At 42.2% G+C, this 64,731-nt stretch overlaps 2 protein-coding genes across 3 annotated transcripts; one reads left to right on the forward strand and one right to left on the reverse strand.

The window, feature by feature from the left end:
* The first annotated feature begins 15,713 nt into the window (after positions 1-15,713).
* Positions 15,714-43,433, forward strand: CCN6 (cellular communication network factor 6). The gene is made up of 6 exons (XM_030317100.1): positions 15,714-15,918; positions 16,880-16,968; positions 31,773-32,070; positions 36,423-36,665; positions 40,011-40,204; positions 41,721-43,433. The coding sequence occupies exons 1-6, from the start codon at positions 15,714-15,716 to the stop codon at positions 42,000-42,002; spliced, it is 1,311 nt and encodes a 436-aa protein (XP_030172960.1). The 3' UTR covers positions 42,003-43,433.
* Positions 43,255-60,062, reverse strand: TUBE1 (tubulin epsilon 1). Of its 2 annotated transcripts, XM_030316183.1 has the most exons (12): positions 59,936-60,061; positions 59,761-59,834; positions 59,046-59,098; positions 56,042-56,099; positions 53,417-53,532; positions 51,570-51,691; positions 49,432-49,619; positions 49,038-49,213; positions 48,059-48,199; positions 45,351-45,491; positions 44,356-44,530; positions 43,255-43,860 (listed from the first exon to the last, which is right to left on the reverse strand). In XM_030316183.1, the coding sequence occupies exons 1-12, from the start codon at positions 59,958-59,960 to the stop codon at positions 43,702-43,704; spliced, it is 1,428 nt and encodes a 475-aa protein (XP_030172043.1). In that variant the 5' UTR covers positions 59,961-60,061; the 3' UTR covers positions 43,255-43,701. The 2 variants fall into 2 exon arrangements, with proteins under 2 accessions (XP_030172043.1, XP_030172044.1); XM_030316184.1 differs by lacking the exon at positions 44,356-44,530 and having other exon boundaries at positions 59,936-60,062.
* Positions 60,063-64,731: the final 4,669 nt, after the last annotated feature.

The following is a 64,731-nucleotide window of genomic DNA, read 5'->3' on the forward strand; positions in this document are numbered from 1 at the left end:
TGCCCCGACACAGTTGAGAAGACAGTGTGGCAGCCAGAGATCCTTCTGATGGCTCCCATGGCACTGAAAGCAGAAGCCAAGATTCTTATGACTTCCAGGCCCTCTTGGACTTGGCCCCAGTTACCTGCCTCACTTCGTCTCCATCCCCTGCTTCTCAGCAACTCTCCTTCCACACCAGCCGCTCTGGCCTTCTTCCTCTTCTGTACTACTCCTGCTGTGGGCCTTTGCACCTGCTGTTCCTTCTTCCTGGAATGCTCATCTCCCAGATATCTGATGGCTCATCCTTCACCTCTGTCAGGACTTTCAAATGTCACCTTCTCAATGAGGACTCCCTGGTCATCCTGTGTCAGATTGCCCGCCCCCCCCCCCCCCCGTGTAAATGGTGCACCCTACACATCCCTGCTTCCATTTCATTCACTTATCTATTATGTTTTCTTTTTTCCTCTCAACAGAATATGAGTTCCTTGAAGAAGTGGGTTTTTATTTTTATCCACTGCAATATCCCAATGCCTAAAACAGCACCGAACGCATAGTTAAGTGCTCAGTCAATACTTGTTGAGGGACTGATTGAATGAATTTCCTGGTGGTCATTTTGGCCAGGAGAGTAGGGAGAGTCACAGCCTTTCCCAAAGAATCTGTGCAACAAACACATGTTTTAATTGAGGTTCTCCAATGGCTACATCTCAGAAGACTTTTGTTAAGCAAAACATCTTTGTTTAAAGTGAAAAGAGAATGATAATTCCTGAATTTTTTTTGACCTCGGCCATTCCCGCATTGGCTGTTTCTGTCCTTTATTCATAGGTGTTTTATTTCTCTAAGTTGTCCTACTCTTTTGAGTTTCCAGGGTTGTATAAATTATGAGAAAACTAGAAATGTTTAGCAGAAACTGATGACAATCTAGGATCATTTTGCTTTTTAATGGTTTAGTATCAGAAACAAGAAAGCACTGTAAAACATTCTTCTCTTCAAGGTCACATCTGGCCATGTGAGATCCTTAGCTCTGCACCTTGCATGGCTCAGTCAAGTGTCTAGTGAATAAAAGTAATTGCAAAGCACCTCGGCACCCATCACTCTCGATAAACCCGAGTCCTTTTACATATCCATGCTCTACACTGAAGCTACATTAAGAAATGTCACAACCCAGCAGAGAGTTGTAAATTAGGACTTATTACACCAGAATTTATGACATCAACTCCTGTCACTGCTACATGGAAAAGGAGAGAGTTTTGACCATTAGAAGACCTCATTGGTCTTCTGTGTCAGGTACCATTTCTAAGCACTCTAAAAATATTAGCTAATTTAATTCTCATAACAACTCCATGAGATAGGTAGCATTGCTAACCTCATTTTAGATGGAACTGAGGCACAAAGATTGATTTGCAAAGGCATCTGTATTAATTTTCCCAGGGCTGCTATAACAAAATACTACAAACTCTGTGGCTCAAATAACAGAAATATATTGTCTCACAGTTCTGGAGGCCCGAAGTCTGAGATCAAGGTATCATTAGGGTCATGCTCACCCTGAAGACACCAAGCAAGGATCTATTCCGGCCTCTCTCCCAGCTTCTGGTAGCTCTTTGGCTTGTGTCCATGGAACTCCATTCTTCGTAAGAAAGTCTCCCCGTGTGTGTGTGTGTGTGTGTGTGTGTGTGTGTGTGCGCTTGTCCGAATTTCCCCTTTTTATAAGGATACTAGTCATACTGGATAACAAGCCCACCCTACTCTAGTGTGACCTTATTTTACCTTAACTGATTACATATGCCAACAGCTCTGTTTCCAAATGTTCCAAAAACATTTCTAGTTTTCTCATAAGGTCACATTCTGAAGAACTAGGGAGTTCGGACTTCAACACAGGAATCTTGGGAGGACGTAACAGCAATCATCCACCAGTTAGTAAGTGGCAGAGCTAGGACTTGAACCCAGTTCTGTGTGTTGACACCACAACATGCTATGGCTTGTGCATGGACAGGGTATATAGTAAAAATGGTGGTGGTGGTGGTGCAAGGTGGGGTACTAAGTACTTGACCATGGTAGTTGCAGTTATTGCCATTTTATGGTGTTCAGGGTATTTGCTCTCATGTTCTACCTTCATGGAAAAAAAAAATAGAACTATGGCAGGTGTTTCATAATTTCAATGGATTTTAGATGCTATTAACCGTTCTATTGCATTTCTGACAGTTTTTATGGTTCTCTTCTGGGATTTTAGAATGTTATGATGGGACATCATTGAGTAAAGGATGGGGGTAGGTGGGCATGATTCCCTCTACCCTGGGACTGGCCTGAAAGACAATAACTTATTTTTGCATTAATTAATTAGTAAATAGTTACTGAGCTCTCCAGTTTTTCTGGGCTGTGTGCTGGGCACAGGAATAACCCGTGGCCATGTCAGCATAAGGCCTGCCCTCTCAGAGCTCATAGTTTCGTAGCAGATGGGAAATTATGATGGACGCTGTGGAGAGTGGTTGCTGTAGGCTGCAGAGGTCCAAGATCAGAAACCATGCAAGGCAGGCAACTTGCAAGTGGTGAAAGCCAACTTTTAATATTGATGAACACCAAGTACAAGTATGAAAAGCTCTGAATATATTTTCATACGTAAAACAAAAAACAATACTGTGTATAGCATTTAGATTGCTCTCCTATTACTCAGCGATGAGAACGGTGAGGGGGTGGTGTGGGGAAAAATCAAAATGGCTGCTTTCCTATGTCCCTTCATTGTGATTTCTTTTTTAATGTTTATTTATTTTTGACAGAGAGACAGAGCATGAGCAGGGGAGGGGCAGAGAGAGAGAGGGAGACAGAGAATCTGAAGCAGGCTCCAGGCTCCGAGCTGTCAGCACAGAGCCCGACGTGGAGCTCGAACTCACAGACCGTGAGACCATGACCTGAGCCAAAGTTGGATGATCAACCGACTGAGTTAGTGTCAAGATCAAGCTAGAATACAAGCCACTGGACAGTTAACAAGTGTCAGGAGTCTTGTTTCTGCTCAAGATAGGATCCATTTTTATCTCAGTCCCCAAACACCAAAAATAGCTCTTTCCATCACATTCTTCCCTTCCTCCACTGCACCTCCACAGTGGTTCAGGGCACTGGTAGGCCCAGAGAACACACCCAGAACAGATCTCAGGGCAGAGAGTGCATGTAAAGCCAGTGCCCAAGAGACAGAAGAAGATCCAGCTGGCAGCCAGCCTGGTGCAGTGTGTGTAGGACACAAGAAGCAACGACTCAGCCTGGCAAGAAGCCAAAACAGGCAACAATCCTCAGAGGAGGGCCAGTCGAGACCGGGCAACACAAGGGGAAGAGAAATCTGAACACATCAGAACACAAACCAAGGATCTGGTTTTCACTAGTTCCTGAATGATAAAGAAGTAGAATCGTGTCTCAGATCCCAAGGCATACCCTCATCTGAAGTTGTGTGTTTAGAGATTTCTAAGTAAGCTGTGTGGTAACATGCATCTAGTTCTCTTTCCAGTGTGTTGGTCTAATCTTTTCCCAGCAAACACTTTTGGTATGTTCCTAAAGTCCTAAAGGACCCTCTCAGGGATCACTTTTGATGGTTGTCTAGATGGAGTTGACCCTACCTAATAATTCAAAGCTATTCAGTGGCTGTAGCAGGAAAACTCAGAAAGCCACCTTCCCTCCAGAATGGAGCTTAAAGAAGTCTACTTCAGTCTGACTCTGTTACACTTTGCACCCCTACTACCCAGCAGGGACTGTGTCTTGATTTTTACTTCCCATAGTGCCAAGTATTGTGCATGCTAGGCATTCAATAAATAAATATAAATATATAAAAACTATATGTTGAATTAAATTACATGTTCTGATGCTATCAGTAAATTCTGCACATTTTGGGCAGGGGTTTTCAGACACCCTGTTCCATCTAGCTCCATAGGGCTACCAAGACCTATGAATCTTGACCATCTAACCACATCCTGTTGTGCATATGTACCAGCAACCAAAGTGCTTGTCAAGCAGTTGACTCTACCCAAGTCTCAAGTGATAAGAGATTACCCATGATGATATTGGATGGTTGTCTCTAGGGTCATGGGAGGACTGCTGTTACTGTTTGTTAATCAGGTGTGAGCTGAGATGGTCCTTGCTGAATGTAGAAGAGGGCAGACCCCAAATGCACCTTTCACAGAAAAAAATCTCAACCTCCCAACTGGTCTTTAAACAAATTCTCTCACCTTATGAGGCAAGATGCTTGATACACAGAGTAAATAACCCCAGTTAAAAGACATGGCCATTAGTCAAGGTATAGATTTTAATTCTTCCTGAAAGGGTCAGAGGACCGCCACCCTCCTGGTGGGAGCTTTTAGTGTCATGAGTCTGGGTTGTGAATTCCGCGGTGGTAGGGTGATTATTGTCCTCCAAAAGGCCGAGTCAGAAGAGCCTGGTTTCAGTCTGCCTTTGCCGCTCCTTCCCTCCTCCGTTCCACCCAGTTCTCGGAACTCACTTTACCAAAGTGTGGGCTTGTGAGGTCAATGACGTCCGGGATACCTACCTAGGTAGAGGTCAATAAAACTTGGATGGAGTAATGGGTTTCGAATTTGAACTCTGTGTATATATCTAAAAGTCTCTATGACTGGTCACTCCTTTATATTGGCTAGATGAAATGCAACCCAAAGGATACAGATAAGTGTGAGATCCAGAGGAGCCACAGGCTTAGCCAGTGTTTAATGATGCAGTCAGGTGGCACAAAAAAACCCCACAAAAGCATAGGGCCTTCATGGAAAGGCCCAGCTTCTTCCTACACGAGTCCCATATTGTGAGAAAAGGAAGGACCACTGAAGAAACACCTTACTATTTAACCTCCCTGACTCCCCACATCCCTCATGGACAACCCCCTGCTGGTACTCATTGCAGACTTCTTGTTCGTGAAGAGGATGACCTGGGCCCAGTAGGTTTTCTCTTGTTCTTATGTTCAAATTATTAAGGTTGGGCTGGTACACAAACAGGCAGTTGCCCCTGGACTGGTCTGAGGATCAGATAAATGTGGGGTCATGGTTTGTGTGCACAGACAAGGCAGGAGGAGGGATGGGAGAGAACGACAAGATGCCCACCATTGTTCCATCCCAGAAGATTCAATGAGATCTCTGCTGAAGGCTGTTTGGAAGCCTCCTCTGTGGACTGGAATGCTCTTCATCTGGAAGACTTCCCTGCTTAAGATTCAGGAACCATCTAATTTACTCCTCACCATGCAGATTTCTACACGTTCTGTCTTTGACACGGTCAAATACGCAAGATGCACTAGAAAGGATCATAGGGTGAGGAAGGCACAGGAATCACAGTATTTAAGACTCAATGGTTAGTATAGACCACTCCCTCGAGAATGCCTGCTCAGGGATGCAGCACGCGCATGCGTGGTTGATCTCCCTGGGGCCTTGCTCGTGCAGGAGGAGAATCTGATCTCAGCAGTGCCTTCTTCGCTCTCACTCATCATTCCTCTGCTGTTCTGCAGTTAGTAGGGGTGCACCCGTTGTGTACCAAGCTCTGTTCTCTTTCAGCTTCTCCTCCTCTGTTTCCTAGTGATCGTAACAGTTCAGGGAAGTCAAAAGTCACTGTCTTCAGGAAAAGAGTGGCCTCAACCCATCCATAATCTCGGAATAATTCTACAAAGATGTGATTATTTTACTTGTGTTTGACACAATTTGACACCAGTGATTTAGAGAAGGTGACTGTGTCCTGGGTCTGGGACAGTATGCTCATTTAAAATCATATATGCAACATTTTTTTTTAAATGTAAAAAAAAAATCATTTATGCACGCATGCATTCCACAGACTTAGGCACCCACTGTGCCACCAAACTTTAATTAACTCTTCTGAATTAACCTCCTTCCTCTTCAGGCTTTTTGTGATATGGCCCCACCCTACCTATCTGATCCTACTTCCCACACAAGTATAACCTCTTTCACTGTGTTCACACGAGGGTAGATCATAAGCATGCTGCTGCAAACCAGCATACGGTGCTTGCTGTCCCCCAAGCCCGCTCTCCGTGATGCTGTTGGTCCTTACTATACCGCATCTCACCGTGGCGAGCGTGCAGCGCATCTCCAATAAAAATGTGGCTCCACAGATTCATCCGTGAAGCCACAATCTTTGAACACCCACAAGATCATCAATAAGGAGCTGCCTGATGCAAGAGAAAAAGGGGAAATGTTGAGAAACAGGAATCTAGGGCAGTTTCTACTTTGAATTTGGGACTGAAGCTAATTTAAAAGGCTGCCAGAAATCTGGAACCACTTTGCTGGCTGGAAGTCGTTGGTGAAAGCACAGAAAAGAGTGTTTCCTTTTTCTCGTGGCCAGTTTGTAACATCCTGGAAACGGCCCTTGGACCCCAAGTCTCTGTTCTCCATGCCCTGCTGCCTTCATCGGGGCCACGTCTTTTTGTGTTGTTGGGGTGTCCTCTTCCCAAGACTGAAATTAACCTCAACCTCATTATATTCCTTCAAGTCTTGCCTATTCCCCACCTCCCAATATGTGGACCAGTATTGTTAATCCTCTTCTTTATTCTGGCTCCTAATTCATGATCATCCTTTCCTCCTTCCCCAGAGATGAGCTGAAAGCGTACCAACATCAAAATGATCTTCCTCCAAAGTATTTATTAAATGACTCTTTGCAGGCAGTTCTGGGCTGGGCAGAGCACCAAGTGAGTTCAGGGAGCAAGGTCCATGCCCCTCCGGGTGTCTCACCCTTCTATAAACACCAACATGGATAGAATGTTGGCCAGTTAATACGTACTTTCTCTTTAATCTTTCCTGTGCATTATTTCCTTTTGTTGTTTTGTCAGCAAAATGAGAATAGGATCACTTGCCTCACAGAGCTCTTTAGAGGAATAAATGAAGTAATTTACCCCAAAGCACTCTGACAACTATAAGGGCTCATCTACATGTTTGACATTATTTCAAGCACCCTGCATAATACCTGGCACCTTGGGTGCTTGATCATTTTTTGTTGAAAGAATCAGTGAATGAGTGAAAAAAACAAACAAACATAGCCTCTACACTCTGGTTGGAGTCAGGTTGGCAAGAATCAGGTTGGGAACACTCATGAAATACCATGAGAACTGTGTGACCGCACCTCATTGATGGAGATGCCCTTTTTGAATAGCAGCAATGATCTGGAACATAGTTGAAAACCAGTATTCCCAGATGAGCCAGAATAAATGTCCCTAAATGCATGTACTAGAGCGCATGCCCCTTATTCATTAAGGAGGGTTTCTAACATAATTGATTTATTTTTATGATTTTGCTCATTCTTCTAACAAACATGTTCCTCTGGGCTCCTAAACTCACAGCAACACTTCAGAGCAAGTGGAAGGTGGGAGCTTCTTGCTAAAGGGACTTTACTGTGGGTCCCAGAGGTATTGCTGTAATACAGCCAGTTGTCATAATTGATATTTTTAATGATGGTCATTGGTGATCAAGTGATACCTACAGGAGATTTTGCATTTTCTGCAATCATTTAAATTAAATAACACATTTTAGAAATGTTAAAAAGAAAAGAAACTTACACACTTAAAACGTCAAGTCCAGTGGTTAGGAAAATGTTGGATAAGGGTAGCATGGCCAAATCAGCAGATGTGGAAGCAATGCTGTCCAGGTTTAGTGCCTAAGTGCCGCGAAGCAGAGGCTTCAAGCAGAGGCTATTCACAGTGGCTGTCTCTTCTCAGAGGAGAGGGTTGAACAATAATAACAGTTGGTATAGCAGGTGACTTACTCTGTGCTCTGCACTATTCTGGCTTTGTCTGTATTAACACATTAAATCCTTGCAACGACTTTCCGAGGCAGCCTTTGCTATTATCAGCCTTTTGAGGATGATGGAACTGAGACGCAGGGCAGTTAACTTGCCCAAGGTCACACAGTGGTGGAGGTCAGTCTGGCTCCAGACTCTGTGCTCCTCGTCACTGTGCCCATTGCTTCCCCAGGTTTTAAATGAGGAGAATAAAACTCACTGATAAGGGAGAACAATAGAAGCAATGTGCTGAGCGGGAATAATGAAGGAAAAAGGAAATGTTAAGACAGTACGTTAACAACTGTGAGATCGCAAAGAAGCTGCTGTGAAAAAATCCATGAAAAAAAAAACTGTGGTTTGGGGAATTGTCTGAATGCTGTCCCAGGAGAGACCATCACTCAAAAATAGGGCACATCATATATAGCAGAGATGACGATGATTCCATACTGTGTGTGTGTGTGTGTGTGTGTGTGTGTGTGTGTGTGTGTGTGTTTAAAGACCACTCAGGCCATAAGCAAACGTGGATTCAGCACCTACCATGTAAGGTCCCCTGTGTTAGGCTACTCGGGCTCTTGTAGTTTGGATTTGACAATGGTAGGTTAAGTGATGTAATGATGTAAATTTTAAAAACGGCAGATGGGAAAATTTGTCTTGAAATGGGAGCAAGAAAACAAAGTCCTCTCCCTGCTTGTCTCTGTAGCTTGACAAGCTTCAGCTTAAGCATTGGCTTGAACTCTGTTTTCATTTCCAGTGGGGTATGCTCGGAGTTGGCACACAAATGCCATGTGTGAATGGTGTGGGAGTTGAGAAAGTTGCAGTGCTGGGTCTCTCTTTAAAATTAACAGTGGAATCCTTATGAGAGCAGTGTAGGCTCTGGAATGTGCCCCACACGGTTCTCTAACCGCATAATTAGGGAGGTCTCCATAATAAAATAGTCCTCATTCTTGCCCAAATTGGCACCCCCTCCTCCACGGCTTCCTTCGAGAGGCAGCTGACTGACAGCTGCTCTTCAGGCTCCTCCAAGCCTAGAATTTTGCCGTCAGCATCACATCCACACCCTGGTCATTAGAGTCTCTCAGGTGAGCTTTATGGATGTGTCTGCCTGCTCTGAAGTCCTGTTGCCATTAGCTTCCTGGCTGTTCTGAATTCACCGTGCATACCTCACCGATCTACGGGACGTGCACACACTCCCCTGGGCGAGATCAGTCCCCAGTGGCTCACTGCTACCTTCGTAGGGAAAAGCTCTCTACACAAACCTGCTTGTCACGGAAGCTTGCTGAAAATGATGCATACGAGGACGCAGAAGGAGTGCTTCAAAACCTACGTGATGAAAAGCGAGAATGGAGACAAGCATTCGTACGCTGTACAAGATTCTAGAAAGGCACATGCATGAGACACAGAGATGTGCTGCCCAGGGTGCCTTTTGGGAAGGAGTTGCATACTGTCAGAGCCATTGGGCCTCTCAGTGAGGACTGCTCCCCACCCAAGGTCTCACTCTTGGGGCAGCCCCTAGCCTGGGACTGAGCGGGGTAGAGAGACAAAGGCCCAGCCACTTGGCTTCACCTGGGGTAACTGGGACAGGCAACACTCCCCTCTGCCCCAATAGCCCCACTCCCTGCAAGGGAGTGCCTTCCTGCCCAATCCAGCTTCCTCCCCTTCCTTCTGTAGGTGTTAATCTCTAATAAACATTTTGCACCCCAAGCTCCCTCTCAGCGTCTGCTTCCAGAGAACTCACCCTGTGCCATTAAGGGTAGGATGTTAATAAATATTGCACTAAGATATTGATTAGTTTGTCTATACGCTTATACATTTATAAATTCAGGATGGCTGAATTTTTTAAAAATCATCTCCTGGGGGAAATTGGGTATCACCTCCTGAGCAAACTCTTATTTGCATGTACTCGGTATTCCCATTACTATTGTATTCAGGCTGGTTCATTCCCTGTCCTCACATCCCATATGCTGACCCCTGTGTCCCATCCCATCCCACTCATTCCTGCTCTGAAGCTCTGCCCCATGCTGTTCCCTTTACTGCAAATGCCCTTCCTTCCACTCTCTTGTACATCTAAATCCTACTTATTCTTTAAGATCTTCAAGGAAGGTACTACATATCTTCCACGAAGACCTCCTTGCCTTAAGTAGCCCTCTCTTTCTATTCCTTTATTTTTTAATTAGATTTTATTGTGTTTCAACAACATGAGTCGGTTAAGTGCAGCTCCTCTCTAATTGTTCGTGTGAATTAGATGCCGAATCCATACCTCCCAGTACCTGATATTGCATAGAACGTAAGGTTGTTACCTTTTTAAACCGTAGCTATTAGCATCACTGTGGAGTTGTGTTGGATAGAAACGAGCTCTGGGAGCCACGCTTTGGCAGATAGCAGAGTTGATATCAGCTCTGAGAGCACAGTTATGTGATGCGAGAGTGATGGACTCTCCTGGGAGATGAACTGATGACTGTCATTCCCAAATCCAAAGTGGGCAACACGGCCCCACAGGCAGGTGAAGTGTGACACACCGTTCCAAGCACAGGAGGTCAGGAGTAGGAGTAGGAGCAGGGAGAGGGAGAGCTGGCAGTTAATACCAACGACTCCTGGGTTAAGGTTTCCTCGGGGCAGCCCGTCTCAGCTGTGGCTGCATGTTGGAGTCAGCTGGGAAACTTTAAAATCCTGGCACCTGGATCTCACCCCTGCAGATGCTGATGTCATTGGTCTGAATTGGGTCCTGGGATATTTAAAAGATCCCCAAGTGATTCTAATGGTAGCAAAATTGAGCTTTCCCTTTCAAAGCCATGGCTTTAAGGAAAAACGGTGATAGGAATATGTACAATAATGTTTCCTTGTAGGTTTCCTTTGAGTGTATCTTGCTCCACCAGAAATTGCTCTGCGAAATTGTCACCCCCGCTACGTAAACTGTCTGTGTGGTTCCTCTTGGAGCCTGAGCCTCCTACTCCCAGTCGGGTCTGAGGACCACCAGCACCGACACTACTCCAGAGTCCATTAGAAAAGCAGAATTTCAGACTCCACCCAGATCCTGGATCGTGATCCCCACACTATTTGTATTTCTTTGAGAAGAACCGGGCGAGGTAGAGTTGCCCCGTGAAACGCAGCTCCACTCCACTTAAAATCTGCAGTTCAGAGTGTCTATCTGTGTGGCTGCATCTCAATTTATCTTCAGATCAAAGCACGTCTCTCCTGGCCAGCAGTCACCCTGGCCTCCTATACCTCAGTTCTGCTACCCTGGTGGATGACTGCCATCTCTTGAAGGAGCCTCCAGGGTCCCGAAATTGAATTTTTCAGTTGGTCAATATTTTAAATTTTTAAAAATATTTATTTTTGGGAGACAGAGAGAGCGCAAGCAGGGGAGGGGCAGAGAAAGACACACACACACACACACACACACACACACACACAGAATCTGAAGCAGGCTCCAGGGTCCGAACTGTCAGCACAGAGCCTGACGCGGGGCTCGAACCCACGAAATGCGGGATCATGACCTAGGCCGAAGTCAGATGCTTAACCGACTGAGCTACCCAGGCGCCCCACTTGGTCAATATTTTAAGTTAGGAAATCTGTCTAGCTACGTTTCCCTGATGTGGTCAAAGCGGAAGAAAACAGAAATGTAATTTTATTCATATAGATAGCAAACGTTGTCAGAAATGGTTCTTTTCATCCTTCGTTTTGCATTAAAGAATGGGGCAAAATCAGAAATGTAGTCCTCAAGAGATTAGCCAAATCATCCAAATGGTTGTGAGTCAGCTATAGAACAGTCTGTTATTCCAGGTGTTCCTGGAGCGCTGAGCTGGATGAATGAAGAGAGAGGAGTTAAACAGAACCTTCGGTGCCAGAGACGAACTCTTAATGGCGGAGGGTTGTGTTAGCATATCTAACTCTGCCGTCACACATGATCACAACCTGACCCATCACTGTGTGCCTTATGGCTTGAGTCTAAGCCTCCCGCTGGGTGTGCTTGTAACCTTAACAGAAGGACTTAATTGTAAATTTTCCTCACAATGGAAAACAAACAGACCAAAACAGCTTCATATTTTTGCAATGAGTAGATGTTCTGGATCATCAGCCCTGTTCTTTCTTCCTCCGTTACCAAGCTCATGGAAGGTCTGTCATTACAGAGCGAGCCCGAAGAGCTGACTCCTCATTCTATTCTGGTATAGTGCTTGGGCATGAACTCATTAGCTCCCTTATTCATTTGTTCAGCAAACATTTATTATCTACTTTTCTTTAGGAATAGTGCCAGGTGCTGGGGATGCACGCTCTTGTGTATGTAAAAGGTCAGAGAAGAACACATTGTGGATAAACTGTCAAACTTAAATTTTTGTTTTTCAAGAAGAAGGTTATATGAGAAGGTGAAGCTATATTACTTCATCAATAGAGAATACTAATTTATTTTATTTATTTATTTATTTTTTTAAATTTTTCAACGTTTATTTATTTTTGGGACAGAGAGAGACAGAGCATGAACGGGGGAGGGGCAGAGAGAGAGGGAGACACAGAATCGGAAACAGGCTCCAGGCTCTGAGCCATCAGCCCAGAGCCCGACGCGGGGCTCGAACTCCCGGACCGCGAGATCGTGACCTGGCTGAAGTCGGACGCTTAACCGACTGCGCCACCCAGGCGCCCCAGAGAATACTAATTTATTAATGTAAACGGTAAGATTGCTGTTAGAGATGTTCCGGCACATCCATTTTAAATAGAAGATGAAATGTTGATATTTGTATAAATTCAGTCATGCGGAAAACAACTTATTTTCTTCTCTCCAGAAGAAAACCACGAGCCCCTAATCTGCTACTGTAACTTTGAAAGCAGCGTGGGATGTCTGGTACCTGCACAGTCCTTTTGACCTCTTCCATCACAGTCTGTGCTGTGGTATAATAATCAGGCCAAATGTGGCCAAGTGGAAGTCCAAGCACCACAGGATTGTTCAGGAATCCATAGAAATGTGCCCACCTTGGGACTTGAAATAGTGATGTTAGTTACTGGTGATGCAATGAAGGACCGAGGAGCAAGCTGTGTGCATTTTTGGTCACTTAATTCCTTAAAAGCGTGAAAGGGAAAGGCAAGGTTCTTGGTTACAGATCAAAGACCACTGCCTGGCTAATTTATGCAGAGAAGGAATCCACTGGCAACATTTTAGGCAGCTCACAGAATCCACAGGAAGCCTATAGAACTAGGCACAAAAAATGGGAGGCTGGGCAGGGGGAGCCTGTGAGGGTCATATTGCAGGTGCAGTCTGGTAAGCACACTGCCATTGGTGCTGCCCCCTCCACAGCCAGGCTCTAGACGACAATACCACCGTCACCATGACAACCACAAGTCATGTCTATGTTGTTCTTTCCAAAGTCCCCATCGGGAGCATTCAATTAGTCCAGCCCAGGTCACATATCCACATGGTAGCGGCCAATGGGTGAAGAAAAGTATTGTTTGGCAACTTCTGGTTCCTATAGTAAGAGGTGGGGCCCTGTCTCCCACCAAATGCATATTCTGGAAGGTTCATTCCCAAATACGAAGAGGGTATGGCCGGGCAACCAAAAATATAGGAAATGTCCACTAAAGATAGTAAATTTAAGGTTGTGTTCGTCTGAGTTCTCCTATTCCATGCCCTTCACCTGTCGTCGGAGTCCGTGGATGGTCAGGTGCCCCTGGCTTTCTGCTTAGGGAAGAAAACAAGTTGAAATTCCAAACAAACGGCAGACAAGTTATATCTCTGCTGGCTACAGTTACCAGAAGCCCAACCCAAATTAGCTTCAGCCAAACAAAAACACTATTTTGAAGACTATGCGGGAGGAATGTGTCTCATGGAGCCCAAGAGCTGATAAATGCTAAGATTTTGGCAAATGACAGCAACTCGAATGCTGTCGGGATTCTGCCCTAATATTATTATAATTAATAGTAATATTTATGAAGCACTTATTATGGGCTTGAAGTTATTTTTAATAACTACTCTATGAAATGTGAATGAAAATCACTCCCATTTTACAGAGAAGGAAGCCTGGAGAAGTTAGGGCCTGTGGCCAATGTCACCTAGTTGTAAGTAAGAGAACAGATGTGGACCCAGAATCTGTGTCTGCGACCGTCACCACACTGCATGCTCCCGCCTTGGTGCCGATCCTCGGTTCTGCAGACCCCGCGTTTCACACCTGCTGTGTATCCATCAACCCAGGGAGAGATCACACCTTCCTATGTCCCATGTCCAGCCTCTCAGGAAAGCAACTGTGATTGGCCAGCTTGGCTTAGCTGTCAGCGGTAGCGTCACCCTGAGTGGCTTTGCTGCAACCAAGTAGATGGAATGGGTGAGGGTGCGAGGCTTCAGGGGTAAGACGACCGCTTCCAGGAAATAAGGGTTGCTGGCAGCTACACAACGGTCAATGGCAAATTTCAACGTTGCCTTTTGCGTGACTTTTCATTCTGCCTTAGTCTAGCAATTTAGAAATAAATTACATTTTCAAAGGCAACGGCTAATTCATTCCATGTGCCTGGGAGCACCTATTTCTCTACTCACTTTTACAGAGCTGTTTTCTTCTTTTATTTTCATTAGAAAATCTCCATTTTCTTCCTTCACGCTGCACTTGGTTTCTTGGGTAAGTGACCTTAGAACCTTTATGGAAGTGGGTGAGGGATAAATCATACGTTAAAAGAGAAGACGACTACCCAGTTGAGCTGTCCAACATGGTAGCCCCTAGCCACATCGGACTATTTAGATTTGAGTTAAACTAATTGAAATATTAAATTCCATTTCCCAGTTGCACTAGCCTTATTTTAAATGCCTAATAGCAAGCACACTATAGCTCCATATTCTAGAATATTTCCATCACCGCAGAACGTTCTACTGGACAGTGTTGCTGCAGAGGGTTCCAACAACAGCACGGACGGTCTTGAAACAACAGGCTCCCTAATGAAAGTGGCTTGCTGACCTGGCGTGACCCAGCAGCTCCCAGGAGCTGTGAGTTCCCGTTCTCTTTCTCGCTGCTGTGCTTCCTGTTGATCCAGTCCTGATTTGCATCCATATTTTCCCAAAGCCAGCATTTACACCACACACGCTTGCGTTCTTTCTTTTCCATAGTAGAAAAGATGTACGCCTGTGACAGGAAGCTTTTGGGCTGGAGGGACATTGTTAACGGATACTGAAAATTTAATGCACTTGCTTAATTGTAGCTGGGACCGAAGGAAGGGAAGGTGGGAGCCTTCCTAACAGACACTGGTTAACACCTGACATGTTTGGATGTGGAAATGCTTCAAGAGCCCAAATAAACAGAGCCCGCCTGTTCTGCATGGTGGGCAAGTTTCCATCCCCCTCTTTTTTACAACTGACCAGAAAAAACCCAAAATATTCGTGCTTGAGACTGCTCTGAATCTTTAACGTGACTTTGTCCCTATTAGAACAGAACTTATTTCAATGCTGCGCCAATCCACGAACTCGGTTTCTACTACCCCCTTGGTTCTGAGGAAGGTCCCGAGGAGCCCATCTGAAAGGGCTTACAGCTGTCACTGTTTACAGTAAATTCTACCCCAGGGTGGGAGGGGGTAGGGGCCTGTCTTTGGCGGCAACTGGACGGTGAGGGAGAGATTCTCCTCCAAGACTAGTCAGAGGTCTTGCGAGAGTGGGGGCTGCTCTCTAGTCCTTGGCTGTGTGCTGTGGAGATGGCAGGACATCCCTAGGGGTGACCCAAGCCAGAGAGAGTGGACCCCAGATGCAGGACCTTCCAGGTCGCCGATGATTCTCAGACCCTGAGGGTGCGGCAGAAATAGCAGATCTGGGAACACGGGGGCTGGAACAATGTGGCCTGTGTGTTGCAGGACAGGATCAGGATGGAGCAGGTGCCGGATAATGATTATGATTCAGCTGCCCATCATCTCTGCGGAAGGGGGACGTGGAGCCACACTCAACCTGATTTAAAGGATGCTAAAAATATATGCTATTTATTGTACATCTGCATCGCAGAACCAAAATTCTTGCTTGCTGCGGTGAAATGTACTGGCTGAGTTTGGACATAGTTTCTGAGGCCGGGAAGGGCAGCGTCTGTGTGGCTGGCACGGGACATGGATGGTGTTCTAGCAGCCCGTGGCCAGAACTGAAGAGTTGCTTCCCACAGTCTGAAATGCTGACATGCGACTCACGCTTGGAAGTGTTTTGTGGGGAGCCTCATCAGCTGACAACCCTTGCTGGGGCTAAGAGTGAGCTCGGCTTTGTTCTGCCAGGTCTTAAGACAGATCTCGTGTGATTTGGCGATGGATTCAATTACATTACATGTGGATTTGGCTAAGTGATAGGTGAGTGTATATTTTTTTTATCGGTCTCTTGAAAAGTGATTATGGTTTTTCTGAGTTCAAGTGGAAGCTCTCATCACTGACCTCCAAGTAACGGATTGGCGAGATGAACTAACTCTCCATTTCCTTTGTGCAAGAAACCGACTGTAATGGAACTGATATTTACATCCCCCTCAAAATTCATATGTTGAAATCCTAACCCCCAATGTGAGGTATAGAAGGTGGGTCTTTGGGAAGTATTTAGGTCCTATTCATGAATAGGATTGCTTCCTTTATACAAGAGACCCCAGAGAGCTCTCCCCTCACCATAGGGGTGCTCAGTGAGAAGGCTATACTCTTATGAACCAGGAAGGTGTCCTCACCGGAACACAACCATGCTACCATGCTGATCCGGGGGCTCCCAGCCTCCACAACTGTGAGAAATAAATTTCTGTTGCTTATTAGCCACCCAGCCTTGGTATTCTGTTGTAGCAGCCTGAGCTAAGACGCTAATGCCCATAGTCCACGGAGGCTAGTTGCCTACTGTGGCAGGAGAGGGCTGTTTGTTAGTCCACTGTGTGTGTTTGCGTCTCTCCTAACCTGTCCGTTCCATTTGATTGTATTCCAACAGTTATACATTTTGACCGCCTATTATTAAAGCCAGCAATGCAAGAATACCCAAGAAAGTGGAATGTGTTACCAATGAAAATCTCACTGCTCTGGAAAAACTCAATGAAGGAAAGTTGTTTTAAAAAGCGTTGCTAAATTATATTTGATACTTCTCAAGAATCTAGAAGGATTCTTGAATCAAGATGCTATGGACGGTCTTTAAAATCTCATTTTGCTAAGGTAACCCAAATGCTACAACATAGAGGATATCTTATGTGAGCGGTTCGCCAAGCAAGGGGACAAGACAGCATTCTAACCGGCAAATCCATATTCAAAGACCATGCAGGCACTGGCCAAACAAAAGGACTGGTGAGTGAAAGCACATTTTAAAGATTCCTGTTAGAACACAATGTTTGCTGTATATATGTACCATTTGGGTGTGTGATCCCCCTTTTTGTCCGAATGCATTACCGCCCTCTACTGGTCAGGAGGAAGGGACGCCACCCATGGATCCCGTGGAAGCCCCACCCACTGTTTAGTTTCAGAGCATCTATTTTCACTTAGAACGTTCAGATTTCCGGTTAAAATGCTGGCTGAAAATGTAGCCGTGGTTCCGTCAATATAATGGCATTGTTTTACATCGACAGTATTTTCATGTATTTATAGAAGAACGTTTTATAATTGGGTGATGAACACCCTCACTCCACACCCCCCCACACACGATTTTATTGCCTTTTAATTACACTCGGTAATATTTTAAAATAGATGTTGATTTCAGAGGCAGTGGCTTTCCCAAAGTACAGCTTCTATTCTTTGGTGCCGCCATTCACAGTGACAATGCGAAATAAAAACGGTTCTGACTAACGAAAGGGTCCATCTTGCAATGAATGGGAACAATAACGTGCGTGCTAGCGAGAGCTCGCTCCTCGCACATCACAGGACTTTTTGCAGGGAGGGAAGAGCGTTCCTGAAGGGACGTAGGCGATGCGGCAGCCTCGGCGAGATGGCGGCGGGCTCCTCCCACCTCTGCGGCAGCGTCACAATCAATAATGCAGGGCTCTGCGGCAGAGCCGCGCCTTCTTCCTCCACGGCGCCCGCAGCGCTCGCGGGGAGGCTGCTGCGTTAGCCCACTGCGCCATCTAGAGTCCGTCCGTGCTCATTGCAGGTTGGCCCTGGAAGGTCAGACACTGCCATCTAGGTGGTGCGTGGGGCAACGCGTAGCCTTCGAGAGGGGATCGAATTTAAAAACGCAAAGAAAAAGCGAGCGTGCGGCTTATTAGTTTGCCTGCAAGGTGAATAATTTTAAGGCTAGAAATTCCAAGTGCCAATCGTGTAAACTTGAATAATGGCTAGCAAGCATCTGCCAGTCATTTTGGGGTACCAGGGCTATGCCGAGGAGTCTCATCAGTCTTCACTTTCACGTAACACAGCCTCGTAGGGAAAAATCCGTGTAAGCATACACCCAGTTAAATTTGAACTTCTGGTCAACCACGAACAACATTTTTTGTGTAAGTGTGTCCCATATACGGTTGAAATTTTTAAGCGGGCATCCTATTATTTTTATTAGCTAAATCTGACATCCCTATAGGGAAACAGATGATTGCAGTACAGGCCCAGGGGTGGTGCACAAAAGGTTTGAGGAACTTTGGGGTGCTGATTGGGATGGCTTCTCAGGGGAAAGTCACTTATGCAAGTGGTTCACCAGACCAGCAGACGGTAGGCAGGTTGGGCAGCATAAGAAAAGGCAAGAGGCTGGGGGTGTGGAGGGGAAAGCTCACAGCACAGCAGTTTTGTGCCCCTAGAGCACAGGGGTGAGGAGGGGACAGGCCCAACGGGAGCTTGCTGCAACACAGAGGGCCTCTACCGTGTTACCCAGGAGCTGGATTTCCTCCTGTATGCAAGGGGGAGTGAAAGAAAGGTTTCTCTTCTTCCTTTCTTCCCTTCCTTCCCTTCCTTTGATTTTCTTTTTAAGTAGTCTCTACACCCAGCATGGGGCCCAAACCCACAACCGCAAGATCAAGAGTCCCATGCTCCACCTACTCAGCCAGCCGAGCGCCCTGAAAGAAAGGTTTTGAGCAGGAGAGTCACATGGTCAAATTTGTTTTTAAGGAGGTAAATCTGGCACAGTATTGAGGATGAAACAGGGGGGTTAAGAAGCCCAGAAGAGGGGTTGGGGGAAGGCTGTCTAAGGTCAGTGAGCTAATAAGTAGAACTTGGATGTGAACTGGGGTCTTCTGGCTCTAAGTCCAGCCTGCCTGTCACCTGGCCAAGGGGCCTGCCCTTTCATTGGATTAGGATTCCCACCTGCAATCATTTTTAAGATCAGGAATGCCATACCACGTTGTGCATGCTGCTCTTCTCTGAAAGATGAGCTCCACCCACATTTGGAAATAGGGGAAAGAACCCCATCCTCGCCTTCTCTCCTCTCCTGCTTCTCATGTGGCGTCCGTCCTCGGTGCCTGCCTCCAATTAACTCAACCCTCTTTCCCACGCAAACCGGACTAACACGGCCAAGTGACAAAGAGAATTAGATCCCTCTGAGGTATTTGGTCTTGTTTTCCTTAGGCCACAGCGTCACTTTTTGACGCCCTGGGAACGAGGCGAGGGCACCTGCTTCTTTTCTAAAGACGCTGCTGTGAGCCCCCACGCAGATGGCAGGGCCAGGTGTTTTGTGGTTTTAGGGGCTGCTTGTTCTTGGATATGGTTCGCTAAAAGCTGGACGGGAGGGGGCCGATGACAGTGCCTTAGCATAGGGCAGCCACTCAGAGAACAGAATGCACAGGTGTTGGTAGACCAGGCTCATGCAGGTTAGTGGAGGAAGCAGTGAAAATACACCTGCTCTCTCAGGCTGTGCCACAAAAATCACGGCGCAATCTTGAGGCTGGAGCTTTGTAAAAAGATTGGGATACGTTTAAGATGAAGACATCAAAGGGGGCGCATGGGTGTCTCAGTTAAGCCTCCGAGTTGGGCTCAGGTCATGATCTCACGGTTTGCGGGTTCGAGCCCCACATTGGGCTCTGTGCTGTCAGCTCAGAGACTGCTTGGGATTCTTTTTCACCTTCTCTCCCTGCCCCTGCCTCACTTTTGCTTTCTCTTTCAAAACAAACGAACACACTTTAAAAAAAAAAAAAAAAAGAAGAAGAAGAAGAAGAGGGGCACCTGGGTGGCTCAGTCGGTTAAGCATTTGACTCTTGGTTTCAGCTCAGGGCAAGATCTCGCGGTTTGTGAGTTCAAGCCGCACGTGGGGCTGGCTGCTGTCAGCACAGAGCCTGCTTCGGATCCTCTGTCTCCCTCTCTCTCTGCCCCTCCCCAACTTGTGCCCTCTCAAAAACTAGTGAGCATTAAAAAAAAGATGAAGACATGTAGGAAAAAGGTAAGAAGTGCAATAATTAGTTAGAAAATGAGCATAAAAAGATGCAGTGAATACATGTATACAACATGATAGTCGTGCTTCGCTATGGTAGTAAGAGTGTGATTTTAAAAGGAGTCCTTTTAATGTTTATTTATTTTTGACACAGAGACAGAGCATGAACGGGGGAGGGGCAGGGAGAGAGGGAAACACAGAATCCAAAGCAGGCTCCAGGCTCTGAGCTGTCAGCACAGAGCCCAACGCCGGGCTCGAACTCACAGACCTCGAGATCATGACCTGAGCTGAAGTCGGACACTCAACCTACTGAGCCACCCAGGCGCCCCTTAAAAGGAGTCCTTTTAATTTTTTTTTTCAACGTTTTTTATTTATTTTTGGGACAGAGAGAGACAGAGCATGAACGGGGGAGGGGCAGAGTGAGAGGGAGACACAGAATCGGAAACAGGCTCCAGGCTCCGAGCCATCAGCCCGGAGCCTGACGCGGGGCTCGAACTCACGGACCGCGAGATCGTGACCTGGCTGAAGTCGGACGCTTAACCGACTGCGCCACCCAGGCGCCCCAAGGAGTCCTTTTAAATGACCAACAAATGTTCGTTGAACACCTGCCGTGTGCATGTCCTTCCGCACTGTTATGCCTGCGGTAGCAATCTGGCTGGAGAAATTACTGAATTATTAGCGATCGGGTTGCAGGCCCTGCTGGGAGAGGGCAGTGAACCAGAGGCGGTGGTGCAGAGGTCCCCAGCTTCCATTTTGGCTCTGAGGCCTGTGAATTTTCAGGGAAGAGAACCCAGTCAGGGAGCATAGCAATCTTGCGAGACTTAGAGGGTTTGTTGCAAGCATGACGGGACTCTACAAGTCATGTAGCGGAGTGTAGGAAACGTCCATTTTCTTCATTTTCTTCAAATTAAAATTAAACACTTATTAAATTAAATTAATTGATTAAACTTTAATTAAAATTAGAATTAAAATTAAAGCAGGCTCTGAACCACCCCCCCGCCCCGCCCTGCCCCCGCTCCGTCCCGTCTCCTCTCCATCTGGAAAGAAATTTATTCCGAGCTATCATTGGTGCGTTCTTTGCGGCCTCCAATACCAGCGCAGACACCATCAGAGGCTGAGAAACAAGCCAGGAGGCCTCGCTGGTGCCCAGGAAAGAGGCCAGGCCCCTGGTCTTCGCTTTCCGAGCTCCCCGCCCACACACCCGGATGCTCCGGGTCTGCGCGCGCACTGGAGGCTTTGCAGGCGCACAGACGTCTGCAGGACCCTGGCTGATTGCAGAGCCTGGATCTGCTTCCAGAAAGCACCGTTGAACACCGAGTCCCTCTGGGCTTTGAGGCTGTCACTGCTATGGCCTGAGCGGCCATGTGGCCTTGCTCATGGCCTCCTCAGAAGCCAAACAAAAGATGTACCCATCCTGCGGTGTTGCCTTGAGCATCAGGCGAGTCAGTGCGGACACAGCCCCCAGCACAATGAAGGGACTCCTGAGCCCTCCCTGTTAGCGGTTACATTCCATCTCGTTTCACCCGTGCGAACCCGGACCCTCCCTCGCAGCGCACTTTCAGCGTGTTCCTGTAACTAACAGGGTCTCCTTCCCACAACTGCCACGAGAGGGGAGAAAGGAAGAAGGTGTGGGTTTGGACCTTTGCCTGTCTGGGCGGCTGATCGTCCCACGGGAAGGGAATGTTCTAGCTGTGATGATGCTCCTGATAGCAGGATTTGGGGAATCTGGTGGGAAGGGCAAGTGGGCTGTGCTCTTAGCAGATGCAGGTCGTCACCATCAGAGATGAACATTTTGCCCGTGGAAAGAGCACTGGAGCCGGAGTCTTCCCCAGCTCTCCAGCCGGCTTCAGCTCTCAGCTCTCTAAGTGCCATTTCCTCAGAGATGTCCTCTCTGCTCCCTGGTCTCAATTAGCTCCTCCCTGTCATTCTTTCTTGGACTCTCTTGTTCTTTGTTATTAGCCTTTACTCAGTTTTTAGTTATGGATACTTTGTGTGTGTGTTTGGCGACTTCTCTCCCAGTAGATTATATATAGCTCTGGAGGGCAGGGATTAAGTGTGTTTTATTGACCAAGCACAATCACTTAACTTCAAGTTTTTACTATGTCAAATGAGGAAGGTTAATACTGCTTTTGCCTACCTCACTGAGCTGTGAAATTAATAAAGATAATAATGTGAAACTTCCTTGTAAATCATAAAACGTGATGCAAATATTAGCTCTGCTCAGCGCCACGTCCGTTTGAATGCACATCCCAAGCTTGTGCATCGGGCTCCTGGACGGATGAGCATTTTGTTAGATGAGATAATAAAGGAAAGTTCTCAGTACAGGATGCACCCCACGGTAGCTCTTATTGTCGGAAGTCGAAGAGGACAGCCCCAACCTCTAAAAATGTCATATTCCCTTAGTCCACCTGTAGTAGGCTTGAAACAGTTAACTAGATGCATGCCCACGGCTGGGGACATGTAAATGTGTGACAGTGAGTAACCGAGAACCAATCAATTCTCTACACTTCAGTGGGGGAGGGGGCTCAAAGTTAGTTATCAGCCAAGATGTTCCTTTCCTCCCAAGACGCAAGGATAGTGAGTAGGATGCCTTCCCTTGCCCTGTGCAGAGAGATTACAGAGGGAGGGAAGACATTTCCAGAAAGATGGCAGCTGCTTTCAGAATTTCACAGAGAGCGAATGGGAGGAGCATGCACAGATAGGGGCAGTGTCACATTCGGAACCGTGGGTGCTGGGGCAAGAGGGATGGAGTTGACCAGTACGCTGGTCCTCAGCCGGGGCTCCTTTGCTTTGGATGGACCAACTAGGAGATGAGAAAAAATCCATTCCGATGGCCAGTGTGGGACATGAATCACTGAGGCTGGGAACTCAAAGATCAAACAGTCTTAAGCCAGAAAGATAGAAGAAATAGATTGGACTGGACCAAAACAGACACATTTTCCTTCACTAGGTCTTTCTCAGGTTTAATCCTGTTTCTTAGGGAGGAAAGCTAAGGAATTGACATCACAACCACACTGGGTATTCCTTGCTGTTTGGTGCGATTATAATTATGGTTTAATTGACTACTTAGTAATCTGTGTGGAGTTTGTTTGCACCTTATGGAGTTCCTGGCTCTCTGAAGCCCCCAGATTCCCTGTTGTTGGCAGAGGTCCCAGATTTTACCCAGCCCCTTGGCACTAGGCTTTACTTACTGTGTCTTTGTTTTTCTTAATGTTTTTGATTTGGGAGAGGGGGAGAGGGGGAGAGGGGGAGAGGGGGAGAGGGGGAGAGGGGGAGAGGGGGAGAGGGGGAGAGGGGGAGGAGTAGAAAGGGAGACACAGAATCTGAAGCGGGCTCCAGGTTCTGAGCTGTCAGCACAGAGCCTGACAAGGGGCTCGAACCCACGAACCATGAGATCATGACCTGAGCTGAAGTCTGATGTTCAACCAACTGAGCCACTCAGCCACCCCAACAGTCTTTGTATAGCTGTGACTGCTTGAACGAAACAAAGGTGAGCAGAACACCTAGCAGAGGTCAGGTAACAGAAAAGATAGGATGTGTAAAGGGTCAAAGAGAACAGGGATAGGCCTTGGGATGGGGGCAGGATGGTGGGCCAGACATGGGGTCCACGAGAGGACAAAGCCCCAATGCAGAGGCAAATCAAGATGCATAAGCCAAGACCAAGGCTGAGAAGGTGGGATGAACAAAGGTCACACACAACTGAACACAGGAGGAGATGGGCTGGTGGCCGCACACACCACAGAGGTGAGATTTAGGAGGAGGAGGGGCACAGACCTGTCATAAAATTTTTTTCTTCAATCTTAATTTGTTCAGCGATTGCTAACAGCGTAATTGTTTTATCTTAGCCCAAAAAGATGGGGGTTAACTTGACTTCATCTGTCATGGGGCCGTGGCCCCAGAGAGGGCCTTCTCTCAGGCCGGATACTCTAGGTGCCCACCCATGTTCCATCTCCAGTCCTGAGCCAACTGGTGTGAGAAACGCGCCGGGATGAAGTTAAGTGTAGGGCACCGTGGGGGCGTCTGAGGGAAAATCAGGAGCCGTTGGGGGTGGGGGGGTGTTCAGGGAAGGCCTTTGGCACCCCGTTTTCGTTGTGAAGGGAGAACTCCAGAACAGGCTGTGGTTGGGGCTGGGGGAGCAGAGACCAGGCCAGCGCTCTGTGCTCCAGGGCCTGGGAGAGAGAGGGCCTGGGGCAGGGCAAGCCTAGGATGGAGAGGCTGAGGGTGAGGAAGGCGAATGTGTCCAGCTGTACCATTTAGCCCAAGGGGAGACTCTGATCTCTGGGAACTGGTGGAACAGCTACTCAAAGAAAAGTTACCACCCGACCTACCCTTCTTAGTCCCGGAGGAGAGCGCTCACACCCTCCTGACACTCCACGCCCACCCTCCCTCGGGAAGGTAAATAGGAGGAGAGTCTGCGAAAGAAAACAGGGTATTAAAGCAGCTCCGTGAGAGCTAAAGCCCAGCTGAGAGTGTGAGCACGAGGTCGGTGTCCCGCTGAGGAGACAGAGGGCAGCTTTGTGTGGGGCCCCAGCCGCCTCCTATCTCCCTGCTGCTGGTTCCTGGGGAACATGCGGGGGCTCCTGCTTTCCACACTCCTGGGCGCTGCTCTGGCACAGGTAAGCTCCCCCCTCCTCACCGCTTCCCCTCAGGAGTTTCAGATTTCTCCAGGTCAGAAATTAAAAAGGAAGAAGATGGGGGCGGGGGGGGGGGTAAATACCTTGTGGGAACACTTCATGCCAAACGGGGAGCCATTTTCCTCTCCAAATAAAAGTTGTGTTTAGTTTAGAAGCTTCGGGAAAGAAGTGGAAAACATTTCTTCCGTTCAGGTAACGGCACCGAATCCACTTTCGATATGTTTGAACAGCTCCCAGACTTGAATAGTGTATATTTTTTTGGGGGGGGGGTACGACACACACTGCGTGGTCCGGAGGCGGCCGCCGGGGTGAAGGAGCCCCTTCATCTGGGCTCCAGGCTGGGGCTCAACTTTCCGTGGCTGTATGCGAAAGGTGCAGAGAGCCACTGGAAAAAATGATTCTGACGACTTCCTTCAGCTAAGCCTGTCCTTGTTTGAAAGGAGCACTTGGGCTAAACGTTTATATTTTTAAAACGTTCTGTTACTTTGTCTCTTCTCAAGTCATGCGTTTCTCCCTTTTCATGAAAAGGAAGCGGTCCGTGAAGACTTGGGAATAGTTTCAAGCAACAGACCAAAGGGAAATTTAATTTGAGAGGAGCAAGTCGTTGCCTTGGGATTTTTTAATAAGAAGATGAAAACAGGGTGACTTGTGTATGTGGATTTATTTACATGGAGGAGGTTACTGCTTGCACAGAGGACAGAGCTTTCGAGGCCTTCCAGTGGTTGGGGAAACATGGACGTGTCTGGGAGTTAGTAGCCCAGTAGGGCGCTCAATTGTGTTTTAGGAAGCAGGAGATTGAAATTTGTTATATAGGATATGGAGATTTCAGACTGTAGAAGAATCCTAACAAGAATGCCACTGGTGTGGTTTGTCTCCACTGCTATATGGAGGGGCACATTTTCTCCAGGGGAGGTGAGACGGAGCTGTCTCCCGCTCCACCCTTCTTGAGAAAAGGCCCATTGTTGTTGTTGTGGATTGAACAGCACCTATCCCGACAGACAGAGAGGTGTCCAGGATAAAAAACAAAAACAAACACAAAGAGGTTAAGACACGGCAACAAGAAAGTATTATTTTGCTTAATTTTGTCATTATGAACTTTTGAGGAATAATACCTACTCCTTGTTGAATGTCTGCTACGTGCCGAGCACCGTGCTAGGTACTTTAGTCATTATCTTAATCCTCAAAATAACCTTAGACGTGGATTATTATTATTATGAATCCCATTTTACAGAGGAGGATTGAGGCTTAAAGATCAAATAAATGATAGTCACCTGAGATCACAGAGCTGTACCAAATCTCAGCGCTGGTGTAAAAACCCTTTGTTTCCGGTGCAACAGAAGAGCCTATATTGGTGTCCCAAAAGAGTTCTGTTCCATTTCTTCTCTGTCGCACCGAGTCTTGAAAGATGGTTTCACTGGAGATAGAACACCAGGTTGACAGTTGTTTCTTTTTGTTTTTCCTTTCAGCATTGGGTCTTATTCTCCGCCTCCCCCCACCTTCCTTTTTTTTTTTTTTAAAGGCTTATTTATTTTTTTTTTCCCAGAGAAGCTTTAAGGTCACAGCAAATTTGAGAGGAAGGTAAAGAGATTTCCTGTCTACCACTTGCACGGCCTCCCCGCTTATTAACATCCTCCACTAGAATGGTACCTTTGTTACAACTGATGAGCCTACATTGATAGATCAGTATTACCTAAAGCCCATAGTTTACCTTGGGGTTCACATTTGGTAGTGCCCATCCCAGGAGTTTGGACAAATGTACGAGGACACGTATCCGGCATCACAGGATCATGGAGTATTTTTGCTGCCTTAAAAATCCTCTGTGCTCCACCCCATCCCCCAATCCCTGGCAGCTAGTGATCTTTTTAGGGTCTCCGTAGTTTTGCCCTTTTCCAGAATATCCTATAGTTGGAATCATACAGTAAGTAGACTTTTCAGATTGGCTTCTTTCACTTAATAATATGGGTGTCTTTTCATGGGTTGATAGCTCATTTCTTTTTCGTACTGAATAATCCATTGTCCGGATCACAGTTTATCCAAGGCACCTACTGAAGAGTATCTTGGTGTCCTTTTGATGGGAAGTCAGAGCTCTCTCGTTGTTATTCTTGTATGTAATGTAATGCTTCTCTTTACAGAGTAAAGTACAGAGTAAAGTTATGCTTTTTCGAGTACACTTTCAAGATTTTCTCTTTATCCTTGGTTTTCAACAGTTACCTTGTGGCCTCAGAGATTGTATAGAAATGCTTCAAGACGGGAAAGCGAAGCAGGTGTCCCCAGGTGGGCAGTGTGGAGAGTAGGCATTTCCTTGAAAGGAAGCAACATGAGGAAAAGCATGGAGGAGGAAAGGGACCTGGTGAGGCTCGTAAGCAGTAAGGTGGAGGAGGAGAGTGCATTGAAAGCGAAGGCTGGAGAGGAAGGCATGAACCCGCACAGGCTTCAGATAGCATGCTCAGAATTTTGCACTCTATGCTGTAGCAGTAGGGAACCACTGGTGCCCTGTACAAGGAGGGGTAGTAGAATCAGACAGGTTTTCTAAACAGATCCCTCCAGCAGAAATATGGCAGATTCATTTGAGGAGTCATTATTGAGGGAGGAAGACTAGTTAGGAAGTTATTGCAATAGTACTCAGTAGCCACGCAGAAGGGGGTAGAGTGGCTACTTGTAGGAAGAGGAGGACAATTCGCATTAGGCACTGAACGGCTATGGGAAGTGTGGGAGACGACGACAAGGAGGATTCCCGGCATCCTGACTCCAAACGTTGGAGAAGCTATCCAGAAGGGGGAGGGGGGAGGGCAGAGACAATGAGTTTGGGGAATGAATTTTTCCCATGGGACATTCTAGTGGCACTGTCTCATAGGTAGTCAGCTGTATGGCTGTAGAGCTTGGTGGAGAACTCCTGGATGGAAATTTAGTTTCCAAGCTTGCACAGGGTGGAAATGGAAGGCAAGGGGGTAGAGGAGATTGCCAAGAGACTGTGTAGAGTGAGAAAAGACAGCAAGGTCACAGAACACCAGTTAGTCTAAGTGTAAGTCAGATTTGGGTTAATAGGAGTCTGCAGAGGAGAGTGAGAAAGTAGATTGAGAGGTAGGGGTAGACCTGGGAGGGTCTGGCATCATGAAAGCCAGGGGAGAGGAGAGGATTAAGAGTCAAACAGGGGGCACCTGGGTGGTTCAGTTGGTTAAGCATCCTTCCAACTTTCGATTTCGGCTCAGGTCACGATCTCCCAGTTCGTGGGATCGAGCTCCACATCTGGCTCTACACTGACTGCCCTCATGCTCTCTCTCCCCAAAATAAATGAAGCATAAAGAAAAAAAAAAAAGTCAAACACCTTAGAGAGGGGGCAAGAGGAAAACAGAGGGATTCCATGAACATGAGCCCAGCTGGGAGGCCAGTGAATCTGGCAGGAAGGCCCCGGCAACCATGGCTGAACCAAGGCAAAATTGAGAAGAAGACACTGTTTCTACTCCCTTCTCCACTTCTGTATTTCCAGTCCCCGCCACCACCTCCTCCAGAATCCCAGCACAGTTTATCCTCAAAATCTATCCTCACGTGGTCTCTTCAGCTTGAATTGTAGCTGAGAGGGTTGCTCTGGGGAATTCGTGTTACCAGTGATAAGCAAAAGGGCTGAGGTTGTAAGGGTGGAATTTCAAACTCATACTCTTAAATGTAGGATGTTTTGGGTTGGAAAGAGGTTTAGATTTCTGGATCAGTGCAAGTGCCTTCGGGCTATCAAATAAATTGAGGGTTAATTATAGAAATTACTTGCCAGGCACTGTGCTAGGTGCCAGTATTAATTACAATGAACCACAAAGTCCCTGAGGATGGGTAGCTTTAAGCGTGTGGAAAAGACAGACACTTACACAAATGGTTTCAATTCAAGAGCATGTAAAAGAGAGGGGGGTGGGGGGTGGGGAGAGATCGTAAGAAGTTTTCTGGAAAAGGCCATAGCTAAACAGAGCTGGATGAAGAGTGAGGGCCAGTGAAGAACGTTAGAGCCGGATGGAACAGCATCAGCTATTCAGGGAACGGCCGACACTTGAACTTGCCAGAACCTAACGGATGCTAGGAATGTGGGAGATTGAGGAGGGCCCTGAATGCTGTGCTTAGGAGCTTGGACTTTCCCAAGTCAGTCACTTTCGGGTGTGAGGGATGAAGGAGAGGAGCAGGTGAGGTCCATTTTCAGCTTCCTGGCTCGGGGAGCTCAGTGGTTGGCCCCACCATTCTCTAAAAAGGGAACTAGGTGAGGAGCAGTCTGTTGTGGGGAAGGAGAAAGGGAGATCCTCGTGGGACAGCAAAGTGGATATACCCAGGGGAAATTAATGAGGTGTAAGCTTAGGGGGAGAGGCCTTGGCTGGAGAGGAGAGACAGATGAAGATTAGGGGGTTTGTTTAGTATCAAAGCTGGCTTGTGGTGGGACCCGGACGAGGGAAGGAGCGAAGGTCACGGTTGAGAGCTCGGGCTCTGAAATCTGCCTGTCTAGTTTAAATCCCTCTTCTACTGCTTGATGTAGGACTTAGGACAGGTTAAACAATCTGAGCTTCAGTGGCCTCATTTATAAAATGGGGTGTATGGTTTCCTCCTGCTCCTGTAACCCGTTACCACTGATTTAGCGGCTTAAAACAACACAAATTTATTATTTTACACTTCTGGACATCTGTAGTGTGAAAATGGGTATTAGAGGGCTAAGATCAAGGGTCGGCAGGGCTCTTCCTTCTGGAGGGTCTAGGCGAGAGTCTGTTCTTTGCCTTTGGCAGCTTTTTTTTTCAATGTTTTTTTTTATTTTTTATTTTTGGGACAGAGAGAGACAGAGCATGAACGGGGGAGGGGCAGAGAGAGAGGGAGACACAGAATCGGAAACAGGCTCCAGGCTCCGAGCCATCAGCCCAGAGCCCGACGCGGGGCTCGAACTCACAGACCGCAAGATGGTGACCTGGTTGAAGTCGGACGCTCAACCGACTGCGCCACCCAGGCGCCCCTGCCTTTGGCAGCTTTTTAAAAAAGTTTAATTACTTATTTTGAGAGAGAGAAAGGGAGAGAGGGCAGGAGACAGAGACAGAATCCCAAGCAGGCCCCGAGCCATCAGTACAGAGTCCCTTACAGGGCTCAAATCCACGAGCTTTTGAGGTCATGACCTGAGCTGAAGTCAGACACTTAACCAACTGAGCCACCCAGGTGCCCCTGCTTTCTGCAGCTTCTTTTTCCTTTTTAATGTTTTTATTTATTTTTGAGAGAGAGAGAGAAAGAGCAAGCGGGCGGGAGAGGGGCAGAAAGAGGAAGACAGAGGGTCTGAAGCAAGCTCCAGGCTCTGAGCTGTCAGCACAGAGCCCGTCGCAAAGGCTTGAGCTCACGAGCCGTGAGGAGCCGTGAGATCATGACCTGAGCTGAATGTCGGCTCCACCAACTGAACCACCCGAGCACCCCCCCCGCTTTCTGCAGCTTTTAAAGGCTCCTGCACTCGTGGCTCATGACCGCCTTTCAGCTGTGACATCACGCCTGCCTCTGCTTCCATCCCATCTTCTCTGACATTCCTGCCTCTTTCCCATTGAAGGATACTTGTGGTTACATTGGGCCCACCTGGTTAATCGAGGATACTCTCATCTCAAGACCTTTACCTGCATCTGCGAAATCCCCTTTGCTGTGTAAGGTAGTATCTTAACAGGTTCTGGGGATTAGAACACAGGCATCTTTGAAGGAACACTTATTATGCCTACCACATGTGGCTAACAACTCCATACTCTTCCAATGAAGGCTAAATGATATTAGGTAAGGCGCTTGGCACAGAGGAGGTACCATGTTCTTTCATTCCATACACTTTATTACAGGGAATAAGACTGCAAAAAAGCTTGCCCTTTCAAGAAGCTCACATTCTTGATGCGTGACTCAGAAGATAAACAAGTAGAATACACAGGAATAAGACAGGTGGTAAGAAGGTCTGTGGGCTAAAAGGCTGGGGCAGGGTCTGTTTTACAAAGGGTGGACAAGAAGGGCCTCACTGATAAATTTGAGCACAGACCTAAGCAACTGAAAGAGTGAGCCACGAAGATACCTGCGGGAGGAACATGCTTGGAGTATTCAAAGAATGGGGAGGCCAGGTGGACATGATGTTGCAGGGCCTTCGAGGGTCATTTGGCTTTTACACCGAAATGTGAAGCCGTGAGGAAGCCACCTCTTATGAGCAAGGAGTGACATGAATTAAAGTATGATTGTAAAAAGATACACATATTTAATGTATACCATTTGATGAGCTCCAGGATAAGTATATACTCATTAAACCAAAACCACTACCAAAGCCCTAAACATATCCATTACCTCCCAGAGATTTCTCCTGCCCCTTCTATTATTGTTTGTGTGTGTGTGTGTGTGTGTGTGTGTGTGTGTGTGTGCAGTAAGAACATTTAACATAGGATCTACTCTCTTAGCAAATTTTAAGTATATGTATAATGCGGTAACTGTTAGCTATAGGCACTGTAGCTTATTTCATTTTAACCACTGTGCTGAGTGAAGAATCTGGAAGACAAAGGGGGAAGCAAGGAGATCCTTTAGGAGACCATTACAATCATCTAAAGTGAGAAATAATGGTAGCTTGGTGGTGATGGGGGGGTGCTATCTAATCATTTCTGATTAGAGTTGGGTACATTTTAAAGGCATAACCAACAGGATTTACTGATAGGATTGGATAGAAAATGGGAGAGAAGAGTCAAGAATGACCCGACCCCAAGGTATTCTGGAAAAGTGAAATTGGCCTGTGTTCAGCAGGGATGTGCACGGAAGGGTATCTTGGAAGGGAAATTGGGAGTTTGTTCTGGTCACACTGAGCTCGCTGTGCCTGTCAGATATCCAAGTGGAGACCCGGGGCAGTTCGCATCTGAGTTCCAAAGACAGGGCTGGTGGGAGACAGGCGATAGAGAGAGGGAGGAGCCTTCAGAGGTGTTCACCGCAGGGGGCTCCAATTAGAGAATGAGAAGGAGCAGCGAGGAGGGAGGAGGAAGAAGAACGAGTGATGTGTGGGCAGCTGAGTGAAGAAAGGTTTACGGAAAGAGGCATGGTGACAGTTCCCGATGGATATTGCGACGCTCCCCGCTGCAATCTCCCAATTCAGGGGAAGCCTTCGGTTTCTAGAAATCTCTGAAATGAGTTTGAGGCATGCTTTCTAATGGCACCTGTGTCATCCAATGAAGTTCTGCTGCAGGGCGCAGGGCGGCGGGCCGTCAGACACTCCGCCTGAAGGGAGGCCTGGAGAAGCGTCGGAGGTGCACCAGCGTAAACAGTTCTGTCACTGGCCCTGTCAATGCCCTCGCCAGAAGCCCAGCTGCCCTCCTGGAGTGAGCCTGCTGAGGGACGGCTGCGGATGCTGTAAAGTCTGTGCCAGACAAGCAGGGGACATGTGCAACGAGGCCGACCTCTGCGACCCGCACAAAGGGCTGTACTGTGACTACTCGGCAGACGGGCCTAGGTACGAGACTGGAGTGTGTGCGCGTAAGTGTCTTCTTCGGGACCTGCCGGGAGAGGTGGAGCCCAGACAGCATTCCCCCCTCCCTGTAACTGTTGATTGGAATAGTCAGCTTAGTTTGGCTAAGTTTGAGGTGGGTTTGGTTTTCACACACCGGTGGGACTGGCTTTGTCATATTGGACACCATGTGTTCAGAAACCTGTTCTTGTTAATTGCACTGACGTGATCGTGTAGTGATTCTCAGGTAATTGCCTTTAGTGATAAAAATAGGGGAAATTAGGTAAATAGAGCCTGACTTCTTAAAGTGCCACGAAATGACAGCTTTTGTCACTGTGGTCAAAAGCTCAGTCTGAATTCACCCTTTTCCGCAACTTAAAAATAATCTTGCTTGAAATGTAAGGATGTATATCCTGCTTTAATCTTAGCCTTTCCAAATGATCATCAAGTTACTGTACTTTTAAATGGAAGCAGATTTGTAAAAAGGAGGGTAGCGGGACCCCAAATCACAACCTGACCCTCAGATTTATGGATTTTAACTCTGGAGACTGATGGAGACCATCTAAACCTACACCTTGACAATAACTCAGGATCCTGATTTAGCGAGGATTAAAAACTAAGATTTCTAGGGCACCTGGGGGGCTTGGTTGGTTAAGCATCCGACTTCAGCTCAGGTCATTATCTCTTGGTCCGTGGGTTTGAGCCCCACATCAGTCTCTGTGTTGACAGCTCAGAACATGGAGCCTGCTTTGGATTCTGTGTTTCTCTTTCTCTCTGCCCTTATCCCACTCATGCTCTGTCTCTCAAAAATGAATAAACATTAAACAATTAAAAAAAACAAAAAAACCTAAGATTTCTAAGGGAAGAGAGATATCCATGTTAGCTTCACATTTTAGTCAGTCTACAGAAAAGACTGTGTGGGCAGGCAAATTACTATCCGGTTTTGTTGCGAGCCTGGAATACGAACACATCTTTGGAGTATGACTGAGTGTGTAGAGCCATTCAAGTTTGATGGCCTGATGCCCCTGTCAGCACTAAACTACATTGGTTAAGAATGCAGAAGGGGCGCCTGGGTGGCGCAGTCGGTTAAGCGTCCGACTTCAGCCAGGTCACGATCTCGCGGTCTGGGAGTTCGAGCCCCGCGTCGGGCTCTGGGCTGATGGCTCAGAGCCTGGAGCCTGTTTCTGATTCTGTGTCTCCCTCTCTCTCTGCCCCTCCCCCGTTCATGCTCTGTCTCTCTCTGTCCCAAAAATAAATAAACGTTGAAAAAAAAAAAAAGATTTAAAAAATAAAATAAAAAGAATGCAGGCACTGGGTTCAAATTCTGTACTTTATATGCTGAGCGACCTTGAGGTCACGTTGCTTAACCTCTCTGTGCCTCAGTTACGTCATATATACTTCCTCTTACAGAAGTGCTAGGAGGAACACATGAAATAATGACACAAAACCCAAAGCACCTAGCAGAATATCTGGCAGGCAGTAGACTCTTAGACATGTTAGCTATTATTTGTGGAAATTCAACAGACCTATCAGACTCTGGCATCAGGATCCTCCTTTCTCCCAAATGGTGCTGGGCAAATTATTTCATTACCCTAAAAAGCTCTTAGCGAACCGCCACTAATGAGCCAGGCACTGTGCCCAAAGAAAACAAGAAAAGATAGAGGCCCTGCCCTCACAGAGTCAAACCTTATTGTGTCAGAGCTTTCCACAAGTGATTTCACATAGAATGTGATGAGTATTTTAACAGAGCATAGCCATGAGGGTGGGGGTGGAGATGACCTGAAATGGGTCACAAACTATGGCCCAGGGGCCAAATCTGGCCCAGAGCCTGTTTTTGTAAGTCACATTTTATTGGAACACAGCCACACTATTCAGTTCCGTAGTCTGTGGCTGCTTTATGATAGCGGAGCCCAGTAGTTGTGACAAAAACCAATGGTCTATAAATGCTAAGATATTTACAGGACATTTGCCGATCCATGATACAGAACAATGATTTTTAAACTTTGCTCTGAGGACCCATTTAGTCTCAGAAATGAATGAATATCCAAAGAGCTTTTGTTTATGTGTTATCTCTATTGGTATTTAGATGGATTAGAAACTTAAAAATATTACTGATCCATTTAAAAATAGAAACCCCACTGCAACTTGATAGGAATAATATATTTATGAAAATATTTTATTTTCTAAAACAAAAAATTAGTGAGAAGAATGGAGCTGTTTTACACTTGTGTACCTCTCTAATGTCCAGCTGAACGGAAGATAGCTAGATTTCCCCATCTGCTTCTGTTTTCAATCTATTGCTGTATGTTATTTTTGTTGAAATATATGAAGGAAATCCAGTCTTACATAGGTAGGTCATTGGAAAAGACAGGAATACTTTAACAGGATTTTCAGATAATTGTGAATATTCTTTTTGATATTAAAACTTGAGAGGTGGTACTTTTATTTTATTTTTTTTTTTAAATTTTTTTTTTTCAACGTTTATTTATTTGTGGGACAGAGAGAGACAGAGCATGAACGGGGGAGGGGCAGAGAGAGAGGGAGACACAGAATCGGAAACGGGCTCCAGGCTCTGAGCCATCAGCCCAGAGCCCGACGCGGGGCTCGAACTCCCGGACCGCGAGATCGTGACCTGGCTGAAGTCGGACGCTCAACCGACTGCGCCACCCAGGCGCCCCGAGGTGGTACTTTTAAAAAAAATTTTTTTTTGATGTTTATTTATTTCTGAGACAGAGAGAGACAGAGCATGAACAGGGGAGGGGCAGAGAGAGAGAGAGAGAGAGAGAGAGAGAGAGGGAGACACAGAATCTGAAGCAGGCTCCAGGCTCTGAGCTGTCAGCACAGAGCCCGACGCGGGGCTCGAACTCACGGACTGTGAGACCATGACCTGAACTGAAGTCGGTTGCTCAACCGACTGAGCCGCCTAGGCGCCCCTAGAAGTGGTACTTTCTTGAAAATTAGCTGCATCATGGAATCTGAAACCCTATCAATGAACTTGGCAGAGTCTGTGACATCAAAATGCATTAGTCTATCCAAGACCTAGTTGGAATGGGTCTTTTACTCGTGTATAATTTTGTAATACCAGGCATTGGTTATTTGGAAAATACTAGTTTGGGAAAAGGTGATGTCGATGTTCCAAATATTGGTACACTTTATACAAGATTAAAAAAACACATTAACCAATACCAATCTAATCATAAAAGTCTGCATATTGGGTAGCTATAGAGATCTTGGTGGTGGATATAGATTCTCCAAACTTCTAATTTTTGCTTGAAAGCCTGAATTCTGTCATTGGCCAGAAAAGTGTTTCCCTTGAAGTGACACGCTCACCGTTGATTTTCAAGAAAATGTCTGCCAAATACCTGAGTAATCATGGTTTATCTGTCAGTCATCTCTTTAGGTGAAATCCTCACTAAAAAAGTGGTTTCGTTCAGCCCCAAACTCAAACAATAGAATAGGTGCTTCTCAAGACAATACAATATCTACAGAAATGCTCTCTGTAACACTGCCTACTCTGTCACACAGGATATTAAAATGACATATATTTGGTGATTAAGATCTAGTAAAATTGGTAATTTCTACTGTTATTAGGACATTATTGAGTAAAACTAGATTTTCTTTTTTTTTTTTCGAAAGCACATTTATGTACAAGTGCATTGGCAGGGAAAAACACAGTACTAGCCCGTACGGTTTGATTCACGCTAAGGCTCCAGCAGCAGTTTCAGCCATCATTGCTCTTACACCCTCAGTGCAAATACCAACACGGTGAAAAAAGTCAGGCACATCTCAGTGTTCTGAAAGGGTTTTGACCTTGCGGATTCTCTGAAAGGGCCTCAGGTACCGCCAAGAGGCGCGAGGGGTCACACTTTTGAGAACCGTTGATCCAGGTCAAGAATACCTCTCAGAGGAGTGATAGTTTCCTCCAATTCTCTTAACAACAACAAAATTAGTTGCTGTGCAGTACTGTAGTTAAACAAATTATGGTTTCTTCAGCCCTTCACGTATCCTCATTTCCTACAAACACATCCTTGCCTATTGTTGGACATCTGGGAAACCTCAGTCTTACCAGCCACCAATCCATCTCTCAGACTTACATTCAGTGTCTCAGTGCGATACTCCTACTGATCCTGGATAGGGCCTGTACTTGGTCAGATTCTGACCAAGATTCTGAAAGTGACTGACTGGAGCAGATCGCCTACAATATAATGGAAATGTCTCATTTCCACCTTTTACACATGTTCTGAGAAAGACCCAGATGGGGCCTGAGAAGCTGAGAACACTACTTCATAAAGGAGATAGCTATTACCCCTGTGATTCATAATGGGAGGTCTGGATTATCAGTGATGGCTTCTTTGGTGATTCTGCTCTTCTCTCTTTTCAGATCTTATAGCTGTGGGATGTGAGTTCAACAGGGTACATTATCATAACGGCCAAGTCTTTCAACCCAATCCCCTGTTCAGCTGTCTCTGTGTGAGTGGGGCCATTGGATGCACACCTCTGTTCATACCAAAGCCGGCTGACGGTCACTGCTCTGGGGCTAAAGGTAGAAAGAAGTCTGATCAATCAAACTGTGGCCTGGGACCGTTCCAACAACAGCTTTCAACAAGCTACAAAACAATGCCAGGTGCTTAAAGGCATATTTAGTTCTCATGTATGGCTTCCTGTGATCTTCTTTCATGTTTCTTTTATGTACCACAGGTACTCAGTAAGTACTTATGGCTTAGTGGTCAGTCTGAGAGTTAGGCTGGGTGTGCTATCTTACTCAGTCTCTGCCTCAGATAGGTAGTTTTCTAAGTATCCCTAAAGGAAACTTTATAATGTTTTAGATTTTTCCAGTAAAATATTCCAGTTTTTAAAAGCTCTGCTCAGGTCAGAAAAACTCTTCTATGCCCCTGGCTCATTCCACTCAACCTCTTCTAAGGAAAACTGACCAAATATTGTTCACATGCACCCTGAGAAACTTTTACTTGTATTGTTATATTATGGGCAAGACGTGTGACCCATCCAGTTCCAAAAATTTTCAAAGGCAACTCCTGTGTGTGACAAAAGCAGAAATGGAAGCCTGCTTATTAAAAACATTTGAGAATATGTTTTGAATTTGTAAATATTGTTTCTAAACATAGGAAACTGCTGACATACGATTATTCTTTCATTCGGTCTGAAAATGCAGCTCTACAGTTACCAACCTCTCTCTAAATAAACACACATACAGGTATTTTAAAGTAGGGTCCCCAGCTATGTATGTAGTCAGAAACCCGTAATGAGACTCTTTCTCACTCATCGTGAGCACTTGGCCATTTACAGTTAGTGTCCGTATATTCATAAATACTGCATACTGGTCTGCTTTAAGTTAACATCTTGTTTAAATGCCAGGGCATTTTGGGGACAGGAGTTTCAAAAACACCCACAAATGAAGCACAGATGAGGAAGGACTCAAAAGGGTCAGTATTCATGCCTGGTTATTATTCACAGCTCTGTGTTTTTACCCAGAAATCAAGAATGCCTTTTTATTGAAATTTGGAGCTTAGTAAATGAAAGGTGCCATGGAAATACAGGAGGAATATTTATATATGCTAAAAACTTCTAAGTTCAGTTACATTATGTGGATATTTAACAAAAGCAACTATAATCAAGCAATGAATTTTAGATATTTAAAAAACTAACTCTATGAAAGGAACATTCTCAGAGACTTCCATCATGCCAATTAATTTGAAAATAATTGAACAGGTTGTAGTGAATTTGCATTTACCATACTTGGTTATTTAGCTAACAGCACGACGCCACTAATGCTCTAAAACCTCTAAATTATAAGCCAAGCTGTTCTTTTTTGCAAAATGTCCGGGAACAGCTGATTTTCTGAACTGGATCTGAGGGGCTCCGTCTAAGTTCTTGGGCCTCACGCATGAACCTCGCCGGTGAGAAAATGCCCCAGGGCAGCAAGTTTCCACTAGAGCATCCTTTTGGATCAAGTTCAGTCGGTCTCATTTGCGGAAGGAGAGTAGTTGCAGAGGATCATTGGAACCTGGCTGGAGGGGGTCTTACATGGTCAGTCTCAGTGGCTCGTGCTTTGCTACAAAAAGTGAGAAATTCTGCCACTGTGCTCTCTGGTAATTGAGACCACAGGTCTAGATATGTTAGTGTATGTTCAGTCTAACGTCTCTCCTCTGCTTACCTGTGAAACTGTGGTTAGGGGCTCAAAGAGCAGTTTGGGTTTTAAAAGCAAACAGTGACCAATATACACGTTAAGGTGTATTTGGGCATACTTTACTCCAGATGGCCTACGGTTGGATTCTAGCTTTTGCTCGCTCACGATGAAGCATATGCAGTGACATAATGCCCCCATGCCATGCTTTTCTCACTGCTCACCAAATACTAAACTCTTACTTTAAAAGCTCTTCTAGTCTTCTTGCTTCTTAATGTTAACTTCCTGAACTGCAGCTCTTGGCTTAACTTTTTAAGGGGGTTATTGGTAATGTGATAATCTAACCTACCTTTATTTATTGCAGATGCGTGCCAGGCTTTTAATCTGCTTCCTGCATTGAGGTCTTTAAACTGTTGTCTACCTTCCAGGTATCTTCATGTTTCTGCTTCCTCTCCCTCAGTTCCTTGTGCAATTGCAACATCCTACCGTTAATAACACTGAAAGCAGTAAAGTATCATTTATTCGAAGACGGCACACACTTCAAAGTGACTGATATTTCCTGTCAAGAAGGTAGTTGCAGGGAGGGGGGCATCTTTTCAGAGTTTTATTTTTCCATTTTGAAGTAATATAGCCAGAATTTTGCTATATTCAACTGCAGACTCAAATCACAACCTTATTCCAAGTATCCGTTTTAGGATGCATATTAACCTTAAGGAAATGCTTTGAGACAACTAAAATGTAGTGTTTAAAATGAACCAATGGCCTGACTCATTCATGAGCAGAACAAGAAGCTCCCAGTGGATTTATAAGATGGAGGAATTATTATGCACTCATTATATTCTCATTATTCACCCCCCCTTCCCCTCCCTTCTGCTAAGCATCAATCAGTGGAGGGGCTCCATCTGTCCAGCAAATTACCCACCCGCCCATAGATCTATCTTTTCCTTTGCCATTTCTTTCTATAAGTGATTTGAAATGGCTGGCCAATGGAAAGAATACCATGGGCCTGATACCATAGGGAATGTAGCAATTAAGCTGAATGAACAGAATAGATTACACACTCACTATGACTTAGAATATGGTTATTTTGATTAGTTCAATGTAATGTAGAGAATTTTCTAAAAGACCACATTAAAACAAGTAGAGGAAAAATAACTGGCCTTAATAGTTTATTCTCAAACATAACCTTTGTATTTTAGATTTTAGCATGCCATGAAAGTTAACATTAAGACATCATTCTAATACCTTGAATTTCTTAATCCTACTAATGTCTATTTCATTTTTGAAAATAATACCTAGCAAGAGGCAAGTAGTTTGGTACTAAGAGAATGAGCTAGTTAGCAGAAGCAAATGGATACATTTACTCAGATTTTCAAAGATAAATTATCTTTATTCTTCCTAAGAAACTGTACTGTAACATTTGGCCAAAAGGTAATTTGGGGACATCTGGGTGGCTCAGTCGGTTGGGCGTCCAACTTCAGCTCAGGTCATGATCTCACAGTTTGTGAGTTCAAGCCCCGCATCAGGCTCTGTGCTAACAGCTCAGAACCTGGAGCCTGCTTCGGATTCTGTGCCTCCCTCTCTCTCTGACCCTCCCGGCTCATATTCTCTTTCTCTATCGAAAATAAACAAACATTAAAAAAAAAAAAAAAGGTAATTTGAAAGTAGGAGAGAGAGAGCATGATGAATTAGACTGCACGTTTATTTTATTCTGAGTTACACTGCATAAAAGTTCTCATCTATTTACTATTAGCTTAAAAACAATTATTAAAAGTTGTCTGAGTACATAATTATGTATACACATGTACTTTTCCCCCTTTATTTTAGCTTATAGGAATCTCCCACTTATTTGGAAAAGAAAATGTCTTGTGCAAGCAACAAAGTGGACCCCTTGCTCCAGAACCTGTGGGATGGGAATATCTGATAGGGTGACCAATGAAAATAGCAACTGTGAAATGAGAAAAGAGAAAAGACTGTGTTATATTCAACCCTGTGACAGTAACATATCAAAGAGAATAAAGGTAAAATTTAATCAGATTTAGTTTCACTGTAATTCAATATTAAGAGACTCCTGAAAAGTACGTGTTTTAGAGGGATAGACAGTATGCGATTCTTGTAAAAATAAAATCACCTCATTGTAACTTTTTTTTTTTTTAACGTTTATTTATTTTTGAGAGAGACACAGAGCATGAACGGGGGAGGGGCAGAGAGAGGGAGTCACAGAATCTGAAACAGGCTCCAGGCTCTGAGCCATCAGCCCAGAGCCCGACGTGGGGCTCGAACTCAGGGACCGCGAGATCGTGACCCGAGCCGAAGTCGGACGCTTAACCGACTGAGCCACCCAGGCGCCCCTCATTGTAACTCTTAAAGTCAAACTATTTGGGAGGAAAGCAAGTATTAATCTAATTGCATTTCACGGGGGGAAATCTTACCAAGCAGGGAGGTACTGTTAGCCTGCTGATTCTAGATACTCTAATAGCTTAACGGTGTGGGTCTTGATCAGCCTGATTTGTTGTGGTACACCCACTATGCATGCTTTTAAAAAGCAAATCCTTTTCAGAGTCTAACTTTTAAGAAATATGTTAATTTTATGTAGTGGAATCAAAGCAGTGGGTAAAAGATTTTGGTAGCTGTATCATAATTATAAGAACTGACATTATGAACATCAGAGTTCTGATCTTGGTTATAGATCACCAACTTGGAGGGAGAAACCACCATTTCCAAAATGCTCTGTGCTTATTAGATAGTAAATTTGCCAAAGGACTATGATAAAATATTTACCCCGGAATTGTTTGGTATAATTAGAGCTGGTCCTACTTCTAGAACAAGGCAAGATGACTGTCTCAAGAGTAAGTTTTGGAAATGCTACAAAACCTTTCTCATCCCCAAGTTATTCCCTACCATATTAAGTTGACAACTCAGTTTTTTTTTTTTTTTTAATTTTTTTTTTTCAACGTTTATTTATTTTTGGGACAGAGAGAGACAGAGCATGAACGGGGGAGGGGCAGAGAGAGAGGGAGACACAGAATCGGAAACAGGCTCCAGGCTCTGAGCCATCAGCCCAGAGCCCGACGCGGGGCTCGAACTCACGGACCGTGAGATCGTGACCTGGCTGAAGTTGGACGCTTAACCGACTGCGCCACCCAGGCGCCCCGACAACTCAGTTTTAAAGGGATTAAGATATTTATTCATCCACTCAAAACTGAGTTTTGTTAGGGAATTTGCTAAGCCTTAGGTAAATAAACATCTAATAAGATGTGGCCCTTGATATTAAATAAGACAAATTTTCATTGTGGAAATTGTGGAAATGAAGGGTGGAGAGCAACAAAAACAGGGAGTGGGTCCTATGATGGAGCAAGAACAGGGAGGACAGACCTCTGGGTGGGGGGTGGAATTCAAAGGTAGAAAAGAGAGTGCTGATTCACTAAGAAATATTAATGCCCTGGAAATAATTATACCTGTGTGTTTGTGCTATAAAAATGTTCTGTATACAGTTTCACTTTTCTAATGACTTCTTAATGTTATGTACCTTTTCAGATCCCTAAAGGAAAAACGTGCCAACCCACTTTCCAACTTCTCAAAGCTGAAAAATTCATCTTTTCTGGATGCTCAAGCACTCAGAGTTACAAACCCACTTTCTGTGGAGTATGCTTGGATAAGAGATGCTGTGTCCCTAACAAGTCTAAAATGATTACCATTCAATTTGATTGCCCAAATGAAGGGTCATTTAAATGGAAGATGCTGTGGATTACATCTTGTGTATGTCAAAGAAACTGCAGAGATCCAGGAGATATATTTTCTGAGCTCAAGATCCTATAAAACCAACTTTATATGGGAAAAGTTAAGTTTAGGTAATCATGTCATTACATCATAAAATTAGAATGGTTTTAAAGGGTGGCAAATCTACCTTATTGATTTAAAACAGTAAGAATGCCTACTTATTCTCAAATGACTGTATTTAAGGCAATAGAAGCTTTTAAAAAGGTTTGTTAAAAAATTATATGTAAAACTTAAAAACCTTAAAAGTGAACTCTTACTTTAAAACGTATAATTATGAAATACACAGATACTTGGTTCCATCTACATATTCCATACATAATGGAAAATTATACAATTTACAAGAAAACATTTCATTCTATAAAGTAATCTGGAATACTTTGTTGAAGATGTGTAAAAAGTTTAAAACTCTTAAAACTAGCCTTTAAAACTTTGTGTACTTTGACAATGTAGCCTAGGATCCCATCAGATGATAATCATTACATGGTGAGCAAGATTCTAGGTTAATTCTTAAAAAGGAATAAGATTAAACTGTAAATATGTTTATAGCTTCCATTGCCCTATCCTGAATATGAGTTTATTAAGGTTTCTTTTGGAAGGAGAAAGTAGAACTTCGTTGGCCATTGTTAACAACTGTAGACAACTGTAATCTAAAAGTTTATATACCAAATAATGTAAAAAATTAAATTTCCAAGATAAAGATCAAAAGCAGTATCCTTACTTTGAAAAGGAAAGAAACTTAAGAATATAACACTAAAGGAAAGCACACAATGGGTTATTCTGGCTTGAAAATTGTCCCTAAAAATTACTTCCTTAAATGACAAATCTATCTATGGACTTAAAATATAAATTATTTTATTTAAAGATAAATTAACGTTAAAACCTAGAGCTGGAGATTATAGTAACGAGAACACTTTCACTAGCCTATTACAGCCATTTGCTGCAAAGTTCAGAAGAAGGTATCAGGCTAAGTAACATTCTGTTTGCTTATATAAATGGTGACAAGCAAAACCAATAATAATACTGTTTAAAAATATGGACATTATTATAAAATCAACTGGTTTAATAAAAAGCATTATATTTAAAGATAATTTAATACAAATACATGTTAAAATAAATGTAAAAATTCTTTTCAGTGCAAACAGGTGGTTACCCAAACAAGAAACAAAACCTCCCTAATAGCTGTAATAAAACCTATCCCTGAAAAGTTAGTGGGTATTACACAGAAATTTATATTGTGTTCTTCTATTACTCCTCGTACTCACTTTTAAAGAATCAGGAGAATTCAACCAAATAAATTATAAATTTATTTAACCGCTCTAGTTATACCAAATAATTCCAGGGCAAATTCCAGGGCTGACAAAATAAATTATAAATAAATATATGAAAATCTGTGTAAGATTTTTATTGAAGACATGATTACCATTGTATGAATGCCTGAATATGAAACTCTAAATAAAGTAAAATGTTGAACTATGTTTTCTCAATTTCAGAAAAGGGGAACTTTCTGAAGATAAATGTTTGAAGTCAAAGGTACTAGGACTTTCAATAATGTCACACACTGGTATCGCCCACGAATTGTAATGAAAGGAAAACCACTCTTTTTTTTAAGGCAAAAATGCTTTCTAATATGAAAAGTGCAAACTAGACTTTCTGAATCACAAAAGTTCTGAAAACAGAAAGATAAAGTGACCAAAAAATGTGAAATTCAGAATAGTAAAAGTACTTTTGGGGTTCTGTTTTACACAGCTACGCTTAGTCTAGGTAAATCTTCCACAGGCATGCTTCGTGTGGCGTCCAGTTGGTTATATTCCTCTATGAGCGCGGATAAAGATGACACGGCTTCCATGAAACAGCTTTCCTCCATCCCTTCAATTTGTAGATAGTGATGAAGATGAGCCTACAAACAAAGGATAATGTTGACCATTTTCAGGAAACTTGATACAAATGTAACTATCCTAAGACATATTCTTTTTTTTTTTTATGTTTATTTTTGAGAGAGAGATAGCATGAGCAGGGAGGGGCAGAGAGAGAGGGAGACACAGAATCCGAAGCAGGCTCCAGGCTCTGAGCTGTCAGCACTGAGCCCAATGTGGGGCTCAAACCCATGAACTGTGAGATCATGACCTGAGCCAAAGTCGGACACTTAACTGACTGGGCCACCCAGGTGCCCCGAAACACAGATATACTTTATTAAAATAATAGTTCACTCAATTTTACGAGAGAAATGAGAACTCAAATCCTATGAACTCAGGAGATTTCTCATTTAGGTAGTCTGAGTACAATGAATACAGTAGTCAGGAGTGCCCCTGATTTGTAACAGTATAACTCACAAGAATACATCTTAAATAGCCCAAATAAAAACACATAGTTACAAAAGTGTACTGATAATTACCTTTTTCTTGTAGAGCCTCATGAATCGCTCTCTGAGTTCCATGAAGGTAGGCTTCACACATGTGTTATTTGCTAGAGCTAATAACGAATGGGAATGCCCCACGGGAGGTACTGAACACAGGCTGGTTTTCCAGCCTTCTTGATTCCAGGAGATAAACTGTAGAGAAGGTTTTAATCTGAGATACAAAAACTCAAAGGTGAGAATGAAGGTAATGAAAACATCTGCCATATATGGCAATGGACATTACTAATGGTAATTACCATTCTAATTGCTTAATATATAAGGTAAAGTTATCTACTTTTTACTATTAACAGTATCATGGTACAGTCTGACAGTGAACTAATGGACATTTAGTTAGGAGGACATAAAATCTGGGGAAGAAAAAGAAATGAAAATATTACTTTGTAATTCAATCGAGTAGTTTTCCTAAAAAACAGACGGTCAAAAAATAGTATAACATAAACTTAGAAGCAGCGAAGTGGTGGTGGTGGTAATAAAACAACAATAGTTAAATTGTCTGAACATTTTCAGAAAATAAGACATCTTAGAGCACCTGGGTGGCTCAATTAAGCGTCCAACTTTGGCCGAGGTCATGATCTCGCAATTTGTGAGTTGGAGCCCCGCATTGGGCTCTGCTGACAGCTCAGAGCCTGGAGCCTACTTTGCATTCTGTGTCTAGCCCTCTCTCTGCCCCTCCCCTGCTTGCGCGTGCGTGCACGCTCTCTCAAAAATAAATAAACGTTAAAAAAAATTGAAAATAAAAAAAGAAAATAAAACATCTCCTGTATCATTCACTATTCACAAATAACAATTTTGTACTATTATTCTTGTTTTACATTTGAAAAAAGTAAGGCCAAGAGGGGCTAAGTAGTTTGCTCGAGGTCACGCTTTAGTTAAGTGGCAAATGCTAGAATTGGAAGACAGGCCATCTGAACTACCATGCTACGTTGTCACAAGTGGTACACATAAATTATCAGTAATATATAAAATCAAACCTTTCAATATTTCTGCGAAGATCTGAAACCTGTACATTTCCTCTAACCATAAGGGCACAGGCGAGGTAGAGGCTATGTTTGGGGTCAGCCCGAATTAGCTGGTGATCTTTACTAAAGGCATCTGAAAACATCTGATCCAACCTAGAACAATGAAAGAATCACTGTTTATACTAAATATTACTTCTATGTTTATACATACAAAATGCAGGGATCATCATCTACAGGTAAATACATACACAAATACATTCTAAATTTCAGCTATCATTTTCTCAAAGCAATCTTGATGAAAAATACGAAAAAAGAGGACATCTTTTATCCTTCATTTAAAGAGAGGAATAAAAAGGTGCTAACAAGTTTATATCTAACAATTCACAGCATCCTAGGCCCTTCCTTAATATAGCCCCAGTCTCGTTCTCAAATCCCACTTGCCTCAATAGAAATATGATTAGGTTCCTTAGATAACTCTAGCCAAGATTCTGTATGCAGAAACTGCAGAATGTCTGGGAAGTGCTGCAAAAATCGCACTGTGCTACCTACTCATTCAGCAGTTATTTACCAAATGCCTATTATGTGCCAGGCACTATTTAACGTGCAAGAGACCCAGCAGTGAACAACAACAAAAACTTCCTACTCTAATAGAGTTTACATTCTGTCTTGGTTATGTGACAGCAAGAACAGAAGTCTCCTTTAAGGAATGGTGAGTGCTACGGGGGATTCATAAATCTTTTGCTACTGTGTTCAAAATATTGGTGTGTTATGTGCTTCTGGGCATTTTTATGGAGTTAAGGAAACCCAGAAAAGGTTAAGAACCACCATACAGAAAACGAGCACACTTACTTGTGATTTATTTTCTGACACAAAATATAAGAACTAGTAAGGAGCTATTTGTAAGTTTGGGACACTTATCTTTATTTACATTAGAAATACGGGATTTCAAGAAACATGCACATACTTCTCAGATGTGCTCATTATTTTCATGTGATAAAAATGGGACTAGGCACAGAAATGACATTTATTAATAAAAGGTACAATAAAAACCATTCTCATTTGTTAGAAACCATTAATAAGAAATTAAAGAATTTTAAAACTATGACTTTTAATAGTACAATTTTAAAACATTTTATTACTTTACTCAAGGATAAATGTGTTCATATGCTGATATGGCAGCCTATGAAATATATACAGTACAGCAGAAAAAAAGAACACAGAGATAGAAAGAACATATGACAAGCTCTTTAAGAGTCTAAAATCTTTAAAGTCCCTTATACATTTTCACAAACACATTTTAATTAAAAATAATCCTTTGTAACAAATTATATGAATAAAAACTGTTGGAAGTAGTGTTATTTTTATCAAAATATGCCAAAAAGCAGGATTAAAAAGAAATTTAATTGGCTTTGAAACATTCAGGTTGAAGGACCAAGTCAAACATTTTCTCCTTTATAGCTGTACTTAATTAAATGTAAAAAATGTCTGGATTATCACTAATGTATAATAAATAGTTTAGTATGAATTTACATTGTATGTGTCCACATTAATGATGCACATTTTATTTAAATACATTAATTTTTAATACATTGGGCTGATAAAAACAGTGAATATTTAATGAATGATCACCATGTTCTATACACTATGCAAGCTGCTTAACTTAAGGTCATCAGTATCCTATGCAGAAAGAGTCCGATCTATTAGTTGGCACAATCGGTTATTTGTTACCAGCTTAAATAAAAGTTAATATCACTGTGACATTCCCACAGTGTAGAATTGTTATTTTGCCAAAACTTAAAACTATAAAAACTTTAATCCAGTTTTTACTTTATAATTTACATACTATCCTCTTACAGAGTGTGACAGGACCTTTACTCTCAACTGTGGATGCCAGTTGGACCTTTTCAAGCTCATTATCACTATATATGCTAACGGTTTTTTTCAACTAATTTTTTTTGTTGCCTCTTAAGTTTTATGCTTATAAATGACACACACTTACAAAACAAGGTGTTCTGGAAATTTTAGGTAGCAGCTACCATAAACAATAATATGGGAAAGCCTAGTTCTATGGTGCTAGACCGTGATAGCTTTAAAAGATACTCTTATTTAATATAGCCAACAAGGAAAAGAGATAGGTGCATTAATTCTCGTACTTACAGATGAGAAAAATGGAAAGAAAGTTTGTCACATGCCCAAGGTCCTGTAGCTAGTGACATAATTAGCATTCAGACTTAGTATGTCAGACTTCAAAGCCCTTAAATCCTTTTCAATAAAAACCGTATCTTCATTTAGTTAGCTTAAAAATTTAGATTTAATTCCAAATAGCTTAATATTGACTTTTTAAAGTTTATCTTGAGAGAGAGAGACAGAGAGACAGAGAACATGAGTGGGGAGGCGCAGAGAGGGAGAGAGAGAGAATCCCAAGCAGGATCTGCATTGTCAGCACAGAGCTAGATATGGGGCTCAAACCCACGAACTGTAACCTGAGCTGAAGTCAAGAGCCCAAGGCGTAACCAACTGAACCACCCGGGTGCCCCTTAATATTGACTTTTTAAACAATGACCTGTAAATAAAGAAGAATTCAAATCATGGAAAAATGGTTGTCATCAATTATAAATGATATAAAGAAATACCCAGAGTTATTACAAACTTAAAAACAATTCTTTTAAAAAAAGTAATTCAAATTATCAAGTAACTGGAATAAAATTGCTACACTTTACCTTCGGGTAGGAATATTAACATCTGCCAGTGTATACAGAGGTGTTAGGCTTGACACAAGATAATGCAGTTGAGGAAAAGGAACTAAATTCATGCTGATTTCATTAAGATCCATATTAAGTGACCCTTCAAACCTTGCAGAGCTGAAAAATTAACATTAAAGCAAGAGAAAAAAAATTAACTTAAAAATTTTATACTTTGAATGTAGCTTGATTTATTCAGCAGGCACTTTTAAATCCTTTTGTACATTGTTCTTCAGTTAGGAAATATATGCTCTTTTTTTTCTGTATTAGTGAAATTTAGTGTCATGAACATCATGTATAAAGATAATTAAAATATAACATACAACATCTATAGCAATTCTTATTTGTGGATTATATGAGGTGTAACCAACACACTGTTATGCTGCACGTTACATACACAAAAATATCTTACTTAAAATGGACTTTAGGTGGAGTTAAACACATACAGGGCAATAATTATTTAATTATCCTATAAATTTTACTAAATTCGTTAAGAGTCTGCTTAGTGTGCTCTATAATTTGGAATATAATAAGGCCAAAGCAATCTTCTAGATCGAAGTCAAGGAGAAATTTTGGACAGCTAATGAATGAGGAGGTAAACATTAGCTGGTTTAAAAGATGGAAGACATTCTACAGCCAAACAAACCAACCAACCAACCATGCTTACTTTTATCTAACTAAGTTCTCAACTGTCTCTGTGACAATTTTTTTTTTTTTCATTTGATACCCATTAATATTCTATAGAATGTATCTGAGGAAATGTTGCTTTGGAGCCGTAGAAATTACAATTCTGGTCTGTCACTCCAAGATCTCAAAATACTAGACAAAATAAAATAAAGAGAAGCTCTTATGACCTAGAACAACTAAAAAGTTCTACTACAAAAATGCTACTGCAAGCATCATCGGAAGCAAAGTGAAGTCTGTAAACTGTCCTTAGGTATACCATCAATAGGATTACCTGGTTAGGTTCAGCAGCAAATTTGCCACAATGTTGTTCATCGCATCAAAGGGCTTCTGGTGCTGCTTTTTCAAAGCCCCAGCACTTGAAGTAACCAGACTCTTTGGCTTTATAGTTGTACTCAACTTTCCAGAATTCACCATGAGGTCAATTTTGCTAATGATGTCAAATAAAGACTTTTAAAGGAAAAATATTGGGAGAGAAGCTATTAAGAGCGGACACAGATGACATTCTACCAGGAAGAAAGGAAGAGAAAGAAAAACAATTTAAACTTATTTTTCCTCTTAGGTGGGAAAGCTGAAAGGTGAAGACAATGTTTCATATGCACACACATGCATAACATAGGACTGAATGTATACATGATATATCCATAAGTTACAATGTCATTTCTTACTTGGTTGTCAATGGGCAACACACAGTCTGCATGCTCATTAAGTTCCTTCATTGCCAAGATGCTATTATAAGGTGAGGTTATGACATCATCCTCACCAGAAGGATAAATTGAAGTCACAAATCTGTATACTTCTGGGAATTCGTCCTCAAGCACCTTTAAGAGAAATGTGCCAAGTCCAGATCCTGTTCCTGAGGATTAAAATTGCAAAGAAAGAAAACAAAACTCAGCACAAATGATTTAGAATAAAATTGTGAGGAACCTGGAATTTTATGGTTTTTTTTTTTTTTTTTTGTAGAAACATACGTTAAAAACCAGAGCCATTATAGAGAAGACAGTTTTAATTCCATTAAAGTATTTTAAAAGCCATATAAACATATACATATAGAACCCATAAACAAAATAAAAAAGGCAAACTAAGAAAAAAATCTCCAAAGCATATGAAGGACTAAATTTCTTTCATAAAGAGGTCTCACAAATCAATAACCAAAAAACCATGAATAATAGAAAAATGGGGAAAGTATGTAAATATGTAATTCATAATAAATCAATTGGTGAATAGATATGAACGTGCTTAACCTTTCTTCTAATCAAAGCCATCCAAATTAAAACAATCCAATTTTGAATATGTTAGATTCAGGTCTTCTAATAGTGTTGGTGACAGGGTGGGGAAATAAACTTGTATAAATTATTGGTAATAATATGGATTGGTGAAATAATGTGGCAAGGTATTTATTAACATGCATCAAAATTTAAAATGTACATATTCTTTGGTCCCACTTTCCTTTTGGGAATATTACCTACAGCTATAGAGGCACAAATGAGCAGAAATGTATGTATCAGATATTCAACTGAGGACTGTGTTTAATAACTGAACACCATAAACTTAACATCTACTAATGAGAAACAGACTTTAAAAATTATTATATTAACACAATTGAATTCCATGAGACAGAGATGATATTAAAAGACATTCGGGAAAGACAAAGTGAAAAAATTACAGAGTAATAAGCATCTCATGATCTTGTTTATGTAAAAATATACACACATACGTAACAGGCATAGAAAATATCTGGAAGGACAGACATTGGCAAACTCGATTACCTGTGAGGAGAGAGACTAGGAATTAGATGTGAGAGAGGAGACCATTTTTAACCTTCACTATTATTTACTTTTGCCAGTAAATTATGAATAAAGTATAATCTGAGATTTTGAAAAGATGGATTTAAAAAGGGACCATAATGAAATATAAATCAAATTGTTTCTTTTTTTTAAAACGGATCCAAACTTGTTGGTTAATTAATTATACTAGTACGAAGAGAAAGTTGTTTCTTAATTCAGTGATTACAATGGTCCTCTAAAGGCATGGTTTACATAGCAATTATAACTTTAATTTTAAAATGCTATCATACTGCATAATAGATATGTAGAAAAAATCAATTTACATAACCTGTTGAATATAAAATCTTAATATCAGCGTGAAGAAAAATAGCATGGCAAATTTTTCTTTTAAAACTCGCTAATCCTATTTGAAATTAGCAAAATACAATATGTTTCTAGTTCATAGAACAGAGGAGCAAAGTACTTCATTTGCAAGGTACAGGCTTTCTAGGGAAAAGAAAGCAATGCAGATCATTTATTATAGGTCAAGGTAATTACCATGTAAGGAAAGATTTAAAGGAGCTGACTAAAAGGATTTCTTTTATTTATGTCTCTTATTGGACACAAGAAAGGTCTGAAGGTAGTTGAAGAATACAGACATTTTTAAGCCAGAAATGCTTAGCTCTAGTTAGGATATGAGATTGCACAAACAAACCCTTAGGAGGAAGTCAGCATTCCCAGAAAGCTCATATATACTGAAATATAGTCAGAAATTTTATAAAAGAAACTAAAGGTAGAAGAAAAAAAAATTCAGATTCAGTTCTACTATCTCTTAAAAGGGCTTAAATTTAAAAAATGATAATAGGAACAAAATTTGACAAAAATCTAAAATAAAAAGCAGTTATGTACCTACTCCTAAACACAGAGTGTTAAAAGTTCTACCTTTATTCAGCATAGGTCTGAAAACATCCTTCAGTTTGCAAAATGAGTTCCCATTTACACTTTCACATGATTACAGGGAAATGAGTGAATAACTTTACCTCCTCCCATGGAATGTATTATAAAAAAACACTGTAAACAATCACAGTGCTCTGCCGACTTTCTGAGTTTCTCTAAAATCTGTTCTTGATAAAGCCTGCCAAAAACTTTGTGACCCACAGCCCTGAAAAAAAAGACATAAATCACAAAATCACCCTGGCATTTATTATTTCAAGATTTTATTATTTCTGATCCAAATGAAAAGATTATAGAAAAACCTGAAAAAGTATTTTTACTGTATTAAGTACATTCTTCTGGTTTCATATCAATAAATCATATGATGATTATTTCAAAGACACTAGGTAGAAAATGTAACAAATATATATATATCTATAATCCTCAAATATCATGACAAAATAGAGCATTATCAATGGCTATTAAACTATGGTTTTCTAAATTAATCTTCTCTTTTTTTTTCTTTAGGCATAATTATAAGAATTTATTTACATAGCTGTTTCTCATCTCCATTTAAAATAAATTCTGATTGCAGTAAATTTTACATATTAAAAAGCAGAACACAGTCAACTAGAATGACAATAAAAATAAAGACTTTTGAACATATTGGTTTAATATATGAGAAAACATAAGTCATGTTGTGTTATTAGATAAACTGGCACACAAAAGAACACTGATACTTCTAAGACTGCAAGCTTTTTTGGTTAATCAGATTTGAAGTAGCACTTTGATGCATTAAAAATGATTAAATGATTAAAAAAATGAATGAATGATTTTCCCACAACATATAGTCAGGTTGTATAACTCAAAAATTACAGAAAGATTACACAATAATTAGTGGAAAGCCAGTTAAGTAGGCATATGGATTCATTTAGTGACTGGTTCTCCCCAGATGAATCTCTAACAATGCAAAATGTAAATTCATGCTTTAAATTTTTGTTTATTTAAGTAATCTCTACACCCAACATGGGGCTCAACCTTAGGACCCATCGATCAAGAACTGCACACTCTTCTGAAAGAGCCAGCCAGGTGCCCCGTAATTACACATCACTACACATTAGGAACTTGAGGGATTGCCTGTAAATAGATAAAATAACAAATACTAGGTTTGCAAATAACAAGGAGCTACTTAATTTTTAAAAAACAGCAAAAACTGTTTCAATGGAAACTATTAAATGATCATTGTTGAAGCTTTTTACCCCATTAAGGAGATCAGACCATTATATATTTAAGAGCTAAACAGCCTTGGGCTGAGCCTAAATGCTGGGACACTGGTCTGGCTTGCACCTCTTATCAATTCTATTAAATCTGACCAACTGAGAACTTGATAGAGTCAAATAACACAGGTAAGAGAAGAGTTTCTAAGAATACTTAAACTTTTGTTACTATTTAGTAGTATTATTTTTTTTAGAGTTTATTTATTTTTGAGAGAGAGAGAGAGCGAGCATGAGTAGGTGAGAGGCAGAGAGAGAAAGGGAGACACAGAATCTGTAATAGGCTCCAGGCTCTGAGCTGTCAGCACAGAGCCTGATGTTGGGCTCGAACTCACAAACCGCGAGATCATGACCCACACCAAAGTCAGATGCTTAAACAGCTGAGCCACCCAGGCGCCCCTAGTATTATTTAAGAATCAATTTACAAGGACTTTGGTAAATCAATTATTCATGATTTTTTTCTTAAAAAAAAAATGAGAAAGAACTATGATACAAGTGGCTTTTCAGCACTGAGAAACACCATCATTTATCAAGGAAAAGATGATGGGCTGAAAAGCCTAGAGGTAGGTATAGCAGGTTAGATCTTGCTTTCATGTTAGCAGGACCTGTTAGAATGAAGGAAAGATTGTTCCTTTCTTTTTCCAGAGGACGTTCAATTTTTACATACAGCACATTCTCACCAATTATTCCCTGAGCCAGAAATATCAGTGATGAGCTGCTTGCTATCAAACACATCTCTCAACGGTCCCTGCAGAATTTCATTTACTACTCCTTCCTCCATGTCAATCAAGACAGCCTGAGAAAGAGAAATAAAATTTAATTAGCATATTTTTCTTTAGAGCTAGTTATTCTGTAAATTAATTTATGAACTAAAAGTTGCATTGTTCTTTTTACAGTTTAAGCTTAATCAAATCTTTATTTAAATCTTTATGTAGAATCTGTTACAAGAATGAAAAAGTAATTTCACTCTCCTCAGGAAGTGGAATACAATTAAAAGATGGATTCTAAACTCTTATCCTACTCCAAAATACCACGTGGGGGAAAAAAGGAGCTGAATAATCCCCTCAACTGATTTTCTAACAATTCTTTTATTCATGTGCCTACGTGACTGTAAATGTTTTGGGAACAAGGTCTCAGAAATTTAAAAGGTGCCTAACTAGAAAAAAATTCTCAATAAATGTAGGGTACATTAATGCATATTTGCTCACTAGAGCAACCATGCTGCTCTTCATGAATCACAGCCCCAAACTGTCCAATTCAAATCAGTAAACTTATTATTATGTGCGAACCAAGGCACTGGATCAACGTTAAAGATGACAATAGGGCCCCTACGCCCAAGAAAACCTAATTCATTACCACAAACATTATTGACATGGGAGATAACCTCTATTCCTCAGAGGAAAATGAAAATATAAAATATAAAATTAACCATGGAAAGAAAAATAGAAAAGACTGGAGGAAAATACAGCAAAATGTAAGCAGGGATGGCAGAATTATATTTGTACTTCCCACATCTTCTACGCTGAGGAAGATGAGTGAAAAGGGAAATAAATAAATTAAAAAGCTAAAAAAAATATGAAATAACCTTCGGGCACACTATGAAGCTATTAGCTTTGATTCAGTGTCACAGAGAAAGTGCTTGGTTTATGGGCTTCTTCAGTGCTTGTGACCCCGTAATGTTAAGCGCTTATGACATGGCACTGTTCTAAGTGCTCTGCATTTGATCCTCACCTTATGCGTAGGTACTATAGTTACCCTCACTTAACACATGAAAAAAACTGAGTCCTAGGAAAGTTAAATAACTTTAGCCCAGCTAGTAAGTGACAGAGCTAAGATTCAAACCTGCAGAATCTTCACTCTTAACCACAAAACTCTATGCTCTACTATCTCATTGAGAGGAGCCAGTCAAGTTCAGTATTTATGGAATACTAACTGTTGTGAAGTTGTAATTTATGCCCATTTAAATTCTGTGAATTAAACTGTGTAATTAACGATGCTACTATAAGCAAGCAATTTAAAAAATTATCTTACACAGTATATCAGAAATATTATATTTCTAATTGTTTAATAGTATATCACAGTAGTGTATCAGAAAGACTACACGATAATTATGTACTGCAAATGCAATCTTTTGTATATAGCAAGCAATATGCATACACTTTATGTATACTGGACTATATAGGGCTATTTACTGGTAATTTAGGGGTTTTCTAGGATATTTTACGATGATATGCAATTTTTACCTTAAATGTTGACTTTAACATCTAATCAACCACATAAGAGACACTTCACTGTCTGGGCAAACTGTAGTGTACTACAAGTTGTGTAGGATTACAAAGAGAAAAAAATTAGCTTATAATGGCAGTGTTCCAAAACAGACTCAAGATAATTTGTGGGAGATTACCTACATTACCTTAAAGCAACATGCAAAATACAAAGTGACATTCAAGCACCTCTGGAAGTCAGTTTTGATAGAAGCATCACAATTCCTCCCATAGCATCTAAACTGCCTTTCTTGTTATAAAAATAACTTATCACCAACTGGAAAAAGCACTTTGTTGTAGACAATCACGGAAGAGAAGTGTTGCTGGAATGAGTTTAACACTAAATATGGGCTACTGACTCGAAGCATTTTTGTTCAAGAGGTCTTACATGGTTGTGGTATTCACTATAACGTGGCTGGATCCATGCTTTGTATTGGGAACAGTAATTCTGATGCAAAGAAATCTTCCACTATCTTCAAATGAAAAATTAACCTGCATTAATATATGTTTCAGGCTTAGAGTTAAGGAAATTCCTTTTGTTATCATCTATCTAGACGTAGCTCTTCCCTGAAACATTCACACACAAAAAATGCTAAATATGCAGTGTTTTTATTTAAAGCACAAAACTTTCCCCCTAACGTTTCAGGTAGACATAAATGTCTGCTTATTTATATTAAAATGTGACTTAGTACTTTAAAAAAAATTTTTTTTTCATGTTTCTTAATTTTTGAGAGAGAGAGACAGAGTGTGAGCAGGGGAGGGGCAGACAGAGAGTGACACACAGGATCCAAAGAAGGCTCCAGGCTCCAAGCTGTCGGCACAGAGCCCAACACATGCAGGGCTCAAACTCACAGACCACAACAAGATTATGACCTGAGCTGAGGTCAGTTGCTCAACTGAGTGAGCCACCTAGGCGCTCCAGTAAAAACTTTTCTTAATTTGAGAAGTCAAATTAAAATTTTATTCTCATGATAGTTACCAAAGTATAGTTATTTTAAAAACACACGTGATAAAAGAATCTAAGCATATATATGATCTTACTCGTGCTTTCAAAGAACAAATTTTCCCCTTGGAAATATTGCCACCATCACCAACCACTCTGAAAGATAAAAAATGAGAAAAGGTCATAAGATCTTCCAAGGCTAATAGTGCTATTAGATAATAAAGTTAACTCCCACTTATATAATAAAGCTACTTACAGGCCTAGAGGGGCAGGCACAAAAGGCAACAGCGAAGATGCCATTCCTCTACCTCTCCCTTCCCTACCCTCCTATTAGGCTGAAAAAGTGAGGTACTTTTTCCCCTGGCTTTCTTTGTAGTTAGGGCCGGCCATGTAATGCAGTTCTGAGATAAAAAGCAGGTATGCTGGGAAGTGTTTCTGATAAAGAGGACCAGATGCTGTTGGTGCTTGGCATATAAACATGAATATAGATGCATGGAGTGAATATAGATGCATGGAGTGCACTTTACAGTTATGAAATAATAAATATGAGGACAAGAAGCCGACACCACATGAATAATGAAGCGACAGTGCCTCGGTCTTTAAGGCACTTCTCCAAGCCTAGATCATGTGATTTCCAGATTTCTTTGTATGAGATATCTGGATACTTTTACTGCTTAAGCCACCAGTTATATATCACTGTATATCTCAGGCTGTTCCTAGAATTTCATGTTGAACAAAAGTTACTAAAATAACTACATCTATGACCAAACATAGATATAAGTTTAGATAAGTCAATACAGTAGATAAGAAGACAGAATATATGAAAGGAAGTTGAATTGACCACAGATGATGCTCTAGGTCGAGCTGGTAAACTACGGTCCTTGGTCCAACTCTGACCAGCTGCTTATTTTCCTACATAAAGTTTTGTTCAAACAGTCTTTCCCATTTGCTTGCTTATGCACTAGTAAGCTATACCTGCATTCCTGCTACAACAGCAGAGTCAAACAAATGTGACAGAACTTATGGTCTGCAAAACCTAAAATATTTACCATCTGGTCCTTTACAGAAACGGTCTATTAACCCCTAGTATAGGTAAATTCCTAGTATGCTATTAAAAAGGTATGGTCTGGGGTGCCTGGGTGGCTCAGTCGGTTAAGCGTCCGATTTCAGCTCAGGTCATGATCTCGCGGTCCGTGAGTTCGAGCCCCGCGTCGGGCTCTGGGCTGATGGCTCAGAGCCTGGAGCCTGCTTCTGATTCTGTGTCTCCCTCTCTCTCTGCCCCTCCCCCATTCATGATCTGTCTCTCTCTGTCTCAAAAAAATAAATAAACGTTAAAAAAAAATTAAAAAAAAAAAAGGTATGGTCATCTTGTCAAATAGATATGGAAGTGTATACAAATATGTGGTCTTGGTTTTGAAAGATTTGTTTGTATTAATGTGGAGGCTCCCAGGTGTTGATAGTACATAGAATACTAAGATACCAAGACTCAGCTCCCCTTTTTGGAGAAACTCGGGATTGGGGAAATAAGAATGTTTTCAGGTTTAAATTACAAAACAGAATAGATAAGAGTACAGTTATGTAGTCAATTATTAAGAACCAACAGCTGCCAGACTGAGTCTCAACTAAGCAATGCTTGAAAAAAAATTTTTTTTTAAATTTATTTTTGAGAGAAAGGGTGCCAGCAGGGGAGAGGCAGAGAGAGAGAGGGACAGAGGATCCGAAGCCTGCTCTACGCCGACAGGCTGACAGCAGTGAGCTCGATGCAGAGCTCGAACTCATGAACCGTGAGATCACGACCTGAGCCAAAGTCAGATGCTCAACCGAGCCACCCAGGCGCCCCTCAACTAAGTAATACTTAGTGAAAGGATTGGCCATCTCGAGTAGAGGGGATGAGAGTGGAAATTTAGTTAGAAGCATGTAAAAGGAAGTATTACAAAGGCAAATTTTAGTCTCTTAACAGTATTTAGGGGGAAAGGATGCTCTAGAATCTAGTTTTAGGTTCCGGGGAATCTAGATGGCAGATATTTCCACATAATAAAAATAAATGACACCAGCCATTAAGGTACTACACCTAACTTCCCTTGGCCTGATTCCATGGTCACCAAGCAACTTTCTACTATTTAGCTTTTCCGGTAGATTTCCTACAGAAGAGAATTCACTTTTGAAAGTAAAGGAAAATCTAGTGCTCTGGAGTTACCGTCCCTACTGTCAATTACTACATTGACTTTCTGCTTTTTAATCTCCCATTCTCTTTGAGTTTGGTTTACCGACCTGTGCTGGAGAGCAATGGACTTATTCTCAAGATGTCAACAAGTTTTCTAAGTTTACAAGCCTGAGGGTCAGACTCTGGAATTCACCAGGGAAGTGGGGATTCATTAGCTTTCTCTAGGAGATAACTACCTCAAATACCCAACAAACTAATTCAAACTAGAACTCGAATTTTTATTGAATTACGATAAAGATGGATATTCACTATAGTATAGACTTTTCAGTTCAAGTCCACCACAGTTTAAGTAAAACACACACACTTAATGATTAAACGTTAAACATTATGGACACACCTTGAATGTCAAAATTACTCTCTCAGATAAAAGATAGTTATATAGATTCTTTATTAAAATAAACAAAAGTAATTTGACAGTTGCTTTCCTTCTTTTTAGCACATTCTACTTATAGAGCAAATATTCTTGACTACAAAAATCACAGAAATGTAAAAAAAAAAAATACATTTTTCTTTCAAAAGCTGGCCATTCCTGAATGCATTAACAAGACACACTTAGGGAAATTTTCAGCAGTCCTTCAGTAAAACTTTATTTCAAGGTCATGTTAAAAGAAGGCCCACTAAAGGTTCTTTTGTTCCTTAACATGGTCTTAGAAGGAAACCTGCTGTCTTGCTCTGCAGAATAATATGAGAAATATTAATGATATGGGAATAATAATGGGAAAAAATGCTTTCAATACTGAGAAAAACAAACTAACAAACAACCCAGACAACTTCTTTATAGTTATCGACTATTTTATTATCCTTTGAAGAATTCTCTCCCAATCTGATGACATGAAAAGAATCATTATGCTATGTGACAGACTTTAATCCCATCTTACCTGGTATCCACATTTCTAAAGAAGCTGCTTATTGCCTCGTCATAAATTCCTTTCTAAAAAGAAAAAAATATATTTATAGCATTTGATTAAGTTTTGCTTCTTTCCCAAATGAAATCCTTTCGATTTAATATTCTCACAATATTGTAATGGCTGGTATTTGGCTATGGTAACAACAACAAAATTGCAAGTTATCAAAAAATGCTCAGACTTCTTCCTCCCTAAAAGGTAAATGCCGTAGGATCTATGGATAAAGTTTAGCTGAGGGCGCTAAAGAAAGGAGACCCATAGGATTAGAGAACAGGTGCATCAAAAGAGAGCTTTCTCTGGATTCCTGGTGATCATTTTAAAGTTGACTAAATTCAGGAATATAATACCACACACGTTACCTATTTTACAAAGTACTTCCCCAAATACTATCGCATTGCTCTTCAAAAGAATCCCGATAAAAATGAGACCCTAAGAATCAGGGAGGGAGACTTAAGACTTAAGGTATTTGGCTAGCGTTTGTTCTGGGTCTAACGCCACCAAACGCTTAAAAAAACCAGTTCGCGTTTTCCTGAGAAGACCCTATACGACCTCTCTCAGTATCTATCAGTAAGATAAAAGGTCAAATGGACTGATTCTTGCTTATTTGCTTATCTGTTGCTTATTCTTGCTTATTTGTTGCGCGAGCATCGGTAACAGGCGGGTGGTCTCCGGGAGGGTGGGTCGGTACCTGGTTGACCGCGGCGTGCTCCCTTAGCGCCAGATCCCAGAAGCAGCAGCCGATCTGGTTTCCGCACTGGCCGACTGCGATCAGCGAAAGGAGGGAAAGAGAGTAGCCATTAGGAGGAAAAACAAGGCCGGTTGGCTGCGCGGCGACAAGGTGCCCATCCTCCCGCGCAGCTTACCCTGTACGACCACCGACTGGGTCATGCTGCTGCGCGTCCGGACTGGAGCACCCGGAAGCCGGCGGCCGCGTTCGTACTCCCCGCCCGGCTCCCGAGTTGAGCTCCCTGAGGGCCCGGGCAGCCGTAAGTCAAGCTGCTGCCGCAAGTCGCTGCTGTCGCTACGCTCTCCTCTAGGTTCAAGCTAAGTTTTTCCGTCCGAAGGCCTCGCAAGTGCACTTGCGTCCCACCGTTACCATAGCGACTGGGCCTCGGGATCGTAGATCCTAACTGCTTGCCAACATCTTTGAGCTTCGGCAGCTCCAGAGGCCGGGGTAACTGGCGGGTAACTAGGCTTTGGAGTGGGATTTAAAAAATGTATGTCTTTAAAACTGTTTATGGGTTATCAGAGGTCTAGTTTTTGTTCAGTCTCAACACCCTGGGACGCTGCTTTAATGCGTCTAGCCAACAAGCTCTTTGTTCTAACAGAAAACGGTGTAGATGAGCACAAAGAAACCCCAAATAGGCGTGTCAGGGTACACCCGAAACTAGGCTGTTTATACACTTTGACAAAACGCTTCAGAGACCCAGTCACTGTTCGTTGAAGCTGTATGCTTCCAGCATTAACTTCTATTTAAAAACAATTTTTTTTTTTAATTAACGTTTATTCATTTTTTTGAGACAGAGAGAGACAGAGCATGAATGGGGGAAGGTCAGGGAGAGAGGGAGACACAGAATCTGAAACAGGCTCCAGGCTCTGAGCTGTCAGCACAGAGCCCGACGCGGGGCTCGAACTCACGGACCGCGAGATCATGACCTGAGCCGAAGTCGGACGCCCAAACGACTGAGCCACCCAGGCGCACCCCAACATTAACTTCTAGCCCCTCTAGGATATTCAGAAGAAATCAAGGCATAGATCCAGCTCCAAGAAGCGTATAATCTTAAGACACATGTGAAATACTAACAAAAAAATACTGTGTGTTGCTGACTGTAAGGATTCAGTGAATGAGGATGTAGATCAGTCAATAGAAGTCTGGTGGAAGAGATGAAATTAAAACTAGGCATTTGATTTATGTAAACTAGATGGAAGGAAGAAGACTAAAAAAAAAAAAAAATCAGGCATTCCTGAAAATTACCAAGTACTGAAAATTGTCAAACACTGAACAATGCTCTGAACTCTGATCAATTTAGACCAGATTTCAATGAAGAACCCCAGCACTTCTTTACTGAAATTCATATTGTCTACAAATGCTTTAATCAAGAATGTTTTGCAATTGCTGAATTTTACTCTTAACTGCTTATTGGTGAGCATGGAGTCAGGGGTGGAGGTGCAGTCTAGAACATCCAACACGTCACTTCACGTCTTGGTGCTGAATTCCCAAAGTCTGAGCCTTTCAGAATTTGCAAAGTTTGGTCCAGTTTGTTGGCAGTGATGGAAGTAGGTCTATGCCAGTGAGTTATGGTGCCAGCTCATCTGGTATTCTGGCCTCTCAGAGCCCTATGTCTCATACTGTGGTTAGGTCTAAGTCGTTATTCCCCAGAGGTCATACATGGGAACAAGTTAAATTAAGAAAGTCCTAACAACAACAACAACAACAACAACAACAACAACAGCAACAGCAACAGCAGCAGCAACAGTCCGAATAAGTCTCATTTATAACTTCAGTCTGGAAAGCACCCGACTAACAGGCGATTCTGCTTAAGAATCAAGGTAGAACCTTACATACCAACCATATGTATAGGCAGAAAAACTTTCCAGGATTTATAGTTTCCAGGAGTCCACACCGAAGTCATATATTTGAGCGTATCCTGGAGTTGAATGCATTCCTCATTAGTTGGATTGAGACCTCATTTAAGCTATTCAAGTTCAATAGATAGAGCGAGCAGAACCCAGGCCGTCCTGGGGGTTGGATGTAGAGAGCTGTACACAGCTCTAGCGGAGTTCTAGTATACCTCCTCTGATACAAACACAGTGAAAAAAAAAATATGAGTTACCTTTCAAATTCTAGCTGTAAGTGGAAAAACTAGTTTTAGAAAAGAAGAATTAGAAGCACGAGGGAGCAGACTAGAGAGCTGAAAATCAAATTACTGATGTAGATGAGAAGTTTGAGAGAATCACGAGAATGCTGAGGCAAGGACGAAGGTATTAGAGCTCTTAGAAGGTAATATCTATGAAAGAGACAAAGATGGCTCAACATAAGATTAATAAGCGCCCCTGAATAGAGAACACAGCAACTGGAAGAAGAAATGTCCTTACTGATATAAAACATAATAAAGGAAAGAAAATCTGTAGATTAAAAGAAACCAGGATTGAGGATTATAAGAAAAATAGAGTACACTGATAATGATGAATACTGAGTAATGCATAGAAATATCTAAAACTAATATAATAGGATATGTTAATTATACTTCGGTAAAAAGAGGATATACCACGATCCATGGAAAAATTTCTCTCAGACAGTCAACACGAGGATAGAGCCTAGTTAAGCCACTCAGTTTTCAGGATGAAAGAATTCTTTGGGTACCCAGTCAAGAGAAAGAAGTAGGTAGTGGTGGAGAAAAAACAGGATTTGTTGGATTCCTGTAGAGTACATTTAGTACTGGACGACTTTGAACATCTGTTACAGAGTTCTGAGGGGGCATACAACGTGTTCCAAGAAAATTAGACTCTTAATTTTCCCAGTTGCGACTTAAATAAAGTTAGAATGTGTGAGGCTCTATTCATTTTTAGTCCTGTTGGCACACTGCATTTCTGAGCCCATCTCTCATATAACTTGTCAAGCATAAGCATAGCAGCCAACGTGTTACCAACATTGTGTTCTCACCTCTTCCCCTAGAATTCAAATTCATCAGTAAATCATCTGTCTTCTAGGTTATCACAGGAATTTTGCAAAGACTTTTTTTTCCCAATACATTTGTCACCAATAACATAAATAACTGTCCTTTCAGCTTCCAGTAACAGTTTCCTTGTCACCTGCTGCCTGACCACTATCCTACTGACATATTTTAGATTTTTGTTATGGAAGTTCTTAAGTCTGGACCTAAGTCTGTAGAAGTCATGATACATTTTGCTAAGTTATGGTAACCACTAATCCCTAAATCTCAGCCGTGTAAAACAATAAAGGTTTATTTTTTTGGCACATGATCCATGTCTTTTGGGAGGTATCTGTGACTTTGCTTTACGTTTTCCTCACCCTGGCGCCCAGGTTGCTGAGCTACCACGATTTCGTACATTCTTGGCTTTAGTGGCAGAGAGAAAGAGGATCTTACACTGCAGTTAATGGCTGTTGTTAACCCACCAAAACTAGTCACATGGGCTCTGAGTAATCACGAGGGGGCCAGGAATTGCAATTTCCAGAAGACAGAAAGCTAGAAATATTTGATAAACAACATTCATAAGTACATTACAAGTGTTCTCAGACATGACAGAATACAGCTTCTGTGGTAGGCGACCTCTAAGATGGTACCTAATGATCTCTGCCCTCTGTTTTTGTGTAATCCCCTCTGCTTGAGTCTGGACTGGACCTAGTGACTTCTTTCTAATGAATAGAGCCCACACACAGCCCGGCAGCCATCCTGAGTTGGGGAGACAGAATTGAAAATTCTGGGGGACAAAGGCAGCTAGAATTTCCAGAGCAAAGTGCAAGAGAACAGTGAGAGTATAGAGAAAGCTCTGGAGACCTTCAGGGAATTTCTCTGAGCCTTACACTGAGTGCTGATCAGTGTGTGCATGTGGGGAAACTGCCCATACTGAGGAATGAACCACTGGAAGAAGCAGGCAGAACATTTTTGGGAGTACACACAAGGGCGGAACTAGTTTACATTCCCAACATCTTGAGTGGAAGAACCTTGTAATATCTGGCGGTATTGAGTTGAGTACAGTAAAGGAACTGCCTCAGCAGTAGAGACAAATTAGCCATAGATGAAAGGCTGTCCTGATTTAGCCTAGGAAGACACAAAATCAAGCCTTCAAAGGACCAAGCTATTTCCAAATAATTGTCCCAGATCAAAACCTGAAAGTGCTTAGAAGACTAAAAATAAAATCCAGCATCCAACAACATAAAATTCACAATGTCTGCATCAAATGAAAAATTGCAAGATCTGCGAAGATGTAGAAAACCACACTCCAGATGATGTAAAGGAATCAGTAAAAACAAACCAAGAAATGGCACAAATGAAGGAATTAGTAGACAAGGACTTTAAAATAACATAAATGTCCTCCATATGTTCAAAAAGGCAGAGGGAAGCATGAAAAGATTAAGAAGGCACAAATATAAAAGACCCAGGTCAGACTTCTAGAGTTAAAAAAATGCAGTGTCTAAAATGAAAAAATACACTGGATGGAATTAAGCGCAGATTAGACATTGCAAATGAAAAGAGTAGTGAACTTAAAGATTTAAGTGAACTTAAAGATTTAACAGTAGAAACTATCCAAAATGAAACAGAATCAAAAGATGATAAAAAAGGATCGGTGAACTGTGGGACAATTTCAAACAGCTTTATATGAGCTGTGTAACTGGAGTTCCAGAAGGAGGAAACAAAAACATACTTGAAGAGATAATGTCTGAAAAGTTTTTCACATGTGATAAAAATTATGCACCCACAAACCCAAGAAGCTCAATGAAACTTTGGATACAGGAATAAAGCCACACCAAGCACATTATAATCAAATTAATATCAGTGGCTAAGAAAAATATTAAAAGCACTCAGAGGAAAAAAGACACACTACATAAAGAGGAACAAAGTTAAGAATAAAAGCAGACTCTTGGAAACAATGCAAGTCAGAAAACTTGAGCAAAAATCTTTAGCTACTTAAAAAA

This window comes from Lynx canadensis, chromosome B2 (genome assembly GCF_007474595.2).
Source record: "Lynx canadensis isolate LIC74 chromosome B2, mLynCan4.pri.v2, whole genome shotgun sequence".
Taxonomy (NCBI): Eukaryota; Metazoa; Chordata; class Mammalia; order Carnivora; family Felidae; genus Lynx; species Lynx canadensis.

What these genes read in the sequence shown, in the direction of transcription:
- CCN6 (XM_030317100.1), top strand. Translation starts at nt 15,714, where the DNA reads ATGTACTGGCTGAGTTTGGACATAGTTTCTGAGGCCGGGAAGGGCAGC. An exon ending in AACCCTTGCTGGGGCTAAGA is followed by an intron (nt 15,919 to 16,879) that starts GTGAGCTCGGCT and finishes ATCTTATGTGAG; the next exon opens with CGGTTCGCCAAGCAAGGGGA. An exon ending in CTGGCCAAACAAAAGGACTG is followed by an intron (nt 16,969 to 31,772) that starts GTGAGTGAAAGC and finishes CATCCAATGAAG; the next exon opens with TTCTGCTGCAGGGCGCAGGG.
- TUBE1 (XM_030316183.1), bottom strand. Translation starts at nt 59,960, where the DNA reads ATGACCCAGTCGGTGGTCGTACAGG. An exon ending in TGTTGCCCATTGACAACCAA is followed by an intron (nt 49,214 to 49,431) that starts GTAAGAAATGAC and finishes TTCCTTTAAAAG; the next exon opens with TCTTTATTTGACATCATTAG. An exon ending in TGAGGCTCTACAAGAAAAAG is followed by an intron (nt 43,861 to 44,355) that starts GTAATTATCAGT and finishes CTTTGTTTGTAG; the next exon opens with GCTCATCTTCATCACTATCT.